General features: G+C 49.8%; 1 protein-coding gene across 1 annotated transcript; it reads left to right on the top strand.

The window, feature by feature from the left end:
- The first annotated feature begins 37447 nt into the window (after positions 1–37447).
- On the top strand, positions 37448–45588 carry LOC120384636. Its single transcript, XM_039503613.1, has 2 exons — positions 37448–37637; positions 43906–45588. Exon 2 carries the CDS (start codon positions 44323–44325, stop codon positions 45586–45588), a length of 1266 nt encoding a protein of 421 aa, XP_039359547.1. The 5' UTR covers positions 37448–37637; positions 43906–44322.
- The last annotated feature ends 25990 nt before the right edge of the window (positions 45589–71578 follow it).

Here is a 71578-nt window from a genome sequence, read left to right as displayed (position 1 = left end):
TGTTTCAACTTTTCCTCCATCCCCCACCCCATCCTTTCTCTTCCTCTCTTGCTTCTTTTGTCCTTTCTCCTGTTCCCCTCCCAACACCAGGAGGTGTGTGTGTGTGTGTGTGTGTGTGTGTGTGTTGCGGGGGAGTGCTCGGCAGCTCTCACTGTGGGAGGTCCACCCAAAACTGTGGAGCTGCAGTAGTGCTGGGGCAGTGATCCCCGCCAGTGACCTGGGCCATCCTTTTAGCTCTCTGGTGAGACCCCTCAGCCTCCCCTCCTCAATCTCTACCCTGATTGGCTGAGCAGGGGGTTATTGACAGGGAGGAGACTCAGGTCCTTGTTGTTCTCTTTTAAGACCAAGTAAATAAGTCATAACCAGTTATATGTTTGACAAATTTTGCTGCTTCTCTGCATTAGTGGTCTCTGAGCAGTTCATGATTCTCTCTAACATTGCAGTTCTCCTCAAATACTGGCTGAATAATTACTGTGCACACTTGTTGGACTGGAGCTCATCTAAGAGCACTTTATTGAGGCCATTCAATGTATGAAATTCAAGATCCGATGGTTAATTTGAAAATCAGGGCTCTGGGGGGTCCTATTCCCAATTCAGCCATGGACTGGCTTTGTGACCTAAGACAAGTCAATTCTCCTTTCTCAGCCTGAGCGTCTCCCTCTTTCAAGTAGGGATAATAATGATCCGCTCCTACCTACCTCAACACACTCACTCTTCCCCAACACACACACACACACACTGTCTCTCCACACACACAAACAGTCTCCACACTGCAGCTGAAAAGCAGCTGGCAATCTACTAGGATGACCCTGGAACAATGGGATAGAGAAACCTGCATCACTGAAAGTGCAGCCACAAAGACACCGCACATCAGCTTCCCCTAGCTGGCAAGAATCAAACCTCCACAGAAAGATTCCTGTGGTATCGTAGGCCAGCTTCCTAAGGCCTCAGCCTCAACCACTTAACACAGGGGCCTTTCTACACTCTGGTTCTGTTATAACGGACGGATCATTTCCAAGTGTTCGCTCAGACCAGCTTGCCCAGCACCCTCACTGCTGTGCACCTCTGTATGTGTGGCCATGGCTGAACAGCAAGAATTCCTGCCCATTTCCCTTCTGGCTGGAGCATGGTTAGAGTGAGTTTGTGGTTAATGATGTTGATGTAGATTGTTGGCTTCCTGCCTTGGCAATTCAGACAGTCCCTTTTCCCAACATATCTCCAGCACATCAGTCCCTGGCTGGGTCTCCTGGGCACTGGAAAACATAAGAACATAAGGAAGGCCGTATCAGGTCAGACCAAAGGTCCATCTAGCCCAGTATCTGTCTACCGACAGTGGCCAATGCCAGGTGCCCCAGAGGGAGTGAACCTAACAGGCAATGATCAAGTGATCTTCCTCCTGCCATCCATCTCCATCCTCTGACAAACAGAGGCTAGGGACACCATTCTTACCCATCCTGGCTAATAGCCATTTATGGACTTAGCCACCATGAATTTATCCAGTTCCCTTTTAAACATTGTTATAGTCCTAGCCTTCACAACCTCCTCAGGTAAGGAGTTCCACAAGTTGACTGTGCGCTGCATGAAGAAGAACTTCCTTTTATTTGTTTTAAACCTGCTGCCTATTAATTTCATTTGGTGACCTCTAGTTCTTGTATTATGGGAATAAGTAAATAACTTTTCCTTATCCACTTTCTCAATGTCACTCATGACTTTATATACCTCTGTCATATCCCCCCTTAGTCTCCTCTTTTCCAAGCTGAAGAGTCCTAGCCTCTTTAATCTTTCCTCGTATGGGACCCTCTCCAAACCCCTAATCATATTAGTTGCCCTTTTTTAACCTTTTCTAGTGCTAGAATATCTTTTTTGAGGTGAGGAGACCACATCTGTACACAGTATTCGAGATGTGGGCATACCATGGATTTATATAAGGGCAATACTATATTCTCCGTCTTGTTCTCTATCCCCTTTTTAACGATTCCTAACATCCTGTTTGCTTTTTTGATCGCCTCTGCACACTGCGTGGACATCTTCAGAGAACTATCCACAATGACTCCAAGATCTTTTTCCTGACTCGTTGTAGCTAAATTAGCCCCCATCATATTGTATGTATATTTCGGGTTATTTTTCCCAATGTGCATTACTTTACATTTATCCACATTAAATTTCATTTGCCATTTGGTTGCCCAATCACTTAGTTTTGTGAGAGCTTTTTGAAGTTCTTCACAATCTGCTTTGGTCTTAACTATCTTGAGTAGTTTAGTATCATCTGTAAACTTTGCCACCTCACTGTTTACCCCTTTCTCCAGATCATTTATGAATAAATTGAATAGGATTGGTCCTAGGACTGACCCTTGGGGAACACTGAGGGAACTGGGATTGTTTAGCCTGCAGAAGAGAAGAATGAGGGGGATTTGATAGCTGCTTTCAACTACCTGAAAGGGGGTTCCAAGGAGGATGGATCTTGACTGTTCTCAGTTGTAGAAGATGACAGAACAAGGAGTAATGGTCTCAAGTTGCAGAGGGGGAGGTTTAGGTTGGACATTAGGAAAATCTTTTTCACTAGTAGGGTGGTGAGGAACTGGAATGTGTTACCTAGGGAGGTGGTGGAATCCCCTTCCTAAGTGGTCTTTAAGGTCAGGCTTGACAAAGCCCTGGCTGGGATGATTTAGTTGGGTTTGGTCCTGCTTTGAGCAGGGGGTTGGACTAGATACCTCCTGAGGTCCCTTCCAACCCTGAGATTCTATGATTCTATGAACACCACTAGTTACCCCTCTCCATTCTGAGAATTTACCATTAATTCCTACCCTTTGTTCCCTGTCTTTTAACCAGTTCTCAATCCATGAAAGGACCTTCCCTTTTATCCCATGACAACTTAATTTACGTAAGAGCCTTTGGTGAGGGACCTTGTCAAAGGCTTTCTGGAAATCCAAGTACACTATGTCCACCGGATCCCCCTTGTCCACATGTTTGTTGACCCCTTCAGAGAACTCTAATAGATTAGTAAGACACGATTTCCCTTTACAGAAACCATGTTGACTACTGCTCAATAATTTATGTTTTTCTATGTGTCTGACAATTTTATTCTTAACTATTGTTTCAACTAGTTTGCCCCGTACTGACGTTAGACTTACCGCTCTGTAATTGCCGGGATCACCTCTAGAGCCCTTTTTAAATATTGGCGTTACGTTAGCTAACTTCCAATCATTGGGTACCGAAGCCGATTTAAAGGACAGGTTACAAACCTTAGTTAATAGTTCCGCAACTTCACATTTGAGTTCTTTCAGAACTCTTGGGTGAATGCCATCTGGTCCCGGTGACTTGTTAATGTTGAGTTTATCAATTAATTCCAAAACCTCCTCTAGCGACACTTCAATCTGTGACAGTTCCTCAGATTTGTCACCTACAAAAGCCAGCTCAGGTTTGGGAATCTCCCTAACATCCTCAGCCGTGAAGACTGAAGCAAAGAATTCATTTAGTTTCTCCGCAATGACTTTATCGTCTTTAAGCGCTCCTTTTGTATTTTGATCGTCAAGGGGCCCCACTGGTTGTTTAGCAGGCTTCCTGCTTCTGATGTACTTAAAAAACATTTTGTTATTACCTTTGGAGTTTTTGGCTAGCCGTTCTTCAAACTCCTCTTTGGCTTTTCTTATTACACTCTTGCACTTAAGTTGGCAGTGTTTATGCTCCTTGCTATTTGCCTCACTAGGATTTGACTTCCACTTTTTAAAGGAAGTCTTTTTATCTCTCACTGCTTCTTTAACATGGTTGTTAAGCCACGATGGCTCTTTTTTAGTTCTTTTACTGTGTTTCTTAATTTGGGATATACATTGAAGTTGGGCTTCTATTATGGCGTCTTTAAAAAGGGCCCAAGCAACTTGCAGGGATTTCATTTTAGTCACTCTACCTTTTAACTTTTGTTTAACTTTTGTTTAACTAACCATCTGCTTCCTCACCATGGGGAACAGGGGCAGAAAATGCTTTTTAAAAAGCCTTTTGAAAAGTAAAAAGTAAAACAAGCCAAGCAACCCCCTCCCTTGCTTTGTGCTGGGTGCCCAGCTGTGGGCTTGTGTGTATGTGCGGGGGGGGGCTGGCGGGAGAGGTGTTCTGAGCACACTCCGGTCAGGGAAGGGGTGGAGTTGGCCAAAGGGGCAGGTTGAATCTTTAGCAGAGAATTCCTTTCTCCATTGTGTTAGCTAAGCGTTGCTGTTAAATGTCAGTATTTGAAACAATCTGATTCTAACCTCCCTGCCATCTCTGTTGCTGTAGTTCTCACATCCTCTGCTCTTGTGATGTCACCACAAAACATGGTATCTTATTCCCAAAGTGTCCTGTGGGTTAGACAGGACTTAAGTTTATAAGGTAAAAACTGAGCATAACTCCTTCCCTTCCCCCTTTTGACTTAGGAAAAATAAATCCTGTTCCCTCCCCCCTGCCCCAACCCGACCCAGCCCAGCCCCACCAGCACTGCTGTGGCCAGGAGACAGGTGCCCTCTCACCTGACCCTGATCTGCTGTGGTGAGAGAGAGCTGTGGGGGAGTTCTCTCTCCCTGGGGCAACCTGCACCCCAAACCCCTTATTCCCAGCCCCAACCCAGAGCCCGCATCCCTAGCCGGAGCCCTCACACCCCTGCACCCCAAACCTTTGCTCCAGCCCTGAGCCTCTCATCCTCAACCCCACCCCCCATTCCTGCTAGCTGCACAGGGTTTTGACGTTGCTGCTTTAAATCCTCCGGCTCTGCCGAGACAAGGAACAATTCAGGCGGACACTGAACTGAAGGAGGGAGATGATTTTCTGACAGGGAGGGACGGCTCCTCTTAAAGGTGTTTGTCAGGCAGCCTCCTTCCCAGGTCTGTCCCGACAACACCCAGTTGAAAAGGGACTCTCCTCAGCCCTCCTCAGCCCGGTGAAAATGAGCGAGTGAGTGAGCGTGGGGGAGAGCGAGCGACGGAGGGAGATGGATTGAGCGGGCCGGGACCTCGGTGAAGGGGCAGGATGAGGGTGTTCAGTTGTGTTGGGTCAGAAAGTTGGCAACCCCAGATCCAGGGGAAACAACTCAAACACTCAACAAGTCTGGCCAGGGGCAGGACATCAGCTTTGAGGGGACGGGTGGGTGTGGCAGTGACATCACAAAGGCCTTTTGCAGGAACTCGGCCTATTGGGCAAAGGTGTTGGGGAGGGGGTGACCTCACAGAGAGACCCCGACATCAGCCGGGCAGGACAGAGGTGCAGGGCCAGGCCAGTCTCTGAGACCTCCCGGCTTTGCTGCCGCAAGTCTCCTTCGCGAGGTCTCTCCTCGAGGGCACCCCCCAGCCGGAGCCCTGGCACCCCAACCTCTGCCCTTCCTGAGCCCCCCTCCACACTCCTAACCCTTCAGCCTCACCCCGTCACACACCATCCATCTGCAGAATGAAGTTTGGAATGAGCACCAATAGACAGGTGAGGTGTCACACCTCACCTCCGTATTGGTGCACACAACAAAATTCATTCCGCACACGGACATAACAAATTAGAGGAAACACTGCTCCTGACTTTCAACCTCTCTCTCAGATCTTGAATTTCATACGTTGACTGATCAGAATAAAGTGCTCTCAAGTGAGCTACAGACCAACAGTGGTTCATAGTAATTATTCAGCAAGGATTTTAGAAGACCTAGAACATTAGAGGAAATCATCACCTGCTAAGAGACAATTAATGGAGAGAAGCAGCAAGATTAATCCTGTACATTGGATTGGTTGTGACTTCTTTGCCTGATTTGTAAAAAGACCAAAAGGACCTGGGTCTCCTCGCTCTCAATAGCCCCCTGCTCTGCCAATCAGCACTGAGACTCTGAGGGGCGGGAGGCTGAGAGGTCTCACCAGATGTCCCAAAGGACAGCCCAGGTCACCATCACAGGGGATCACTCTCAGATCCAGCCCCACCTCTTGGTGAGGACCTCCCGCAATGAGAGCAATACCCCTCCCCTGCCCGCACTCCAGACACGTCCCTCCTTGTTAGAGGGAGGGAAGCTGGGAAAAGGGAAAAAAAGAAGCAAGAGGCTAAAGGAGGGAGGAAAGAGGAAAAGGGAAACCAAAAAGGACAAACCCCAATGTCCCCAGGGATTCCAACCATCAAAACCTAGGGAGGAAATCAAATTCTGCCACCTGAAGCCAGTGTTGTCTGTGCCTAGAATGCTGCCTGCGCCAGGTGGATCAGACTGAACAGGTTCCAAACCTCTCTGAGCCTCTTACCTTCTCAAAGGGAAGTTTATTTTCGGCGCAATCAGTGGGAGGAAAGGAGAAAACTCCACAGAGGTTCCTCCTCATGCTCACATCCATGAATCCTAATTCTCTCTCAGCCCTCGAGGAGAGACCTCGCGAAGGAGACTTGCGGCAGCAAAGCCGGGAGGTCTCAGAGACTGGCCTGGCCCTGCACCTCTGTCCTGCCCGGCTGATGTCGGGGTCTCTCTGTGAGGTCACCCCCTCCCCAACACCTTTGCCCAATAGGCCGAGTTCCTGCAAAAGGCCTTTGTGATGTCACTGCCACACCCACCCCTCCCCTCAAAGCTGATGTCCTGCCCCTGGCCAGACTTGTTGGGTGTTTGAGTTGTTTCCCCTGGATCTGGGGTTGCCAACTTTCTGACCCAACACAACTGAACACCCTCATCCTGCCCCTTCACCGAGGTCCCGGCCCGCTCAATCCATCTCCCTCCGTCGCTCGCTCTCCCCCACGCTCACTCACTCGCTCATTTTCACCGGGCTGAGGAGGGCTGAGGAGAGTCCCTTTTCAACTGGGTGTTGTCGGGACAGACCTGGGAAGGAGGCTGCCTGACAAACACCTTTAAGAGGAGCCGTCCCTCCCTGTCAGAAAATCATCTCCCTCCTTCAGTTCAGTGTCCGCCTGAATTGTTCCTTGTCTCGGCAGAGCCGGAGGATTTAAAGCAGCAACGTCAAAACCCTGTGCAGCTAGCAGGAATGGACACAGACTCTCCCTTGTATCTCAACAGATATTTAGTTTTACTCTTGGTAAACTACAAGGCTAAAGGGACGGGCGCTGGCACCAGATCTAAGGAATGAAATACAACACAATAATCATCGTTATGCCCATCGTTGCCCCTTTAACCTTCCGTTGTCTCTCTCTGACCACCATCACCCTCCGTCGGTTCACTGAGATTGCTACACTCATTGCTTCCAACACACACCTGATCTCCAATTTTGCAGCCAAAAGAAAAGTGATAGGCTTTCTTAACCATAGTGTTTATACTGCACTTTTGTGATGCAAAAGTCACTTCACCACAAACATAGCACAAGTTATCTGCACTGTTCACACAAGTACGAGGCATCTCTGTTCACTTTGGCTAAAGAGAAATGGGTCCCTTTGCAAAATCAAACACTGACAAATAAGAGAGCAAGACACTGTATGATTTCTAGAGCTGATATAGGGCAATTGGTTCAGCTTCGTTATGATTGCATCATCCATGACTTCTAGGAATAACATGATGCAATTCATATCATGTATGAGGCAATACCAGCTTCAGATTGTATCCTTCATTGTTTTGCCTAAAAAGCAAGTACTGTCCAAAGCCATTCATAGATTTATTCATAGATCCAGTCAAAGATGTATTTTAGTCATTACTGGTTTAAATTGAGATCCCGTCCCTTTATAACTAACTTATCCTCCGCCATTCCCGAGTCAAGGGTCATAAATACTGACTCAATAGCATATCTTGAAAACTAGAGCCAATCAAGAATTTTAAGCATCATTTTCGTTCTCAGTGACCCAGAATTAGTAAAGTTGGACTCCATTTATTTCAGAAGCATTTTGGCTGTAGAGCAGTGTAACAAGCCTCTCCTAGCTGCCTCCTGGTGGGGGGAGGCTGGGGAGCTGTGGGGACCTGTTTGAGAGGGTCACTAGTAGCAGCGTAGCACAGGAGGTGTCCTATCGGGTTGAGTCATTGCAGATGATGATGTAGTGCAGCAGACCCCCGTTTTGCCAACCTTGCATTAGGCAGCTTTCCACGTTAAGCGAACTCCCAGTGCCCACAGGTGCATCATCCGGCGATTTGTCATGTGGCCGCTAGGTGGCGCTGCAGCCTCGCACTTTCCCGTTCCCCCAGGTATGGGAAGGCTTGAGAAGGTGAGCTGGCTCCACCCGGCCCCGGGGAGATGCCGTCAGTGGGGTCTGCTGTGTAAGGGCTGAAAGTCAATTTTACTGGCATTTTATGATCTTTCAATCATGAAGGGGAGCAACTGCTTACCCTGACTGAAGCATCTTATCTCGTTTCCAAATTGAAGTGTCTCCTCTTTGTGTGCGAAGAGACAGTTTAAGGGGACGCCACAAACGGGAGATGCTTTTGGTTTGGAAAACGAAATATTTTTGCAAAGATTTTTCATCCAAATTGATTCAGGATTAATGGGGTCAAATTCCATGCTGTGCCCTGTGGCTTTAAGGCATTGGAGAACTGCTGAAGAGGTTAAAGGCCGCAGAGCTGGGTAGCTGGGTGTGGGGCCTCCAAAGTTATTGTGCTCTGGTGAGACTGAGCAGTTGTGGGGATTGTGCAAGCTGTGGTGTTTACATGCACATAGAAAATGTAATCAAACTCCATTTTTAAAACCACCCATGTCTGGGAATGGAAGAGAAGCTCTTTGAAATAAGTGTCCCCTTCATACTCTTCAAGATCACTGGCTCCAACACTCAGCTGCCTCAGGGAACTCAGTGGTGGTGCATTTGAGGGCAGATTGAGAGGTTTCTGGTTCAAGTCCAGCTGCTCTCTTACATGTCCTCTTTTTTAATTGATCTATATTTTCATATCCATCTCCTGTATGTTCAGGAGTTCCGCTGAACGGGGACGTGAAATGAATTTAATCATTCAATATATTCCTGTTAAAATGTACAAACACTGAGCAAAGCTGTCCATCAGCTGAAATCCATTCCGGTCCTCTGAGGCGCCAGTTTGTTTTCATTCTTGAAACAAAGATAGAGTATGACTGTAGATTTGCAGGTCCTTGTTCTCCATGAGCGATGCTGTGCAGAAGAAGAAGAACCAGTGGCTATCAAGTGGACACTAGGGAGTTTAAACTTGCCTTCCAAGGGGAGTATTGGGGCAAAAGACATATCTGGCTTCAAGACTACGCTTAATACGTTTATGGAGGGGATGGTATGATGGGCTAGCCTAATTTTGGCAATGAATTTGGCAATTGATCTTTGATTCTCAGCAGGTAAGTATGCCCAGTGGTCTGGATAGGATGTTAGATGGGTTGGGATGTGAGTTACTGCAGAGAATTCTCTCGTGGGTGCTGGCTGGTGAGTCTTGCCCACATGCTGAGGGTTTAAGTGATCAGCATCTTTGGGGTCAGGAAGGAATTTTCCTCCAGGGCAGATTGGCAGAGGCCCTGGAGGTTTCTCGCCTTCCTCTGCAGCATGGGGCACTGGTCACTTGCTAGAGGATTCTCTGCAGCTTGAGGTCTTCAAAGCACAATTTGAGGAGTTCAGTAAGTCAGACATAGGTTAGGGGTTTGATCTAGAAGTGGATGGGTGAGATTGTGTGGCCTGCGTTGTGAAGGAGGTGGGACTAGATGATCATTATGGTCCCTTCTGACCTTCGGTCTATGAGTCTATGAGACCATGGGAGGATGGGGAGGAGCTGTGAGGCCGGCGGGTGTGTGCGGTGCAGGGTATTTGGAGTGTGGGAGCTGCTGGGGGGCCTGTGGGTGCCTGGGCTGCTGCTGCTGCCCCAGCCGGGTCTGTATGGGGGAGAGATCTGCATTAGCCCCCTTTGTGCCCAGCTCTGGGGGGCAGGGAGGGTTCGGACTCTTTGCGGTGGCTGGAGCCAGCCGCTGAGCCGGAGCCTGCCGGCGAGGGGAGAGACCTGGGGGAAAGAGCTGCGGCTGAGCAGGAAAGTGAGTCTGGAATTCAGCTCTCACCGCCCCAGATCTGCCGCTGAGGCCAAAGCAGAGGGTTTTTTTGGTTCAGTTCTTGGGTAACTTGCATTGAGCTGTGCGCTCATTGCTTACAATCCCTTCAAGCCTATCTTTGCATAGTTAATCAATGTGTGTTCTATTTCCCCCTAAAACTCTGTGTTTTGCTAGATGTAGTTGGGGCACCTGCTCAGGACCAGAGACTGGTGCATGATCCTCTCCACTTGGAGGGAGGAGCAGAGTGGGTAATAAAGTGATCCCGTCAGGCTTTTGGCCAGGGCAAGACGCTGCAGCACTGGGGACCTAGGCTGGGGAGAAGCTTCCTAGTCCCTGCAGCTGGGTGTGTCCCTGCCTGTGCAAAGGTTTGTGTGAGTGCACGGCCGGGAGCGAGCTGCATCTTCTCCCAGCAGCAGTGTGAGAGGGAGCCCAGGTTGGGGAGACAGAGGGCTCAGCGGTACCCCAGCTCCAAGTTGCACCCCTGGGGGCCTTTAAACGTTAGGAACCATCAGTGTTAAGGTGATGTGTACAAACTTTGTGCAGTGCTGTTGTGCATGCATGTTATGATACAGACTCACATGCGTGGCCTTGGGGTGAATTCCCTGCCCCTGACAGCATCAATTTCCTCCAGACCACCAAGGGAAGTGGTGCTTTCTCCATCCATCCCTTGATGAGGTGCCTTTGTGGAGTCTGCTTTGGTCCAAAACTTGCTAGAGTGCCATACAGGAGGCCTGGGCTGTGCAGAGGGGTCAGATGAGATGATCTACGTGTCTTTTGTGGCCTTAGTCTCCAAATCTCAGCAAAACTGAGTGTGGCACATTGAGAGCCTCTGAGGTTTCCATGTGCTGCCTGCTTGATCCCCAGCACTAACCCTGAGTGCGTGGGGGTGTCACAGGGAGAGCAGCTGAAACATGCAAAGGGGATGGCCAGGGACAGGGCATTAGCCCTGCAGGGCAAGGGTGGGTGTGGCGGTGACATCACAAGGGCCTTGTGCAGCACCTCAGCTGATTGGTGAAAGGAGGTTGGGAGGCGGTGACCTCACAGAGCGTCCATGACAACAGCCAGGTAGGACAGGCTGCAGGGCTGGGGCCATCTCAGAGACCCCCGGGGCTTTGCTGCGGAGAGTCTCCTTCTTTAGGTCTCCTCAGCCTAGGTCTGTGCTGATTAGGCCTCCACTGGATTCTTGTGTACAGTTCTGGGCATCACCTTTCTGGAAAGATGCAGAGAAATTGGAGAAAGTCCAGAGAAGAGCAACAAGAATGATGAAAGTCTAGAAAACATGACCTATGAGGGAAGATTGAAAGAATTGGATTTGTTATGTCTGGAGAAGAGAAGACTGAGAGGGGACATTACAGTTTTCAAGTACCTAAAAGGTTGTTACAAGGAGGCGGGAGAAAAATTATTCTCCTTAACCTCTCATGATAGGACAAGAATCAAGAGGCTTAAATTACAGCAAGGGAGGTTTAGGTTAGACATTAGGAAAAACTTGCTAAGAGTCAGGGTGGTTAAGCAGTGGAATAAATTGCCTAGGGAGGTTGTTGAATCTCCATCCTTGGAGATTTTTAAGAGCAGGTTAGACAAACCCCTGTCCGAGATGATCTATATAATACTTGTCTTGCCTTGAGTGCAGGCGACTGGACTCGATGAGCTCTTGGGGTCCTTCCAGTCCTATGATTCTATGATTCTATGATCCAAAGGTCTCTTCTTGCCTTAACGTCTACAAATCTCTGCAAAACTAAGTATGGCCCATTGAGCAGCCTCTGATGTTTTCATGTGTCGCCTGCTTGATGTCCAGAGGTAACACTGAGTGAGTGGGGGTGTGGGGGTGACACAGCAGAAGCAGCTCAAAGATGCAAAGGGGCTGTCCAGGGCGGTGACATCACACTAGCTTTTACAGGAGCTGGGCTGATTGGTCAAAGGAGGTTGGGAAGCGGTGACCTCACAGAGAGTCTATGAGCAGGGGCAGGTAAAGAGGCTGCAGGGTGGGGGAACTGGCTTTGCTGCAGGGAGTCTCCTTCTCAAGGTCTCCCCTTGAGGAGTGAGAGAGAATACAGGGTCACACCTGTGAGCGCGAGGAGGAGCCTCCTTGGGGTTTTCCCCTTTCCCACTGCTAATTGAGTGAGAAGACAGACGTCCCTGTGGAGCAGATAAGAGCCTCAGAGAGGTTTCATGTTGTTGTTTCATGTTGTCCTAGGTTTCCTTCATATGGACTGCATGACCAAGTGGAATTGATGGCAAAACATTGCCATTATGCAGGAAAACATCTTTAAGACTTCGTCTTCGATGAATCAATGAACAGTCTCCACTCATGTGGATTGTGAACGATGTTGAGGGCTACCATCACACCATCGATGTTGTTGCAGGCTACAAGATGGCCTTCCATGAAGAAGAATGGGACAAGATCCTTTTGACGGTCCCAGAGCAGGCTAAATGAGGAAATCAGTCCTTTTGTTGGACTTGCTGGTAGAATAGCCCAGTGATGTTGGAGCTCCCCGACCGTCAGTGACAAATGCAGCGCTCCAGCAACTGAGCTCTAGGGCTCGCTGCTGAAAGAAAAGCTTGACAAGTGACAAAGGGCAAAGGGAGGTGCTGATCTTTAGCCAAGGGCAGGGAGCCCCATCCTCCAACACAGAGCATTTCCCTCGTTGTTTGTCTGTGCTGGGGCAGGAACAATAACACGGCCTCCTGCTTTTGGTATTGCAGAGAGTCGGTTATGACGGTCTCCTCAAACACAGGGTGCGAAACAGGCCTCAGAGCTGACTGGGTGTAAACAAGAACTACACAGCTAGACTGAGCCAGTTGGGAATTCAGATGTGCCTCTTTCCTGGAGAGATGGACTTTGCTGTGAGGGGACTGGAAACGGAGCTCCCAATGTTTAACTTGAACTCGTTCAGCATCTTTCCTGAGAGTGCCGTCACTGTAGGTTAAATACTCCAGCCCAGGACTCCCCACCAGCTGTGGGCCTGACAAGCTTTCCCTGGGATTGTATTCTGTAGAACAGGGGTGCAGGGAACCAGCAGGTGCATCTGACTCCTTGGTGAGGTTTTGAAGGCAAGATGTGTGTGTGAGTCTTTGTGTGTCGGAAGCAGTGAGTGTGGCACTCTCAGTGAACCGACAGAGGGCGACGGCGGTCAGAGAGAGACAAAGGAAGAATAAAGAGGCACCGATGGGCATAACGATGATGATTGTGTTGTGTTTCATTCCTTAGATGTGGTGCCACCGCTTGTCCCTTTAGCCTTGTAGTTTACCAAGAGTAAAACTAAATCTCTGTTGAGATACAAGGGAGTGTGTGTGTCCATTCCTGCTAGCTGCACAGCAGTTTGATGTTGCTGCTTTCAATCCTCCGGCTCTGCCGCGATAAGGAACAATTGAGGTCGTCACTGAACTGAAGGAGGGAGATGATTTTCTGACAGGGAGGGATGGCTCCTCTTAAAGGTGTTTGGCAGGCAGCCTCCTTCCCAGGTCTGTCCCGACAACACCCAGTTGAAAAGGGACTCTCCTCAGCCCTCCTCAGCCCGGTGAAAACGAGCGAGTGAGTGAGCGTGGGGGAGAGCGAGCGACGGAGGGAGATGGATTGAGCGAGCCAGGACCTCGGTGAAGGGGCAGGATGAGGGTGTTCAGTTTTGTTGGGTCAGAAAGTTGGCAACCCCAGATCCAGGGGAAACAACTCAAAGACCCAACGAGTCTGGCCAGGGGCAGGACATCAGCTTTGAGGGGAGGGGTGGGTGTGGCAGTGACATCACAAAGGCCTTTTGCAGGACCGCGGCCTATTGGGCAAAGGTGGTGGGGAGGGGGTGACCTCAGAGAGAGAGAGAGACCCCGACATCAGCCGGGCAGGGCAGAGGTGCAGGGCCCGGTCTGTCTCTGAGAGCCCCCGGCTTTGCTGCCGCAAGTCTCCTTTGGTAGGTCTCTCCTCGAGGACTGAGAGAGAATTCAGATTCCTGGAAGTGAGCATGAGGAGGAAAGACTGTGGAGTTTTCTCCTTTCCTACGACGGATTGTGCTGAAAACTAAGTTCCCTTTGAGAAGGTAAGAGGCTCAGAGAGGTTTGGAACCTGTTCAGTCTGATCGACCTGGCGCAGGCAGCATTCTAGCCAGAGAAAACACTGGCTTCAGGTGGCAGAATTTGATTTCCTCCCTAGGTTTTGATGGTTGGAATCCCTGGGGACATTGGGGTTTGTCCTTTTTGGTTTCCCTTTTCCTCTTTCCTCCCTCCTTTCACCTCTTCTCTTGCTTCTTTTTTCCCTTTTTCCAGCTTCCCTCCCTCTCCCGAGGAGGGATGTGTGTGGAGTGCGAGCAGGGGAGGGGTATTGCTCTCATTGCAGAGGTCCTCACCAAGAGGTGGGGCTGGATCTGAGAGTGATCCCCTGTGATGGTGACCTGGGCTGTCCTTTGGGACATCTGGTGAGACCTCTCAGCCTCTCAGCCCTCAGAGTCTCAGTGCTGATTGGCCGAGCAGGGGGCTATTGAGAGCGAGGAGACCCAGGTCCTTTTGGTCTTTTTACAAATCAGGCAAAGAAGTCACAACCAATCCAATGTACGGGATTAATCTTGCTGCTTCTCTCCATTAATTGTCTCTTAGCAGGTGATGATTTCCTCTAATGTTCTAGGTCTTCTAAAATCCTTGCTGAATAATTCCACTGAACCACTGTTGGTCTCTAGCTCACTTGAGAGCACTTTATTCTGATCAGTCAATGTATAAAATTCAAGATCTGAGAGAGAGGTCGAAAGTCAGGAGCAGTGTTTCCTCTAATTTGCTATGTCCGTGTGCGGAATGAATTTTGCTGAGTGCACCAATAGGGAGGTGAGGTGTGACACCTCACCTGTCTATTGGTGCTCATTCCAAACTTCATTCTGCAGATGGATGGTGTGTGATGGGGTGAGGCTGAAGGGTTAGGAGTGTGGAGGGGGTCTGAGGTAGGGCAGAGGTTGGGGTGCCCGGGCTCTGGGTGGGGGTGCAGTGTCTGGGGTGGGGTTGGGGATGAGGGGTTTGGGATGTTATGCTTCAGTTTTTCCCTTCTAAACTTAAGTCCTGTCTAACCTACAGGACGCTATGGGAATAAGAGACCATGTTTTGTGGTGACATGACAAGAGCAGAGGGTGTGAGAACTACAGCAACAGAGATGGCAGGGGGGTTAGAGTCAGATTGTTTCAAATGCTGCATTCGTCGACTGACATTTAACAGCAACGCTTAGCTAACACAAAGGAGAAAGGAATTCTTTGCTAAAGATTCAACCTGCCCCTTTGGCCAACTCCACCCCTTCTCTGACTGGAGTGTGCTCACAACACCTCCCCTGCAACACACACACACACACACACACACACACACACACACAACTGGGCACAGAGCACAAAGCAGGGGAGGGGGTTGCTTGGCTTACACTGGTCTATAATTTAGCTGAAGTTGTCTGCTTCAGAGATAAAATGTGCTATTTATAATGTATTTTGATGTGCTCAATTCACATATGACCATTAAAACAACTGATTGGCTTCTGTTTCTAAGATATTTAAGTTTTTACATTTTATGTCTATGTATATTGTGTAGATAGCAGGGGTTTTATCATCGATTTTAAAACTAGGTCTTTTTGTGTGTTTATGGTTGCTTTACATGATAATATTTCACCTGTCCTGTTTATGTGACAATTTAAAAATCAGCAAAAGGGTTATCTAGCTAAAATGTATTATGAAACAAAAGGAAAAAAACTATTCTGTACATTGTTTAGTCCTATTCAGTGTCTACTCGGCGCTTCTTGGCTTGTCTCTTGTATTCATTAAATGGAGCATCTCTTGTCACTGTCCAGCAATAGTCTGCAAGCATTGATGGGCTCCATTTGCCCTGATAGCATTTCTCCATTGTTGCAATGTCCTGGTGAAATCGCTTGCCATGCTCGTCGCTCACTGCTTCGCAGTTGGGTGGAAAAAAATCTAGATGAGAGTGCAAAAAATGTCTCTTTAGTGACATGTTGCAACCAAGGCTTTTGTAAGCCTTGAGGAGGTTTTCCACCAACAACCTGTAGTTGTCTGCCTTGTTGTTTCCGAGAAAATTTATTGCCACTAAGTGGAAGGCTTTCCATGCCGTCTTTTCCTTGCCACGCAGTGCATGGTCAAATGCATCATCTCGAAGAAGTTCATGAATCTGAGGACCAACAAAGACACCTTCCTTTATCTTAGCTTTACTTAACCTTGGGAATTTTCCACAGAGGTACTTGAAAGCTGCTTGTGTTTTGTCAATGGCCTTGACAAAGTTCTTCATCAGACCCAGCTTGATGTGTAAGGGTGGTAACAAAATCTTCTTTGATTCAACAAGTGGTGGATGCTGAACACTTTTCCTCCCAGGCTCCAATGACTGTCGGAGTGGTCAACCTTTCTTGATGTAGTGGGAATCTCTTGCACGACTATCTCATTCGCAGAGAAAACAGCAGTACTTTGTGTATCCAGTCTGCAGACCAAGGAAGAGAGCAACAACCTTCAAATCGCCACAAAGCTGCCACTGATGTTGGTCATAGTTTATCCACCTCAAAAGTTGTTTCATGTTGTCATAGGTTTCCTTCATATAGACTGCATGACTGAGAAAACAAAATTCCCAAACTGAAAAACCAATACTAATCTGTTTGGGGACTTTGGTTTGAAAGTACTATTGTTATTATTCTCTTCTGATTTCTGAATCAGTTCAGTTCAGTCTTTGTCCTCCAGGTGTGTTTCCAGCTAAAACCACATTGAGGGTACTGGACCACTGACCTATCAGCTCTTAACACCCAAACTTTCAGTAACTCTTTATCAGTGCCTGCGAGTGTAATTTAAACCATAGGTCTATCTAGCTCTGAATCTTGTCTTCTGACAGTAGCCAATACCAGGTGCTCCAAAAGCCACTCCTTAAGGTACCACCGGGAGTTGAACCCAAGATCTCTTGTTTACAAAACAGGTGTTTTAACTAGCTAAGCCATGGTACCTGCTGCTACTTAAAGCAGTGTGTTTGCCCATACCTGACTCTCTGCCAATCCCCACTGGGCCCTGACAAGTGTTGCTCGTGTTTGGCTTCTGTAAAGCAGAGGAGCAGGTGAAGTTTTGCTCCCAAGGTGTGTGTGTGATTCTTTGGACAGATCTACACTATGAAATTAGGTTGGTGTAATTACATTACTTAGGCTGGCAATGCAGTTATATCAACCTAATCCCGGTGTAGATAACAGCTCAGCTGTCAGAACTTTGTGGAGCTATGAAAGGGGAGAGGTCTGGCCTCTGTAGCAGGAATACAGGGCAGGCGAGTTCACGGCAGGCATTGTGGGATACTGGTGGAGACCAGCAGTGATGATATAAATGACAGCAGCATGACAATTTGTCACTTTAAGTTTGCTGCACAAAGCTCTAGGCCTCTCGTCGAGGTGGTTTTATTTTGTCACCAAAACAGGGCAATTTTGTCACCAGACATGGCATTGCAGTGTGTGCACCAGCCAAAAGCTGCCGACCGAGGGAGCGTTGTGTGTTTTTCACACACCTGAGCAATATAATTATGCTGAAATAACTTTGTAGTGCAGACCTGGCCAAAGATTTACACACACACACACACACACACACACACACACACACACACACACACACACACAGCTTGCAAGGAAAACCTCACCTGCTCCTCTGCTTTGCAGAATCCAACACAAGCAAAGCTTTTCAGTCCCCAGTGGGGATGGCAGGGAGTCAGGTGTGGGCAGACACTGTGTTTTTAACTACAAGCAGGCACCATGGCTTAGCTGGCTGAAGCACCTACCTTGTAAACAGGTGGTCCTGGGTTCAATTCCCAGCGGTGCCTTGTTGAGTACCTCTTGGAGCACCTGGTATTGGCTACTGTCAGCAGACTAAATGTGCCTTTGGTCCAGGCCAGTATGGCTGTTTAAATTACATGCACTGATAACAGAATTACTGAAAGTTTGGGAGTTAAGAGCTGACAGATGACCCCCTTCCCTCTAGGGCAGGTCTGGGCACATGTCTTTAGTGACATGTTGCAACCAAGGCTTTTGTAAGCCTTGAGGAGGTTTTCCACCAACAACCTGTAGTTGTCTGCCTTGTTGTTTCCGAGAAAATTTATTGCCACTAAGTGGAAGGCTTTCCATGCCGTCTTTTCCTTGCCACGCAGTGCATGGTCAAATGCATCATCTCGAAGAAGTTCATGAATCTGAGGACCAACAAAGACACCTTCCTTTATCTTAGCTTTACTTAACCTTGGGAATTTTCCACAGAGGTACTTGAAAGCTGCTTGTGTTTTGTCAATGGCCTTGACAAAGTTCTTCATCAGACCCAGCTTGATGTGTAAGGGTGGTAACAAAGGCCTGGTCTATACTACGCATTTAAACCAGTTTTAGGAGCGTTAAACCGATTAAACGGCACACCCGTCCACACTAAGAGGCCCTTTATATCGATATAAAGGGCTCTTTAAACCGGTTTCTGTACTCCTCCCTAACGAGAGGAGTAGCGCTAATATCGGTATTACCATATCGGATTAGTGTTAGTGTGGCCGCAAATCGAGGGTATTGGCCTCCGGGCAGTATCCCACAGTGCACCACTGACCGCTCTGGACAGGAATCTGAACTCGGATGCAGTGGCCAGGTAGACAGGGAAAAGCCCCGCAAACTTTTGAAAATCATTTCCTGTTTGCCCAGCGTGGAGCTCCGATCAGCATGGGTGGCGATGCAGTCCGAAATCAAAATCCAAAAAGAGCTCCAGCGTGGACCGTATGAATGTGATCGCTGTATGGGCAGGCAAATCTGTTCTATCAGAGCTCTGTTACAGAAGACGAAAGTCCAAAGCATTTTTAAAAAATCTCCAGACAGACGCCATAGCAGGGACTCAGCACGCTGCTGCGTGACAAGTGTAACGGAAAGCCAAAGAATCAAATGGATGCTCATGGAGGAGGGGGGACTGAGGACTCAAGGTATCCCACAGTTCCTGCAGTCTCCGAAAAGCATTTGCATTCTTGTCTGAGCTCCCAATGCCTGTAGGGTCAAAGACATTGTCCGCGGTGGTTCAGGGCATAGCTCGTCAATCTACTCCCACCCCCCACCCCCGGAAGGAAAAGGGAAAAAAATCATCTCTTGACTCTTTTAAATGTCATCCTATGTGTACTGAATGCTGCTGGTAGACGCGATGCTGCGGCACTGAGCTGTAGCATCCTCGCCCTCCCTCCTTGGTGGGTGATGGTACAATATGTCCGATATCTGTCGTCATCATCAGCCTTGTGGCAGATGGTGTAGTGCAATACGACTGGTATCCATCCTTGTCGTCATCCCATAAGTACTCCTGATTGGCCTCCCGGTCATTCCCAGTAGACGGTACAGAACAGCTGGTAACCGTCTTCATCATAGGAACAGGGGGCTGAGCTCCATCAGCCCACGCCCTTCATGTGTAAAGAAAAGATTCTGTACTGCCTGGACTATCATAGCAGCTGGAGGCTGCCTTCCCCTCATTTTATTTCACTAACAAGTCACTGTTTCTTATTCCTGCATTCTTTATTACTTCAGCACACAAACGGGGGGACACTGCAACAGTAGCCCAGGAAGGCTGTGGGAGGAGGGAAGCAACAGGTGGGGTTGTTGCAGGAGCACCCCCTGTGAATGGCATGCAGCTCATCATTCCTGCAGGATCTGATACACTTGCCCCATATTCTAGGCAGGACTGATTCTGTTTTTTAGATACCATAAAGGAGGGATTGACTCAGGGAGTCATTCCCATTTTTGTCTTTTGCGCCCCCAGCTGATCTCAGCCAGGGGCACTTATGACAGCAGCAGAAGATATAGTGCAATAGGAGTGGTAACCATCATCTCATTGCCAATTTACAATTTACAATGGCATGGTAGATGGTACAGAACGGCTGCTAACCATCTCTGCTCTCATGCAAAAGCAAATGAATGCTGCTGTGTAACGCTGCTGAATCACCTCTGTCTGCAGCATCTAGTACACATACGGTGACAGTGACAAAAGGCAAAACAGGGTCCATGGTTGCCACGCTACGGCGTCTGCCAGGGAAATCCAGGAAAAAAGGCACAAAATGCTTGTCTGCCGTTGCTTTCCCAGAGGAAGGAATGACTGACGACATTTACCCAGAACCACCCGCGACAATGATGTTTGCCCCATCAGGCACTGGGATCTCAACCCAGAATTCCAAGGGCGGGGGAGACTGCGGGAACTATGGGATAGCTATGGAATAGCTACCCACAGTGCAACGCTCCAGAAATCAACGCTAGCCTCGGACCGTGGACGCACACCACCGAATTAATGTGCTTAATGTGGCCGCGTGCACTCGATTTTATACAATCTGTTTTACTAAACCGGTTTATGTAAAATCGGAATAATCCCGTAGTGTAGACGTACCCAAAATCTTCTTTGATTCAACAAGTGGTGGATGCTGAACACTTTTCCTCCCAGGCTCCAATGACTGTCGGAGTGGTCAACCTTTCTTGATGTAGTGGGAATCTCTTGCACGACTATCTCATTCGCAGAGAAAACAGCAGTACTTTGTGTATCCAGTCTGCAGACCAAGGAAGAGAGCAACAACCTTCAAATCGCCACAAAGCTGCCACTGATGTTGGTCATAGTTTATCCACCTCAAAAGTTGTTTCATGTTGTCATAGGTTTCCTTCATATAGACTGCATGACTGAGAAAACAAAATTCCCCAAACTGAAAAACCAATACTAATCTGTTTGGGGACTTTGGTTTGAAAGTACTATTGTTATTATTCTCTTCTGATTTCTGAATCAGTTCAGTTCAGTCTTTGTCCTCCAGGTGTGTTTCCAGCTAAAACCACATTGAGGGTACTGGACCACTGACCTATCAGCTCTTAACACCCAAACTTTCAGTAACTCTTTATCAGTGCCTGCGAGTGTAATTTAAACCATAGGTCTATCTAGCTCTGAACCTTGTCTTCTGACAGTAGCCAATACCAGGTGCTCCAAAAGCCACTCCTTAAGGTACCACCAGGAGTTGAACCCAAGATCTCTTGTTTACAAAACAGGTGTTTTAACTAGCTAAGCCATGGTACCTGCTGCTACTTAAAGCAGTGTGTTTGCCCATACCTGACTCTCTGCCAATCCCCACTGGGCCCTGACAAGTGTTGCTCGTGTTTGGCTTTTGTAAAGCAGAGGAGCAGGTGAAGTTTTGCTCCCAAGGTGTGTGTGTGATTCTTTGGACAGATCTACACTATGAAATTAGGTTGGTGTAATTACATTACTTAGGCTGGCAATTTGTCACTTTAAGTTTGCTGCACAAAGCTCTAGGCCTCTCGTCGAGGTGGTTTTATTTTGTCACCAAAACAGGGCAATTTTGTCACCAGACATGGCATTGCAGTGTGTGCACCAGCCAAAAGCTGCCGACCGAGGGAGCGTTGTGTGTTTTTCCCACACCTGAGCAATATAATTATGCTGAAATAACTTTGTAGTGCAGACCTGGCCAAAGATTTACACACACACACACACACACACACACACACACACACACACACACACAGCTTGCAAGGAAAACCTCACCTGCTCCTCTGCTTTGCAGAATCCAACACAAGCAAAGCTTTTCAGTCCCCAGTGGGGATGGCAGGGAGTCAGGTGTGGGCAGACACTGTGTTTTTAACTACAAGCAGGCACCATGGCTTAGCTGGCTGAAGCACCTACCTTGTAAACAGGTGGTCCTGGGTTCAATTCCCAGCGGTGCCTTGTTGAGTACCTCTTGGAGCACCTGGTATTGGCTACTGTCAGAAGACTAAATGTGCCTTTGGTCCAGGCCAGTATGGCTGTTTAAATTACATGCACTGATAACAGAATTACTGAAAGTTTGGGAGTTAAGAGCTGACAGATGACCCCCTTCCCTCTAGGGCAGGTCTGGGCTCTCACACCAAATGCTCATTGTGGCTGCCAGAATCTGTGAGCAATTCATTTAGTTTGCACTGACAGTTGAATCCTGCTTCGTGCACCATGTGTGAGAATGAAAATCCTAAACTTCCCTTTGAAATAATGAATGCAGCAGGACATATTATTGTCCCTGCCCCAAAGCAGACAGACCAATGGGGAAATGCCATTGAGTCCAGGGTCATACTCCACTGCCAATTTACCTTTTTCGCTTGCTAAACTCCCTCCCAACCTTGAGGGCTCCCAGAGCCCGATACTGAGCCTGAGCCGAGATGTCTACAGTGCAAATTTACCACCCCACGGCCCTAGCCTGGGAGCCTGCACTGGCACGGGACAGCCCTGGGTGTTTCATTGCAGTGTGGACATAGCCTAGCATTATGTCTACACTACCATTAACACACCCAAGTCACTATTCTCAAACCCTGGGTCAGTTGATTCAGGCTTGTGGGGCTTGTGCTGCAGGGTTATAAAATTACAGTGTAGACACTTGGGCTTCAGCCCAGCCTCCGAGACCCCACGAGGGGTGAGGGTCTCCGAGCCTGGACTCCAGTCTGAGCCCCAGGAGCCCAAATCAGATCATCCGGGCCAGCGGGATTTTATCACAGTATAGATGCCCTCTCAGGGTATGTCTACACTGCAATGTAAGCCCAGGGTTAGCAGAAGTCATGTCAGCAGCCCCAACACATAAACATAAACCACAAGGGAAAGTCCCACCCCCAAATGAGCTGGGCAGTGTTCTTCTCCCTACGGTTCATAAGCCCGGCAACCAAACGTCCTTTAACATGAGCCATCCCCTCTCTGCACCACACTCACAGCTGTTGCCCTTAGTCAGTGCAAGCCCAGAGGTGCCTCTGTAGAGTTCACCTGCCTGCCTGGGTGGAAAAGGGGGAAAATAAGAAGGCACCGTACTCACTATGTTGTCTAGGGACTCACTCATCCCTCCACTGCCACCCTGTCCTAAAGTTGGTCTAACACCTAACTTTTAGTATTGGGACCCAAACCACAGCCCACTTGGCTTTGGAACCCATGTCCCCTGCCTAGCAAGTGCTATTGAATTGAGGGTGAGTCCCTCAGTCGGGGTCTGCCAAGCACAGTTGTGCCGCTCTCGAGTCACACAGCAAGGATAACAACCCTTTATTTCTCCTGCCCCTATAACATGGAGACTGGGAATCCAACACCAGCCACAAGTGATCATTTCAGCAAGCAACCCAACCTATTTCCAACATACCGTAAAATCCACATGCAGACTGATACACAAAACCTTGCAAGAAAATCTTCCTGAGGGGGTCTGAAGCACCTGCTGCTGGAGGGAAGGAGGGAGCTGTGGGTTGGGATTGAGGAACAGCGTGAGGATGGGGCTGTGGGTTGGGATTGAGGGGCACTGGGAATAGGTGGGGGCTGTGGGTTGGGGTTGAGGGGCACTGGGAATAGGAGGGGGCCGTGGGCTGGGATTGAGGGGCACTGGGAATAGGAGGAGGCTGGGGGTTGGGATTGAGGATCACTGGGAATAGGAGGGGGCTGGGGGTTGGGATTGAGGGGCACTGGGAATAGGAAGGGGCTGTGTGTGTGTGTGTAAATCTTTGGCCAGGTCTGCACTACAAAGTTATTTCAGCATAATTATATTGCTCAGGTGTGTGAAAAACACACAACGCTCCCTCGGTCGGCAGCTTTTGGCTGGTGCACACACTGCAATGCCATGTCTGGTGACAAAATTGCCCTGTTTTGGTGACAAAATAAAACCACCTCGACGAGAGGCCTAGAGCTTTGTGCAGCAAACTTAAAGTGACAAATTGCCAGCCTAAGTAATGTAATTACACCAACCTAATTTCATAGTGTAGATCTGTCCAAAGAATCACACACACACCTTGGGAGCAAAACTTCACCTGCTCCTCTGCTTTACAAAAGCCAAACACGAGCAACACTTGTCAGGGCCCAGTGGGGATTGGCAGAGAGTCAGGTATGGGCAAACACACTGCTTTAAGTAGCAGCAGGTACCATGGCTTAGCTAGTTAAAACACCTGTTTTGTAAACAAGAGATCTTGGGTTCAACTCCCGGTGGTACCTTAAGGAGTGGCTTTTGGAGCACCTGGTATTGGCTACTGTCAGAAGACAAGATTCAGAGCTAGATAGACCTATGGTTTAAATTACACTCGCAGGCACTGATAAAGAGTTACTGAAAGTTTGGGTGTTAAGAGCTGATAGGTCAGTGGTCCAGTACCCTCAATGTGGTTTTAGCTGGAAACACACCTGGAGGACAAAGACTGAACTGAACTGATTCAGAAATCAGAAGAGAATAATAACAATAGTACTTTCAAACCAAAGTCCCCAAACAGATTAGTATTGGTTTTTCAGTTTGGGGAATTTTGTTTTCTCAGTCATGCAGTCTATATGAAGGAAACCTATGACAACATGAAACAACTTTTGAGGTGGATAAACTATGACCAACATCAGTGGCAGCTTTGTGGCGATTTGAAGGTTGTTGCTCTCTTCCTTGGTCTGCAGACTGGATACACAAAGTACTGCTGTTTTCTCTGCGAATGAGATAGTCGTGCAAGAGATTCCCACTACATCAAGAAAGGTTGACCACTCCGACAGTCATTGGAGCCTGGGAGGAAAAGTGTTCAGCATCCACCACTTGTTGAATCAAAGAAGATTTTGTTACCACCCTTACACATCAAGCTGGGTCTGATGAAGAACTTTGTCAAGGCCATTGACAAAACACAAGCAGCTTTCAAGTACCTCTGTGGAAAATTCCCAAGGTTAAGTAAAGCTAAGATAAAGGAAGGTGTCTTTGTTGGTCCTCAGATTCATGAACTTCTTCGAGATGATGCATTTGACCATGCACTGCGTGGCAAGGAAAAGACGGCATGGAAAGCCTTCCACTTAGTGGCAATAAATTTTCTCGGAAACAACAAGGCAGACAACTACAGGTTGTTGGTGGAAAACCTCCTCAAGGCTTACAAAAGCCTTGGTTGCAACATGTCACTAAAGAGACATTTTTTGCACTCTCATCTAGATTTTTTTCCACCCAACTGCGAAGCAGTGAGCGACGAGCATGGCAAGCGATTTCACCAGGACATTGCAACAATGGAGAAATGCTATCAGGGCAAATGGAGCCCATCAATGCTTGCAGACTATTGCTGGACAGTGACAAGAGATGCTCCATTTAATGAATACAAGAGACAAGCCAAGAAGCGCCGAGTAGACACTGAATAGGACTAAACAATGTACAGAATAGTTTTTTTCCTTTTGTTTCATAATACATTTTAGCTAGATAACCCTTTTGCTGATTTTTAAATTGTCACATAAACAGGACAGGTGAAATATTATCATGTAAAGCAACCATAAACACACAAAAAGACCTAGTTTTAAAATCGATGATAAAACCCCTGCTATCTACACAATATACATAGACATAAAATGTAAAAACTTAAATATCTTAGAAACAGAAGCCAATCAGTTGTTTTAATGGTCATATGTGAATTGAGCACATCAAAATACATTATAAATAGCACATTTTATCTCTGAAGCAGACAACTTCAGCTAAATTATAGACCAGTGTAAGCCAAGCAACCCCCTCCCCTGCTTTGTGCTCTGTGCCCAGTTGTGTGTGTGTGTGTGTGTGTGTGTGTGTGTGTGTGTGTGTGTGTGTGTGTTGCAGGGGAGGTGTTGTGAGCACACTCCAGTCAGAGAAGGGGTGGAGTTGGCCAAAGGGGCAGGTTGAATCTTTAGCAAAGAATTCCTTTCTCCTTTGTGTTAGCTAAGCGTTGCTGTTAAATGTCAGTCGACGAATGCAGCATTTGAAACAATCTGACTCTAACCCCCCTGCCATCTCTGTTGCTGTAGTTCTCACACCCTCTGCTCTTGTCATGTCACCACAAAACATGGTCTCTTATTCCCATAGCGTCCTGTAGGTTAGACAGGACTTAAGTTTAGAAGGGAAAAACTGAAGCATAACATCCCAAACCCCTCATCCCCAACCCCACCCCAGACACTGCACCCCCACCCAGAGCCCGGGCACCCCAACCTCTGCCCTACCTCAGACCCCCTCCACACTCCTAACCCTTCAGCCTCACGCCGTCACACACCATCCATCTGCAGAATGAAGTTTGGAATGAGCACCAATAGACAGGTGAGGTGTCACACCTCACCTCCGTATTGGTGCACTCAGCAAAATTCATTCCGCACACGGACATAGCAAATTAGAGGAAACACTGCTCCTGACTTTCGACCTCTCTCTCAGATCTTGAATTTTATACATTGACTGATCAGAATAAAGTGCTCTCAAGTGAGCTACAGACCAACAGTGGTTCAGTGGAATTATTCAGCAAGGATTTTAGAAGACCTAGAACATTAGAGGAAATCATCACCTGCTAAGAGACAATTAATGGAGAGAAGCAGCAAGATTAATCCTGTACATTGGATTGGTTGTGACTTCTTTGCCTGATTTGTAAAAAGACCAAAAGGACCTGGGTCTCCTCGCTCTCAATAGCCCCCTGCTCGGCCAATCAGCACTGAGACTCTGAGGGCTGAGAGGCTGAGAGGTCTCACCAGATGTCCCAAAGGACAGCCCAGGTCACCATCACAGGGGATCACTCTCAGATCCAGCCCCACCTCTTGGTGAGGACCTCTGCAATGAGAGCAATACCCCTCCCCTGCTCGCACTCCACACACATCCCTCCTCGGGAGAGGGAGGGAAGCTGGAAAAAGGGAAAAAAGAAGCAAGAGAAGAGGTGAAAGGAGGGAGGAAAGAGGAAAAGGGAAACCAAAAAGGACAAACCCCAATGTCCCCAGGGATTCCAACCATCAAAACCTAGGGAGGAAATCAAATTCTGCCACCTGAAGCCAGTGTTTTCTCTGGCTAGAATGCTGCCTGCGCCAGGTCGATCAGACTGAACAGGTTCCAAACCTCTCTGAGCCTCTTACCTTCTCAAAGGGAACTTAGTTTTCAGCACAATCCGTCGTAGGAAAGGAGAAAACTCCACAGTCTTTCCTCCTCATGCTCACTTCCAGGAATCTGAATTCTCTCTCAGTCCTCGAGGAGAGACCTACCAAAGGAGACTTGCGGCAGCAAAGCCGGGGGCTCTCAGAGACAGACCGGGCCCTGCACCTCTGTCCTGCCCGGCTGATGTCGGGGTCTCTCTGTGAGGTCACCCCCTCCCCACCACCTTTGCCCAATAGGCCGCGGTCCTGCAAAAGGCCTTTGTGATGTCACTGCCACACCCACCCCTCCCCTCAAAGCTGATGTCCTGCCCCTGGCCAGACTCGTTGGGTCTTTGAGTTGTTTCCCCTGGATCTGGGGTTGCCAACTTTCTGACCCAACAAAACTGAACACCCTCATCCTGCCCCTTCACCGAGGTCCTGGCTCGCTCAATCCATCTCCCTCCGTCGCTCGCTCTCCCCCACGCTCACTCACTCGCTCGTTTTCACCGGGCTGAGGAGGGCTGAGGAGAGTCCCTTTTCAACTGGGTGTTGTCGGGACAGACCTGGGAAGGAGGCTGCCTGCCAAACACCTTTAAGAGGAGCCATCCCTCCCTGTCAGAAAATCATCTCCCTCCTTCAGTTCAGTGACGACCTCAATTGTTCCTTATCGCGGCAGAGCCGGAGGATTGAAAGCAGCAACATCAAACTGCTGTGCAGCTAGCAGGAATGGACACACACACTCCCTTGTATCTCAACAGAGATTTAGTTTTACTCTTGGTAAACTACAAGGCTAAAGGGACAAGCGGTGGCACCACATCTAAGGAATGAAACACAACACAATCATCATCGTTATGCCCATCGGTGCCTCTTTATTCTTCCTTTGTCTCTCTCTGACCGTCGCCCTCTGTCGGTTCACTGAGAGTGCCACACTCACTGCTTCTGACACACAAAGACTCACACACACATCTTGCCTTCAAAACCTCACCAAGGAGTCAGATGCACCTGCTGGTTCCCTGCACCCCTGTTCTACAGAATACAATCCCAGGGAAAGCTTGTCAGGCCCACAGCTGGTGGGGAGTCCTGGGCTGGAGTATTTAACCTACAGTGACGGCACTCTCAGGAAAGATGCTGAACGAGTTCAAGTTAAACATTGGGAGCTCCGTTTCCAGTCCCCTCACAGCAAAGTCCATCTCTCCAGGAAAGAGGCACATCTGAATTCCCAACTGGCTCAGTCTAGCTGTGTAGTTCTTGTTTACACCCAGTCAGCTCTGAGGCCTGTTTCGCACCCTGTGTTTGAGGAGACCGTCATAACCGACTCTCTGCAATACCAAAAGCAGGAGGCCGTGTTATTGTTCCTGCCCCAGCACAGACAAACAACGAGGGAAATGCTCTGTGTTGGAGGATGGGGCTCCCTGCCCTTGGCTAAAGATCAGCACCTCCCTTTGCCCTTTGTCACTTGTCAAGCTTTTCTTTCAGCAGCGAGCCCTAGAGCTCAGTTGCTGGAGCGCTGCATTTGTCACTGACGGTCGGGGAGCTCCAACATCACTGGGCTATTCTACCAGCAAGTCCAACAAAAGGACTGATTTCCTCATTTAGCCTGCTCTGGGACCGTCAAAAGGATCTTGTCCCATTCTTCTTCATGGAAGGCCATCTTGTAGCCTGCAACAACATCGATGGTGTGATGGTAGCCCTCAACATCGTTCACAATCCACATGAGTGGAGACTGTTCATTGATTCATCGAAGACGAAGTCTTAAAGATGTTTTCCTGCATAATGGCAATGTTTTGCCATCAATTCCACTTGGTCATGCAGTCCATATGAAGGAAACCTAGGACAACATGAAACAACAACATGAAACCTCTCTGAGGCTCTTATCTGCTCCACAGGGACGTCTGTCTTCTCACTCAATTAGCAGTGGGAAAGGGGAAAACCCCAAGGAGGCTCCTCCTCGCGCTCACAGGTGTGACCCTGTATTCTCTCTCACTCCTCAAGGGGAGACCTTGAGAAGGAGACTCCCTGCAGCAAAGCCAGTTCCCCCACCCTGCAGCCTCTTTACCTGCCCCTGCTCATAGACTCTCTGTGAGGTCACCGCTTCCCAACCTCCTTTGACCAATCAGCCCAGCTCCTGTAAAAGCTAGTGTGATGTCACCGCCCTGGACAGCCCCTTTGCATCTTTGAGCTGCTTCTGCTGTGTCACCCCCACACCCCCACTCACTCAGTGTTACCTCTGGACATCAAGCAGGCGACACATGAAAACATCAGAGGCTGCTCAATGGGCCATACTTAGTTTTGCAGAGATTTGTAGACGTTAAGGCAAGAAGAGACCTTTGGATCATAGAATCATAGAATCATAGGACTGGAAGGACCCCAAGAGCTCATCGAGTCCAGTCGCCTGCACTCAAGGCAAGACAAGTATTATATAGATCATCTCGGACAGGGGTTTGTCTAACCTGCTCTTAAAAATCTCCAAGGATGGAGATTCAACAACCTCCCTAGGCAATTTATTCCACTGCTTAACCACCCTGACTCTTAGCAAGTTTTTCCTAATGTCTAACCTAAACCTCCCTTGCTGTAATTTAAGCCTCTTGATTCTTGTCCTATCATGAGAGGTTAAGGAGAATAATTTTTCTCCCGCCTCCTTGTAACAACCTTTTAGGTACTTGAAAACTGTAATGTCCCCTCTCAGTCTTCTCTTCTCCAGACATAACAAATCCAATTCTTTCAATCTTCCCTCATAGGTCATGTTTTCTAGACTTTCATCATTCTTGTTGCTCTTCTCTGGACTTTCTCCAATTTCTCTGCATCTTTCCAGAAAGGTGATGCCCAGAACTGTACACAAGAATCCAGTGGAGGCCTAATCAGCACAGACCTAGGCTGAGGAGACCTAAAGAAGGAGACTCTCCGCAGCAAAGCCCCGGGGGTCTCTGAGATGGCCCCAGCCCTGCAGCCTGTCCTACCTGGCTGTTGTCATGGACGCTCTGTGAGGTCACCGCCTCCCAACCTCCTTTCACCAATCAGCTGAGGTGCTGCACAAGGCCCTTGTGATGTCACCGCCACACCCACCCTTGCCCTGCAGGGCTAATGCCCTGTCCCTGGCCATCCCCTTTGCATGTTTCAGCTGCTCTCCCTGTGACACCCCCACGCACTCAGGGTTAGTGCTGGGGATCAAGCAGGCAGCACATGGAAACCTCAGAGGCTCTCAATGTGCCACACTCAGTTTTGCTGAGATTTGGAGACTAAGGCCACAAAAGACACGTAGATCATCTCATCTGACCCCTCTGCACAGCCCAGGCCTCCTGTATGGCACTCTAGCAAGTTTTGGACCAAAGCAGACTCCACAAAGGCACCTCATCAAGGGATGGATGGAGAAAGCACCACTTCCCTTGGTGGTCTGGAGGAAATTGATGCTGTCAGGGGCAGGGAATTCACCCCAAGGCCACGCATGTGAGTCTGTATCATAACATGCATGCACAACAGCACTGCACAAAGTTTGTACACATCACCTTAACACTGATGGTTCCTAACGTTTAAAGGCCCCCAGGGGTGCAACTTGGAGCTGGGGTACCGCTGAGCCCTCTGTCTCCCCAACCTGGGCTCCCTCTCACACTGCTGCTGGGAGAAGATGCAGCTCGCTCCCGGCCGTGCACTCACACAAACCTTTGCACAGGCAGGGACACACCCAGCTGCAGGGACTAGGAAGCTTCTCCCCAGCCTAGGTCCCCAGTGCTGCAGCGTCTTGCCCTGGCCAAAAGCCTGACGGGATCACTTTATTACCCAGTCTGCTCCTCCCTCCAAGTGGAGAGGATCATGCACCAGTCTCTGGTCCTGAGCAGGTGCCCCAAGCACATCTAGCAAAACACAGAGTTTTAGGGGGAAATAGAACACACATTGATTAACTATGCAAAGATAGGCTTGAAGGGATTGTAAGCAATGAGCGCACAGCTCAATGCAGGTTACCCAAGAACTGAACCAAAAAAACCCTCTGCTTTGGCCTCAGCGGCAGATCTGGGGCGGTAAGAGCTGTATTCCAGACTCACTTTCCTGCTCAGCCGCAGCTCTTTCCCCAGGTCTCTCCCCTGGCCGGCAGGCTCCGGCTCAGCGGCTGGCTCCAGCCACCACAAAGAGTCCGAACCCTCCCTGCCCCCCAGAGCTGGGCACAAAGGGGGCTAATGCAGATCTCTCCCCCATACAGACCCGGCTGGGGCAGCAGCAGCAGCAGCCCAGGCACCCACCGGCCCCCCAGCAGCCCCCACACTCCAAATGCCCTGACTCGAAGGTCAGAAGGGACCATAATGATCATCTAGTCCCACCTCCTTCACAACGCAGGCCACACAATCTCACCCATCCACTTCTAGATCAAACCCCTAACCTATGTCTGACTTACTGAACTCCTCAAATTGTGCTTTGAAGACCTCAAGCTGCAGAGAATCCTCCAGCAAGTGACCAGTGCCCCATGCTGCAGAGGAAGGCGAGAAACCTCCAGGGCCTCTGCCAATCTGCCCTGGAGGAAAATTCCTTCCCGACCCCAAAGATGCTGATCACTTAAACCCTCAGCATGTGGGCAAGACTCACCAGCCAGCACCCACGAGAGAATTCTCTGCAGTAACTCACATCCCAACCCATCTAACATCCTATCCAGACCACTGGGCATACTTACCTGCTGAGAATCAAAGATCAATTGCCAAATTCATTGCCAAAATTAGGCTAGCCCATCATACCATCCCCTCCATAAACGTATTAAGCGTAGTCTTGAAGCCAGATATGTCTTTTGCCCCCAATACTCCCCTTGGAAGGCAAGTCTAAACTCCCTAGTGTCCACTTTATAACCACTGGTTCTTCTTCTTCTGCACAGCATCGCTCATGGAGAACAAGGACCTGCAAATCTACAGTCATACTCCATCTTTGTTTCAAGAATGAAAACAAACTAGCGCCTCAGAGGACCGGAACGGATTTCATCTGATAGACAGCTTTGCTCAGTGTTTGTACATTTTAACAGGAATATATTGAATGATTAAATTCATTTCACGTCCCCGTTCAGCGGAACTCCTGAACATACAGGAGATGGATATGAAAATATAGATCAATTAAAAAAGAGGACATGCAAGAGAGCAGCTGGACTTGAACCAGAAACCTCTCAATCCGCCCTCAAATGCACCACCACTGAGTTCCCTGAGGCAGCTGAGTGTTGGAGCCAGTGATCTTGAAGAGTATGAAGGGGACACTTATTTCAAAGAGCTTCTCTTCCATTCCCAGACATGGGTGGTTTTAAAAATGGAGTTTCATTACATTTTCTATGTGCATGTAAACACCAGAGCTTGCACAATCCCCACAACTGCTCAGTCTCACCAGAGCACAATAACTTTGGAGGCCCCACACCCAGCTACCCAGCTCTGCGGCCTTTAACCTCTTCAGCAGTTCTCCAATGCCTTAAAGCCACAGGGCACAGCATGGAATTTGACCCCATTAATCCTGAATCAATTTGGATGAAAAATCTTTGCAAAAATATTTCGTTTTCCAAACCAAAAGCATCTCCCGTTTGTGGCGTCCCCTTAAACTGTCTCTTCACACACAAAGAGGAGACACTTCAATTTGGAAACGAGATAAGATGCTTCAGTCAGGGTAAGCAGTTGCTCCCCTTCATGATTGAAAGATCATAAAATGCCAGTAAAATTGACTTTCAGCCCTTACACAGCAGACCCCACTGACGGCATCTCCCGGGGGCCGGGTGGAGCCAGCTCACCTTCTCAAACCTTCCCATACCTGGGGGAACGGGAAAGTGCGAGGCTGCAGCGCCACCTAGCGGCCACATGACAAATCGCCGGATGATGCACCTGTGGGCACTGGGAGTTCGCTTAACGTGGAAAGCTGCCTAATGCAAGTTGGCAAAACGGGGGTCTGCTGCACTACATCATCATCTGCAATGACTCAACCCGATAGGACACCTCCTGTGCTACGCTGCTACTAGTGACCCTCTCAAATAGGTCCCCACAGCTCCCCAGCATCCCCCCACCAGGAGGCAGCTAGGAGAGGCTTGTTACACTGCTCTACAGCCAAAATGCTTCTGAAATAAATGGAGTCCAACTTTACTAATTCTGGGTCACTGAGAACGAAAATGATGCTTAAAATTCTTGATTGGCTCTAGTTTTCAAGATATGCTATTGAGTCAGTATTTATGACCCTTGACTCGGGAATGGCGGAGGATAAGTGAGTTATAAAGGGATGGGATCTCAATTTAAACCAGTAATGACTAAAATACATCTTTGACTGGATCTATGAATAAATCTATGAATGGCTTTGGACAGTACTTGCTTTTTAGGCAAAACAATGAAGGATACAATCTGAAGCTGGTATTGCCTCATACATGATATGAATTGCATCATGTTATTCCTAGAAGTCATGGATGATGCAATCATAACGAAGCTGAACCAATTGCCCTATATCAGCTCTAGAAATCATACAGTGTCTTGCTCTCTTATTTGTCAGTGTTTGATTTTGCAAAGGGACCCATTTCTCTTTAGCCAAAGTGAACAGAGATGCCTCGTACTTGTGTGAACAGTGCAGATAACTTGTGCTATGTTTGTGGTGAAGTGACTTTTGCATCACAAAAGTGCAGTATAAACACTATGGTTAAGAAAGCCTATCACTTTTCTTTTGGCTGCAAAATTGGAGATCAGGTGTGTGTTGGAAGCAATGAGTGTAGCAATCTCAGTGAACTGACGGAGGGTGATGGTGGTCAGAGAGAGACAACGGAAGGTTAAAGGGGCAACGATGGGCATAACGATGATGATTGTGTTGTATTTCATTCCTTAGATCTGGTGCCAGCGCCCGTCCCTTTAGCCTTGTAGTTTACCAAGAGTAAAACTAAATATCTGTTGAGATACAAGGGAGAGTCTGTGTCCATTCCTGCTAGCTGCACAGGGTTTTGACGTTGCTGCTTTAAATCCTCCGGCTCTGCCGAGACAAGGAACAATTCAGGCGGACACTGAACTGAAGGAGGGAGATGATTTTCTGACAGGGAGGGACGGCTCCTCTTAAAGGTGTTTGTCAGGCAGCCTCCTTCCCAGGTCTGTCCCGACAACACCCAGTTGAAAAGGGACTCTCCTCAGCCCTCCTCAGCCCGGTGAAAATGAGCGAGTGAGTGAGCGTGGGGGAGAGCGAGCGACGGAGGGAGATGGATTGAGCGGGCCGGGACCTCGGTGAAGGGGCAGGATGAGGGTGTTCAGTTGTGTTGGGTCAGAAAGCTGGCAACCCCAGATCCAGGGGAAACAACTCAAACACCCAACAAGTCTGGCCAGGGGCAGGACATCAGCTTTGAGGGGAGGGGTGGGTGTGGCAGTGACATCACAAAGGCCTTTTGCAGGAACTCGGCCTATTGGGCAAAGGTGTTGGGGAGGGGGTGACCTCACAGAGAGACCCCGACATCAGCCGGGCAGGACAGAGGCGCAGGGCCAGGCCAGTCTCTGAGACCTCCCGGCTTTGCTGCCGCAAGTCTCCTTCGCGAGGTCTCTCCTCGAGGGCTGAGAGAGAATTAGGATTCATGGATGTGAGCATGAGGAGGAACCTCTGTGGAGTTTTCTCCTTTCCTCCCACTGATTGCGCCGAAAATAAACTTCCCTTTGAGAAGGTAAGAGGCTCAGAGAGGTTTGGAACCTGTTCAGTCTGATCCACCTGGTGCAGGCAGCATTCTAGGCACAGACAACACTGGCTTCAGGTGGCAGAATTTGATTTCCTCCCTAGGTTTTGATGGTTGGAATCCCTGGGGACATTGGGGTTTGTCCTTTTTGGTTTCCCTTTTCCTCTTTCCTCCCTCCTTTAGCCTCTTGCTTCTTTTTTTCCCTTTTCCCAGCTTCCCTCCCTCTAACAAGGAGGGACGTGTCTGGAGTGCGGGCAGGGGAGGGGTATTGCTCTCATTGCGGGAGGTCCTCACCAAGAGGTGGGGCTGGATCTGAGAGTGATCCCCTGTGATGGTGACCTGGGCTGTCCTTTGGGACATCTGGTGAGACCTCTCAGCCTCCCGCCCCTCAGAGTCTCAGTGCTGATTGGCAGAGCAGGGGGCTATTGAGAGCGAGGAGACCCAGGTCCTTTTGGTCTTTTTACAAATCAGGCAAAGAAGTCACAACCAATCCAATGTACAGGATTAATCTTGCTGCTTCTCTCCATTAATTGTCTCTTAGCAGGTGATGATTTCCTCTAATGTTCTAGGTCTTCTAAAATCCTTGCTGAATAATTACTATGAACCACTGTTGGTCTGTAGCTCACTTGAGAGCACTTTATTCTGATCAGTCAACGTATGAAATTCAAGATCTGAGAGAGAGGTTGAAAGTCAGGAGCAGTGTTTCCTCTAATTTGTTATGTCCGTGCGGAATGAATTTTGTTGTGTGCACCAATACGGAGGTGAGGTGTGACACCTCACCTGTCTATTGGTGCTCATTCCAAACTTCATTCTGCAGATGGATGGTGTGTGACGGGGTGAGGCTGAAGGGTTAGGAGTGTGGAGGGGGGCTCAGGAAGGGCAGAGGTTGGGGTGCCAGGGCTCCGGCTGGGGGGTGCCCTCGAGGAGAGACCTCGCGAAGGAGACTTGCGGCAGCAAAGCCGGGAGGTCTCAGAGACTGGCCTGGCCCTGCACCTCTGTCCTGCCCGGCTGATGTCGGGGTCTCTCTGTGAGGTCACCCCCTCCCCAACACCTTTGCCCAATAGGCCGAGTTCCTGCAAAAGGCCTTTGTGATGTCACTGCCACACCCACCCGTCCCCTCAAAGCTGATGTCCTGCCCCTGGCCAGACTTGTTGAGTGTTTGAGTTGTTTCCCCTGGATCTGGGGTTGCCAACTTTCTGACCCAACACAACTGAACACCCTCATCCTGCCCCTTCACCGAGGTCCCGGCCCGCTCAATCCATCTCTCTCCGTCGCTCGCTCTCCCCCACGCTCACTCACTCGCTCATTTTCACCGGGCTGAGGAGGGCTGAGGAGAGTCCCTTTTCAACTGGGTGTTGTCGGGACAGACCTGGGAAGGAGGCTGCCTGACAAACACCTTTAAGAGGAGCCGTCCCTCCCTGTCAGAAAATCATCTCCCTCCTTCAGTTCAGTGTCCGCCTGAATTGTTCCTTGTCTCGGCAGAGCCGGAGGATTTAAAGCAGCAACGTCAAAACCCTGTGCAGCTAGCAGGAATGGGGGGTGGGGTTGAGGATGAGAGGCTCAGGGCTGGAGCAAAGGTTTGGGGTGCAGGGGTGTGAGGGCTCCGGCTAGGGATGCGGGCTCTGGGTTGGGGCTGGGAATAAGGGGTTTGGGGTGCAGGTTGCCCCAGGGAGAGAGAACTCCCCCGCAGCTCTCTCTCACCACAGCAGATCAGGGTCAGGTGAGAGGGCACCTGTCTCCTGGCCACAGCAGCGCTGGTGGGGCTGGGCTGGGTCGGGTTGGGGCAGGGGGAGGGAACAGGATTTATTTTTCCTAAGTCAAAAGGGGGAAGGGAAGGAGTTATGCTCAGTTTTTACCTTATAAACTTAAGTCCTGTCTAACCCACAGGACACTTTGGGAATAAGATACCATGTTTTGTGGTGACATCACAAGAGCAGAGGATGTGAGAACTACAGCAACAGAGATGGCAGGGAGGTTAGAATCAGATTGTTTCAAATACTGACATTTAACAGCAACGCTTAGCTAACACAATGGAGAAAGGAATTCTCTGCTAAAGATTCAACCTGCCCCTTTGGCCAACTCCACCCCTTCCCTGACCGGAGTGTGCTCAGAACACCTCTCCCGCCAGCCCCCCCCCCACATACACACAAGCCCACAGCTGGGCACCCAGCACAAAGCAAGGGAGGGGGTTGCTTGGCTTGTTTTACTTTTTACTTTTCAAAAGGCTTTTTAAAAAGCATTTTCTGCCCCTGTTCCCCATGGTGAGGAAGCAGATGGTTAGTTAAACAAAAGTTAAAAGGTAGAGTGACTAAAATGATATCCCTGCAAGTTGCTTGGGCCCTTTTTAAAGACGCCATAATAGAAGCCCAACTTCAATGTATAGCCCAAATTAAGAAACACAGTAAAAGAACTAAAAAAGAGCCATCGTGGCTTAACAACCATGTAAAAGAAGCAGTGAGAGATAAAAAGACTTCCTTTAAAAAGTGGAAGTCAAATCCTAGTGAGGCAAATAGCAAGGAGCATAAACACTGCCAACTTAAGTGCAAGAGTGTAATAAGAAAAGCCAAAGAGGAGTTTGAAGAACGGCTAGGCAAAAATTCCAAAGGTAATAACAAAATGTTTTTTAAGTACATCAGAAGCAGGAAGCCTGATGATAGGGAAAATTTGCCCCCCCTGTCCAGCCTAGGTTATTATTTGCTTGCAGTATTTATTGTATTAGGCCCAAAGGCCTATAGTCTAGACAACTGTTATATATAAAGCCAAGGTTTGCATTTCTGCTTTTAATATGTTTATCTGTACAGAGGGCATTCAGGGAAAATGAGGAACCAAAAGAAGGAAATAAGATAGAAGTGTTCAGCTTGTTTTTGCTTTCTGTATGAATTTTAGCTGGCATAAGTAACCGCAGAGAAAGGGTCTTAAGACTGGCAGACCACCAACGAAAACTGCCCAGAAACAATGAAAGGAAAAACCATATATGGAAGAAGATTGCAGTAGCTTGCTTATGTTATAAGTGTTACTCCCAAATAAGGGAATTTTAAGAAAATGCTAATTTGCGGTTTTAACCTTTATAAGCGTGATAAGAATTGAAACAGGCAGAGGGGAGCTTAACCCTTATAGGGGAAAACGCTACCTCTCTCTCCTGCATGCATGCTTTTACTCTAATAAAGTGCCTCAGGCTGCCTGATTCTAAATTCAAAGGTGTGGTCAATTTTTTCCACAACAATTTGGGGGCTCGTCCGGGATCCACAGATGACATCCCTGGATCGGAGGACCGCGGGCGGTTCCCTTCCAGACCCCGGGCCCATCTAACAGGTAAGAGACCTTTTGAAATCTCTAGAGGGGTCTGAAGGAGGACTGATCCGTAGGCTCCGGCTTGGGGTAAGTCACAAGCTGGATCTGAACTTTTAACATCAGGCAGGCCAGACGCCTTTTCTTGAGGTTGGTTTGACCCGTGTGAATCCCGGCGTGGTAACGAGTCCGGAGTTGGTTGGTTGGTTGTTTGGAAGTGCCGGCAAGCTCAAGCCTCGGACCCGCGCTCCTTTTCGTCCGAGGGAACTGATAGCCTTTTTTGGGGTTCGGGGGTCCCGGAGCCACCAGGTTGGGAGGGACCAGAGCAGTATTCGCCCTGGCGACTGTGCCAGGAACGTGCCTGTATGTGTGAGGCCGTGCGGCCTGTGTGTGTATAAGGCCGAGTGGCCGGAGTGTGTTGGTCGTGGAAAGACGCCCCAGACCCCCTGTGAAGCAAGAAATTGCTCGTGACCGGGGGTGTTCTGAAAGCAAGCTCCACAACCCGCTTGACGAAAAATTGAAAAGCTTCCCTGACTGGCAGGCCCTGGTAAGTGGCTAACCAGTCAGGGTGCTTGTGTGTTCCCCATCGTGTTGCCCTTTACCCCTCCACGTCCCCATGATCCTGTGACCGCTCTTTGAGCACTGCCTTCACCGAAGGCCGCAGGGTCCCTTTGTTTCCCCCCCCCGGAGCTATAAGCTCCCTTCCCTTCTCAGAGAGGAGGGAAGCCCCAGGGAAACTGCACCGTCGGCTCGGAAGCTGCTGCAGCACCGTTGGCTTGAAGGCTGGTGCTCAGGGCTGAAGAGAGACGTGCGGAGACCACGGGCTTTTCTGTTAGCCCGCCCCCCTTACCCGCTCGCCCTGTAGGTTTGGCAGAGGCGGTATCCCGAGCCTCGGAACCTGCTCCCTTGTGTTCCTGCCATGGGCAGGTCGGTGGGCCACTGGTGATAGAACCGGGGCAGTCCTAATAAGCATTCCTTGTGTGATTGGCTTGAGTAGAAGCAAGAGCTGGAGTGAGAATGGGGTCCGGAGGGTCAAAAGCCATTCCGGTCCCACCTAAAGGCACGCCTGCTGCTTATATGTATGTACATTATGGTTCGTTGACGTGTAAACATTTAGAGAAATGGAATTGGTATACTAGGGATGATTTGAAACTGCAGTTTCCCCTGGAGGGAAGTTTTGACCTTGACAGGATTGTGCACCTGAGGGGAGCCCTTCTTGCCAATGCCGTACCTCAGGGACAGTTTGATGCATATTTTTTGTGGTATGATGAAATGGGAAAGAGGCGTCAGGAGTCTCAGGTTAGGGGACTAAAGGATTCTCAGGAGAAACTTAGGCAAAAACTTAAGGAGACACAGGATAAATTGATCCTTACGTGTGGTCCTACGGACCAGCCCACTGCTGGCCCGAAATCATCCCTTTTTCCTGTTCGCCCTATTACAAAGGCGACAGCTTCTTGTTTAACCCCATCAGCCCCGTCCCCTGATGTGATTGATTTGTTCCTGGAGTGCAGACAGTGGCCCACCCAACTCCGAGACCAAGCCCCAGCCTTGGAGGAGGAAGGGGACGACTCGGTAAATCCCTCACAGGAGGCCTCTGTCCGCTCTGAACCCCCTTCTTATATATCTACTACTACCCAGTTCCCTTCGACTTCGAGAGGGTCAGGTTCCTCGGATTCCGAATCGGGGAAGTTGAATTCCTCGGGGAACTCAGGATCCACTCAGGTTACCCCTGAGGCTCAGCAACGACTTGCAGAGTTATCTCAGCACGTCGAAGAAGCGATTGCCAGTGCTGCAACTGACTGTGATTCTACCGAAGATCCAGTACGGCGTCTATCAGATGCCTTTGAATTATTAAAAACCTTTGTGCAATCACCTACCTCACCCCCAGCTTTCCGTACCCGATATAAAACGCTTGTAAAGAAGGGTCAGGATAAAACGGGTAATCAATATGGGGAGTTGTTTAACCCTCAGACAGGGAGTTTGCTGTTGCCTTTGAGGCAATTACCCGGAGGAGATGGACGGTTGGTAACTGTACATGCTCCTTGGTCACCAGTTGATTTATATAATTTGATTGACAAATTTCCTAAAATTAGGGAAGATCCCGAGAAATTTCAGGAACAATTGAAAATGGTTGTACAGTGTTATGACCCATCCTGGGCTGACATGGATCAGCTTCTGCGAGCCATGTTACCCAGGGAGACACTTAATCGTCTCTACGATAAAGCACACTGGCCAGGATCAGAGGACGGACCAAATCTTACACATCAGGACTTGGTTCGACACAGGGAAAATTTAATCAGAGAAGTCCTTTCGGTGTGTCCCAAACGGACTGACTGGACTAAGATAAATGCATGTAAACAATTGAAGGGAGAAAATCCTGCTGATTATATGGAACGCCTTAAACAGGCATTTGAAAGGTATTCAGGTATTAACAGAGCGGAAGAAACGGCTCGACAAGCTGTAGTGGCAGCCTTCGTTCAGGGGCTCCTCCTGAAAATTAGTGAGCCGTTGAAATTAGCAATCGTTGATTGGGAAGGAAAAGACATGGAAGGTATTTTGGCTGCCGCCCAACATTTTTTTCGACTATTGGAAAAGAAAAAAGAGGACACTGAAACCAAACTCATGGCTTTACAGATTCAGAATTTACAAGGACCCCAGGATAAATTCTCTAAACAGAAACAAAATAGAGACATTCCTATGGTGGCTTTTCACCCAAACCCCAGTACTAGCACCTCACGTGCTTGTTTTGAATGTGGGCAAGAGGGGCATTGGAGGGCACAATGTCCCTGAATATACTGTGCTTATTGTAAGCGGAATGGGCATTTAACAAGAAACTGCTCTAAGCGACCTACGGGGCCTCGTTCAAGCCCAGCACGGGAGCAAAACTCTTTTCAGACATCTCAGCCTTTCCCTGACCCACCCCCTTTACAATTTAATTGTTAGGAGAGCCATGAGATTAGTGACATCGTTGCTTCACTTCTTCCGGTGGATCAAACTGGTCCAACTGTCTCTTGTATTATTAATGGTATTCCCACCCCCTGCTTAATAGATACTGGAGCTTCACGTTCTACTCTGAGGGCACAAGAATTTCCATCCGTACCCCTATCCACGGATATTGTTACTGCGGTGGGTGTGGGAAACTCCCCTATTCCCCACCCTGTTACATCCCCTTTGTCTGTGTCTATTGGTCCCTTATCTGATTATCATGCGTTTCTTCTTAGCCCATGTTCCCCTGTAAATTTATTGGGAAAGGATTTGCTGTGTAAATTGAACTGTACTATATTTTGTACCCCTGACGGGGTGTTTTTGGAGGTGCCCGATCCTGCACAAAATGAAGTTTTAGCTCTGTTGCAGGGGGGGCAGCCTCCACCGGGGGATGCCGAGCCTGGCACTTCCTTATTGCAACAGGAATTGCTAGCTAAGGTTTCTCCTTCACTGTGGGCGGACCATGCAAACCAGGTTGGACGGATTGGCTCTGCCCAGCCGGTGAAGATTTGTGTGAACCCAGCAAAGCCACTTCCCAGAATTCGACAATATCCTCTGTCTAAACAGGCTGAGGATGGCATTCGTCCAGTGATTACTGCCCTGTTGGAGCAGGGCGTTATCGTGCCAACAGTTAGTGAATGTAATTCTCCCATTTTTCCTGTACGTAAGCCTGGGAAACAAACTTGGCGATTCGTTCAGGATCTTCGAGCTATTAATGCTGTTATTGTTCCCAGTTTTCCTGTGGTCCCAAACCCTGCTACTATTCTTTCATGTATTCCTTTTTCAGCGTGTTATTTTTCTGTGATTGATCTGTGTTCTGCCTTCTTCTCTATACCTATCCATAAGGATAGTCAATATTTGTTTGCCTTTACTTATCAGGGTTTTCAGTATACCTGGACTAGGTTACCACAGGGTTATACTGAATCTCCTACTATCTTTTCTCAAATCTTGAAAAGGGATTTGGATGATATTAAATTTCTTATGGGTTCTGTTTTTATCCAGTATGTAGATGATTTGTTACTTGCTTCTGATACTTTAGAAGCCTCTAAGGCGGACACACTTATTTTACTTCAGGCATTAGCTCAAAAGGGCCACAAAGCCTCTAAGGCAAAACTGCAACTTTGCTTGCCTTTGGTCCGCTATCTTGGACATGATATTTCGGCAGGGCAGCGAGGTTTATCTCCTTCACGTGTGCAGGCTATCCTTCAGATACCTAAACCGATCACAAAGAAGCAGATGCGGGGATTCCTTGGCATGGCAGGTTACTGCCGACAATGGATTCCTGGATATGCTTCTCTTGTTCGCCCTTTATATGATTTAACCTTGAATAGGGTATCTGATCCTATTTTTTGGACAGAGGAAGCTGAAAATGCTTTTCAACAAGTTAAATGTGCCTTAGCTCAAGCCCCCGCATTAGGCCTCCCTGATTATAAAAAACCTTTTACTCTGTACTGTCATGAAAAAGACGGTTCAGCCCAAGGAGTGCTTACTCAGTTGCATGGCGATAAAAATAGACCAGTGGCTTATTTTAGTTCTTTTTTGGATTCTGTAGCGGTGGGTTTGCCTCCATGTCTTCGATCTGTGGCTGCAGCGGCCACTCTTGTGGAGGCTTCAGCTACATTGGTGTTAGGTAATCCTTTAACTGTTGCTGTTCCACATGCGGTTACGGCCCTCCTTACTAAGGGCCACACTCAGCACCTTTCTAATTCTCGGCTCACTAAATATGAATTGCTGCTTTTGAATGCAGCAAATGTAACCTTAGTTAGGTGTCCAGTTCTTAACCCAGCCTCTTTGTTACCTACAGCAATTGATGGTGAGCCTCATGATTGTATATCTGTTACTGCTGAGCTTATAACCCCTAGAGCTGATCTGCAGGATGTCCCCCTTCAAAACCCTGATTTGATATTTTTTGTAGATGGATCTTGTCTTAGGAATTCAGCTGGCCAGCTTATGGCGGGCTATGCTGTTTGTGATTTGTATAGTATTATAGAGGCTTTTTTCCTTCCGACTGTTAAATCTGCTCAAATAGCCGAATTGTTTGCCCTTACCAGAGCTTGCCACCTGGCTACCGGACATTCGGTAACCATTTATACCGACTCCAGATATGCTTTTGGAGTTGTGCATGATTATGGGCAGCTCTGGAAATATAGGGGTTTTCTTACTTCTAGTGGTTCACCTATTTGCAATGGCTCCTATGTTTCAGCCCTTTTATTTGCCCTTCAGCTCCCTTCTTCTATTGCTATAGTAAAATGTTTGGCCCACCGAAAACCCTGCGATGATGTTACGCGAGGAAATGCCCTGGCGGATGCTGCCGCCAGGCAAGCGGCCCTTTCCGGGTCTCCGGCTCCCACCGAAATATTCCCCCTTTGTGCACTTCAGCCTCTTTCTCCAGCTACATCCTCTCAGGACCTTGCACGTATGCAGGAATCTGCACCTGAGAAGGAGAAGGTTGCCTGGAAGTTGTCTGGGTGCTCGAAACACCCAGAAGATGCTTTGTGGCGTGATCTAAATGGTCGCTTGGTTGCGCCCCAGGCTTTTCTTCCCTACCTGGCTCGCTTGGCCCATGGCTTAGCCCATGTGGGTAAGGGAGGGATGATTGCATCGGTAGCGAGACATTGGTATGCCCCAAAGTTTTCCAGTGTGGCTCAGCACTATTGCAATTCTTGTTCCATCTGTTTAGCACATAACAGCGGTAAACCAATCCGCACTAATCTGGCAGCTCACCCTGTACCGTGGGGGCCATTTGTGAATATTCAAATTGATTTCATAAGTATGCCAAAGTGTTGTTCTTATGAATATGTGCTAGTGTGTGTGTGTGTATGTATTCTGGGTGGGTTGAGGCCTACCCCTGTGTTAAGGCTGATTCCATCACAGTGGCAAAGAAGCTATTGAGGGATTTTATTCCTAGGTTTGGACTACCTGTCTCTATAAATAGTGATAGAGGTACTCATTTTACTGGCCAGATCATGCAGCATCTTTGTAAGACCCTCAACATCGTGCAACATTTGCACTGTGCTCACCACCCTCAAAGTGCAGGGGCGGTGGAGCGTAAGAATGGGGAGCTTAAGAACAAGCTCGCCAAGCTATGTTCTGAGACTGGCCTTAAGTGGCCTGATGCCCTGCCCTTAGCTCTGATGCAAATGAGGAACACCCCGATGCGAAAGCATGGGTTGTCTCCACAAGAAATTCTCATGGCTCGACCAATGAGAATGCCAGTCTCCCCACCCTTACTCCCTAAGCAAAGTAATTTACAGCTAGATGATGATGCTGTTTTGGATTATTGTAGGGCACTAATCCGTCATGTTAGATTTATCCATTCACAGGTTACAGACGCCCTACCTGAACCTGCAGATACTGCATGCCACCCATTGCAGCCCGGTGATTGGGTCTACCTTAAAGTGCACCAACGGAAATCCTCCCTGGAACCTCGGTGGAAGGGCCCTCACCAGGTGCTGTTGGTTACTCACACGGCGGTCAAGTGCCAAGGATACCCACGTTGGGTCCACGCCTCTCACTGCAAAAAGGTTGCCCCACCTTTGGATCCCACTACGGCACCCTTCGTTCCTAAGGTTCAAAATCAAGTCACTAAAAAGGACTATAATCCAGTAGGAAATTCTTTAACACCTAAGCCCCAGGACGAGGAGCCAAGATATAATCTCAGGAAAAGACTTTAACGGAGAACTAGGAAAAGACTTATTTCCAATCTGTTAAGAGACTCATTGCAATGGCTGATCCAAGAGCAAAGATCAAAGAATCAGCCATGGTGCGAAAGTGGCTTATGCCGTCCCTTTGGTTTATTTGTGTAACTATGTTTTTTTTATTGCTTTTGAATCTTCATGATACCCTTATGTTTTTTTGGATGTCAGGGAAAGTTAATGCACCCGTTACCCCGATCCCTATAACATCTTTAAGTCCCCCCTTACGAAAGACCAAACCGATCTTGTACAAAACAAAACCAACCCCACCCACGAAGCCATGTCCAGCCCCAGTAAAGAAAAGGCTGGCGCGGTCGGCTGAGGTGAGGAAGAGAATTACACCTTTGACCATGAAAGATATAGAGAATTGGCCCTGGTATAAAAGACGCAATATAGTCCACTGGCAGGGGGGAACATGTGGAATATATTCTTGGGAATGTGGTACCGAATGGCTGGCAGGATTTATCCCACAAGCTGCACATTGTACTAAGGGCCAAGTACCATACCCATGTCAAACTATTCCCTACTTGTTATCGGAACCTAATCCTTCCTTTTCAACAGCCCCAACAAGACAAATTGTTCCTACCCTCCATCCCCGCCCCCACCAAGAAAACAACATGACCTTTGACGATTTTACATGGCCTAGGCCCTCTTCTATTAGCAATTTATTTTCTTATTGTTCAACCAAATTAATTTTTTTTGCTCAAGGCCACCTTTACCAGCGGGTAATGGAGTGGGAACCTTTGGGAACTGTACGTGTTCATTCTATTAACGTTTCTGTTTATTATAATACCACACCCACAAAAACCGTTTCCTTTATGCAACAGTGGGGAAAGGATACAGATGCAATGTTATTCCCTGGCCTGTGTCAAACCCTTAATACCCAGGGTACCTTTTGTTTCCTAATCACCCAGGTGACAGTAGATGCTGTAACCACCCATAGACGATGTTCCATGCAAACCAACTTTTTGTGCAAAGAAACTTTCCCTCTCACTGAAAATATTACATGTACTCTTGTTCAATTTACCCCTACACATACTGTTAACGAGACCATATCTAAGCAGGGTGTACAAGTCCACCCCCAACAGTTGTGGTATGAACCTTTGGAAACTACTGATCCCAAGGGATTTAAATGGACTATACTTAACGCCACATTAGGGACTATTAGGTTTATATTGCCTTTGACTCATTTTCAAATTGCCACCATTTATCCTAATTGTACCCGGGGGGCGGCCATCCCACTAGTATTACAACGTGTTTGGATCCATAAGTCTAGGAAAGGAGGATCTTCCTAACGCATTGTGGAAGGGGGCAAATAGTGTTGCCTCCGCTTGGAGTGTCTATAAGACCTATCAACATGAAAATAGATTGGGACAATTGGAACAAGCAGCGGGTTTTATTACCGGGGCACAGATCACTGGGGTCAAGGCCGGGGTTGGAGAACTACATTTAATCTCCACCCTTAGTGTCATCACCCACGACATGTTAAGCCAAATGATCCGGAGCGTTTCTGAAGCTGGGAAGGCATCGCAGTGGGACCACGCATGTGCAGAGGTACAAGAATTCCTTAATGCCCAATTAAATTCTATTCAAGAAGACCTCAAGCACCAAACTTGGCCCACTGCCCTTACAGATACTTCGGGCGTGCCACCTGACTTATGGCCATGGAAACATACATGGAGATTCTCAGGATGGAATTGCTTAAGCTCATATTGCTCCTTCCAGGCTTATGGTCCTGTGAAAGGTGTTTGGGCCCCCACTTACCGCATTCTCCCTGGACCTTGGGGAGGTTGCTTGTGGGACTGGGTGATCCACCGAGATGTGTGGGAAGTTAAGCCACCCCACGGCCCCAATCGGTTTTTGCTCGGTGCCACGGAAATAAGACCTGATCTTTGGATAGGATTGGGTAATTTGTGGACTTTATGGCCTTTAGAACCGCCCCAATTGCAGTGTATTCGTAAGCTTAGCCCTGGAGAGATTATTACTATACATGAGCACATATGTTGGGAAGGTAGCGGAAACTTGATGAATCTCACTCCCCAGCCCATTATCCAAGCCAATAATAGTTGCATAATAGTTAACTCATTTCACTTAAGGGATTCAATTTTTAATTTAATTACTGACTCTGGCACGCATGCAATTTATTGGCCGGCGGAAAAAAAATATCAACTTTCTTTGTCTTTTATTATTCCAGTTAATTGGACTGCCCTAGTATATGATCGATTTTCCTCTTTAATGTCTCTTTTACCACAAATTCAACAAATTTCTCAACTACAAGGGCGGATTCACATCCTTGAAAACATATACAACACTGAACTGCATGCCTTTCAAACAACTCATAGAGTTACGACTCTCTGTACAGACACAGATGTCCTCTGTTTTATTACTCAAATTTTATACTCCCAGACCCATAGGTACATTTTATGGGGTCTCTTAGGCGGATTGTTGTTGTGTTTTTGTCTTTGTTTTTGTTGTTTTTGTTGTCCCCGTTTAATACCCATTTTTTATAAGCCCTCTCCCCGGGTGACCCTCGTTCCATTGAGAGAAATAGATGTGGACCTTTGCCCCCCTGACTCCCTTCTTAACCTGAATATACGCCCCATTGCTGAAAGTAATTTTTTAGAGAACCTTCAGGAAATTGAAGTTATTAACCTAGACATTCAGGACCTAATGCATATTCAGGTCTAAATGGGTTGATGCCTATGAAAATAGGCATCAAAAAGGAGGGGATGATAGGGAAAATTTGCCCCCCCTGTCCAGCCTAGGTTATTATTTGCTTGCAGCATTTATTGTATTAGGCCCAAAGGCCTATAGTCTAGACAACTGTTATATATAAAGCCAAGGTTTGCATTTCTGCTTTTAATATGTTTATCTGTACAGAGGGCATTCAGGGAAAATGAGGAACCAAAAGAAGGAAATAAGATAGAAGTGTTCAGCTTGTTTTTGCTTTCTGTATGAATTTTAGCTGGCATAAGTAACCGCAGAGAAAGGGTCTTAAGACTGGCAGACCACCAACGAAAACTGCCCAGAAACAATGAAAGGAAAAACCATATATGGAAGAAGATTGCAGTAGCTTGCTTATGTTATAAGTGTTACTCCCAAATAAGGGAATTTTAAGAAAATGCTAATTTGCGGTTTTAACCTTTATAAGCGTGATAAGAATTGAAACAGGCAGAGGGGAGCTTAACCCTTATAGGGGAATACGCTACCTCTCTCCCTGCATGCATGCTTGTACTCTAATAAAGTGCCTCAGGCTGCCTGATTCTAAATTCAAAGGTGTGGTCAATTTTTTCCACAACACTGCTAAACAACCAGTGGGGCCCCTTGATGATCAAAATACAAAAGAAGCGCTTAAAGACGATAAAGTCATTGCGGAGAAACTAAATGAATTCTTTGCTTCAGTCTTCACGGCTGAGGATGTTAGGGAGATTCCCAAACCTGAGCTGGCTTTTGTAGGTGACAAATCTGAGGAACTGTCACAGATTGAAGTGTCGCTAGAGGAGGTTTTGGAATTAATTGATAAACTCAACATTAACAAGTCACCAGGACCAGATGGCATTCACCCAAGAGTTCTGAAAGAACTCAAATGTGAAGTTGCGGAACTATTAACTAAGGTTTGTAACCTGTCCTTTAAATCGGCTTCGGTACCCAATGATTGGAAGTTAGCTAACGTAACGCCAATATTTAAAAAGGGCTCTAGAGGTGATCCCGGCAATTACAGAGCGGTAAGTCTAACGTCGGTACGGGGCAAACTAGTTGAAACAATAGTTATGAATAAAATTGTCAGACACATAGAAAAACATAAATTATTGAGCAGTAGTCAACATGGTTTCTGTAAAGGGAAATCGTGTCTTACTAATCTATTAGAGTTCTCTGAAGGGGTCAACAAACATGTGGACAAGGGGGATCTGGTGGACATAGTGTACTTGGATTTCCAGAAAGCCTTTGACAAGGTCCCTCACCAAAGGCTCTTACATAAATTAAGTTGTCATGGGATAAAAGGGAAGGTCCTTTCATGGATTGAGAACTGGTTAAAAGACAGGGAACAAAGGGTAGGAATTAATGGTAAATTCTCAGAATGGAGAGGGGTAACTAGTGGTGTTCATAGAATCATAGAATCTCAGGGTTGGAAGGGACCTCAGGAGGTATCTAGTCCAACCCCCTGCTCAAAGCAGGACCAAACCCAACTAAATCATCCCAGCCAGGGCTTTGTCAAGCCTGACCTTAAAGACCTCTAAGGAAGGAGATTCCACCACCTCCCTAGGTAACACATTCCAGTTCCTCACCACCCTACTAGTGAAAAAGATTTTCCTAATGTCCAACCTAAACCTCCCCCTCTGCAACTTGAGACCATTACTCCTTGTTCTGTCATCTTCTACAACTGAGAACAGTCTAGATCCATCCTCCTTGGAACCCCCTTTCAGGTAGTTGAAAGCAGCTATCAAATCCCCCTCATTCTTCTCTTCTGCAGGCTAAACAATCCCAGTTCCCTCAGTGTTCCCCAAGGGTCAGTCCTAGGACCAATCCTATTCAATTTATTCATAAATGATCTGGAGAAAGGGGTAAACAGTGAGGTGGCAAAGTTTACAGATGATACTAAACTACTCAAGATAGTTAAGACCAAAGCAGATTGTGAAGAACTTCAAAAAGCTCTCACAAAACTAAGTGATTGGGCAACCAAATGGCAAATGAAATTTAATGTGGATAAATGTAAAGTAATGCACATTGGGAAAAATAACCCCAAATATACATACAATATGATGGGGGCTAATTTAGCTACAACGAGTCAGGAAAAAGATCTTGGAGTCATTGTGGATAGTTCTCTGAAGATGTCCACGCAGTGTGCAGAGGCGATCAAAAAAGCAAACAGGATGTTAGGAATCGTTAAAAAGGGGATAGAGAACAAGACGGAGAATATAGTATTGCCCTTATATAAATCCATGGTATGCCCACATCTCGAATACTGTGTACAGATGTGGTCTCCTCACCTCAAAAAAGATATTCTAGCACTAGAAAAGGTTCAAAAAAGGGCAACTAATATGATTAGGGGTTTGGAGAGGGTCCCATACGAGGAAAGATTAAAGAGGCTAGGACTCTTCAGCTTGGAAAAGAGGAGACTAAGGGGGGATATGACAGAGGTATATAAAGTCATGAGTGACATTGAGAAAGTGGATAAGGAAAAGTTATTTACTTATTCCCATAATACAAGAACTAGAGGTCACCAAATGAAATTAATAGGCAGCAGGTTTAAAACAAATAAAAGGAAGTTCTTCTTCATGCAGCGCACAGTCAACTTGTGGAACTCCTTACCTGAGGAGGTTGTGAAGGCTAGGACTATAACAATGTTTAAAAGGGAACTGCATAAATTCATGGTGGCTAAGTCCAAAAATGGCTATTAGCCAGGATGGGTAAGAATGGTGTCCCTAGCCTCTGTTTGTCAGAGGATGGAGATGGATGGCAGGAGGAAGATCACTTGATCATTGCCTGTTAGGTTCACTCCCTCTGGGGCACCTGGCATTGGCCACTGTCGGTAGACAGATACTGGGCTAGATGGACCTTTGGTCTGACCTGATACGGCCTTCCTTATGTTCTTATGTTTTCCAGTGCCCAGGAGACCCAGCCAGGGACTGATGTGCTGGAGATATGTTGGGAAAAGGGACTGTCTGAATTGCCAAGGCAGGAAGCCAACAATCTACAGCAACATCATTAACCACAAACACACTCTAACCATGCTCCAGCCAGAAGGGAAATGGGCAGGAATTCTTGCTGTTCAGCCATGGCCACACATACAGAGGTGCACAGCAGTGAGGGTGCTGGGCAAGCTGGTCTGAGCGAACACTTGGAAATGATCCGTCCGTTATAACAGAACCAGAGTGTAGAAAGGCCCCTGTGTAAAGTGGTTGAGGCTGAGGCCTTAGGAAGCTGGCCTACGATACCACAGGAATCTTTCTGTGGAGGTTTGATTCTTGCCAGCTAGGGGAAGCTGGTGTGCGGTGTCTTTGTGGCTGCACTTTCAGTGATGCAGGTTTCTGTATCCCATTGTTCCAGGGTCATCCTAGTAGATTGCCAGCTGCTTTTCAGCTGCAGTGTGGAGACTGTTTGTGTGTGTGGAGAGACAGTGTGTGTGTGTGTGTGTGTGTGTTGGGGAAGAGTGAGTGTGTTGAGGTAGGTAGGAGCGGATCATTATTATCCCTACTTGAAAGAGGGAGACGCTCAGGCTGAGAAAGGAGAATTGACTTGTCTTAGGTCACAAAGCCAGTCCATGGCTGAATTGGGAATAGGACCCCCCAGAGCCCTGATTTTCAAATTAACCATCGGATCTTGAATTTCATACATTGAATGGCCTCAATAAAGTGCTCTTAGATGAGCTCCAGTCCAACAAGTGTGCACAGTAATTATTCAGCCAGTATTTGAGGAGAACTACAATGTTAGAGAGAATCATGAACTGCTCAGAGACCACTAATGCAGAGAAGCAGCAAAATTTGTCAAACATATAACTGGTTATGACTTATTTACTTGGTCTTAAAAGAGAACAACAAGGACCTGAGTCTCCTCCCTGTCAATAACCCCCTGCTCAGCCAATCAGGGTAGAGACTGAGGAGGGGAGGCTGAGGGGTCTCACCAGAGAGCCCAAAGGATGGCCCAGGTCACTGGCGGGGATCACTGCCCCAGCACTACTGCAGCTCCACAGTTTTGGGTGGACCTCCCACAGTGAGAGCTGCCGAGCACTCCCCCGCAACACACACACACACACACACACACACACACACACACACCCCTCCTGGTGTTGGGAGGGGAACAGGAGAAAGGACAAAAGAAGCAAGAGAGGAAGAGAAAGGAGGGGGGGGGATGGAGGAAAAGTTGAAACAAAAAGGACAAACCCTAATGTCCCCAGTGATTCTAAGGGACAAAATCCCAGGTGTGGAATAAAATTCTGCCTCCTTAAGATCATGTTTTCCATGAATTCAACTGTCACCAGAATGATCAGACCGAACAGTTTCAAACCTCGAGGAGGCTCTAACCCTCTAAACAGGGACATCTGTTTTCTAGTAAAATCACTAAAAGGAAGGAGAAAACTCAAAAGAGGTTCCTCCTGGCGCTCACGTCCGTGAACCCGAATACTCTCAGTCCTCAAAGAGAGACCTGGAGAGGGAGACTTGCTGAAGCAAAGCCACCGGGGTCTCTGAGGTTTCCCTGGCCCCTTGCCCCTGTCCTGCCTGGCTGATGTCAGCATCTCTCTGTGAGGTCACCACCTCCCCACCACCTTTGACCAATAGTCTGAGGTCCTGCAAAAGGCCTTTGTGATGTCACTGCCACACCCCTCCCTTGCTGGGCTAATGTCCTGCCTCTGGCCAGGCACTTTGGAGGTTTGAGCTACTCCCTGTGGATCACCCCACTCAAGGAGCATTCGTTCTAGGAAGCAAGCCGGCTAGACAGGAAAACATCAGACGCTGCTGCTCCCAATGCTACACTTAGTTTTTCAGAAATTAGTTGACTTTATGGCCAGAAGAGACCATTAGAGCATCTGATCTGACCCCTGCATATCACAGGCCTCCTGTAGGACACAAGAGCTACTTTTGGGGTAAACACATTCCAGAAAGGCATCTAGTCTTCATGAAATGACGTTACGAGATGGAGAATGCACCAATTTTCTTGGTAGCTTGTTCCTGTGGTGAATCATCCTCGCTGTTGAATATTTGTGCCTTAATTGTAATATGAATTTGTCTCTTTTCACTTTCCAGCCATTGGGTTTTTTATGCCTTTCTCTGCTACATTAAAGAGCCCTTTAATAGCCAATCTTTTCTCTCCATTAAGGCACTTCAACGTTTCAATGAAGTCACCTTTCAATCTTCTTTTGAGAAGCTAAACAGGTTGAGCTCTTTCACTAGCTCACTAGAAGGCATTTTTCTCCAGCCCTCAGAACATTTGGTGGCTCTTTGCTGCCTCAACTCCAATTTCACACCATCTTTTTCAAATGAGGACACCAAAACTGGAGGCAGTATTCCAGTATCAGTCTCACTGATACCATGTCACCTCCTGTGACATTATTGACATAATCTGTAACTGTATAGATCACCGTTGCCACCACTGTTCTATATTTGCAGCCAATATTGTATAAAGGTGGTCACATAAAGGGTCTATGGAGAGGTGATGATTGGCTGATTATAATTATGCTATCTCTAGATATGTATCATTTTTGTAGTTGACATTATGAATATTGGCTCTAAGCTGCCTGTATTTCCAACTTGTGCTATGCTTTTGGGGAACACCCCAGCCAGACAAATTGGTGTCAGCTCTGCCTAGCCTGCTTGATGGCCCATTAAGGACCATCAGCTATACAACTGACCCATTGAGAGAAGGCAGATATGCCTTGTGGCTCAGCAAGGTGTGCAGGGACCTGCCTATGGACAGAACTCTAAGGTTTTTCTATGTCGCGTGCTGGATAGAGTGTCCTTGGGACAAAGAAAGCAAAGACCACATGGCAAGAGACTATAAAAGACTGATGCCTCATCTCCATCTGGTCTTCAGTCCTGCTTCATACCTCTGGAGGGACTTGGCTACAAACTGAAGCTCTGTACAAAGGACTGAATGGCCCATCCCAGTTGTGGATGTACTCCAGAGACTTGATTTGAACCTGCAGTTTATTCCATCACTGCTACAAGCCTGAACCAAGAACTTTGCCAAAGTACACGTTTTGCCCAGGGCACCGTTTCCCCTAACGCTGGTCCTTGGTAACATTTCTTGATGGGGGAGGGGAGGGGAGAGAGACGAGGCGTTTTCTCTCTGTTTCTTTCCTCTCCATTTTCTGCTCCTTCCTTCAATTCCAGAAATCTCCCTTGTGTTTCAGACTGTGCAGTGACACCCTCCCCACACCAGGACTATGGAGCCTTTGGAGCAGAAAGATCCTAGGAGCTAAGGATGAATCCAGGGGTGAGTAGCTGGCAGGAAGGAGTCCTAGCAACTCTTCTGGGAGTGCAGGGGAGGAATGACTCCCCCTTCTCTACATTCTCCCCATGGGGCTCTGCGGAGCAGGGAGGGTTGTGTGATAAATTCCATCCAACATTCCCCTTTGATCCAAGCCGAGAGACATCTCAGCTCTGCACGATCCCCTTGGCAGCACCAAACAAGGGATGTTTTCCACTGCCCAGGAGACTCAGCCAGGGACTGATGTGCTGGAGATATGTTGGGAAAAGGGACTGTCTGAATTGCCAAAGCAGGAAGCCAACAATCTACAGCAACATCATTAACCACAAACACACTCTACCCATGCTCCAGCCAGTGGAAATCATAAGAACATAAGAAAGGCCGTACCGGGTCAGACCGAAGGTCCATCTAGCCCAGTATCTGTCTACCGACAGTGGCCAATGCCAGGTGCCCCAGAGGGAGTGAACCTAACAGGCAATGATCAAGTGATCTTCCTTCTGCCATCCATCTCCATCCTCTGACAAACAGAGGCTAGGGACACCATTCTTACCCATCCTGGCTAATAGCCATTTTTGGACTTAGCCACCATGAATTTATCCAGTTCCCTTTTAAACATTGTTATAGTCCTCGCCTTCACAACCTCCTCAGGCAAGGAGTTCCACAAGTTGACTGTGCGCTGCATGAAGAAGAACTTCCTTTTATTTGTTTTAAACCTACTAATTTCATTTGGTGAACCCTAGTTCTTATATTATGGGAACAAGTAAATAACTTTTCCTTATCCACTTTCTCAACATCACTCATGATTTTATAGACCTCTATCATATCCCCCCTTAGTTTCCTCTTTTCCACCTAGAGGAGAAGGTGCCATTGTTAGAGGGCTTTCCCTTCCCCTGCCCACTTCCCTGGTTCTTGTCACGCAGGCAGCAAAAGACCAGAAGTCGGAAGCACAAACAAAGTGAAGTTTACTGGGGTTAATTTCCAAGGAAGCAGATTCCGAAGCCCTTCACACCAGTCAGGCTTATCTCTATACACTGATAGAGTCTGTTCCACATTGTTCCCTTCCCAGCTCTGACACTGCAGAGCGTTTACCCCACATCCCTACAGACAATTCTTCCCTGGGTGCTGGCTGGTGAGTCTTGCCCACATGCTCAGGGTTTAGCTGATCACCACATTTGGGGTCAGGAAGGAATTTTCCTCCAGGGCAGATTGGTAGAGACCCTGGGGGGTTTTCGCCTTCCTCTGCAGCGTGGGGCACGGGTCACTTGCTCGAGGATTTTCTGCACCCTGAAGTCTTTAAACGTCGAGTTGAGGACTTCAATAGCTCAGACATAGGTCAGGGGTTTGTTACAGGAGTGGGTGGGTGACAGTCTGTGGCCTGCGTTGTATAGGAGGTCAGACTAGACGATTATAATGGTCCCTTCTGACCTTAAAGTCTATGAGTCTATGAACTCTGACACTGCAGAGTGTTCACCCCACGTCCCACTTCCCAGCTCTGACACCACAGAGCCTTGCCTGTGTCCCTGTTCCCCGTTCTCTAGTCCCATCCCCCCCGTTAGCACCCCCGTCCCCCAGCCCGAGCTGACAGAGTGGAGCAGGCTGGGGCCAGGTCACTCCACTTCCCGCCGCCCGGGAATTGCAGGGCAGGCCCGACCCCACATGCACAGGGCGGCGGGAAGTGGAGTGATCCGGCCCCAGCCTGCTGCACTCTGCTCCCAGCCTTGGAACTTGGGGGGTGGGGTGGGGAAACACCCCCCAACAATCACCAGCGGTGCAGCTGGGAGCTGGTGGAACAGAGCGGGCTGGGGCCAGGTCGTTCCACTTCCCACCGCCCGGTGAGTGCAGGGTGCACCTGATCCCTCCTGCAGTCCACCGGGATGTAGCTCAGGGGAAGGGGCGGAGTGGGGGGGGGAGATGGGATGGAGCAGGGGTGGGAAGAGGCAGGGTAGGGGCTTTGGGGAAGAGGCGGAGCAGGGGCAGCTTTCCTGGCCGGCTCAGCCAGCCGGGGGATCGGGCTGGCCGCTGGAGCAGTACGGAGCTGCATAGGGCACCAGGAAAAATGGGGCAATTTGGTGCCTCCACATCCCTTCACCAGGCAGTGTCCCTGTTGTGTGGGCTGTCTTCATAGGTCCTTTCTCGATCTTTCTCACCCTCTTGTCTTGAGTCTCCTGTGTCTCTCTTTTCAAGCACAGACTAACTCTGGTTGTTCAGAGGAGGGGAGGACCATGCCTATGCATGGCCAGCAGACAGCGACAAAGACCCCTGGCCAGCCTGCTCCCTGCCATGCCAAACACCCACTGAAGGCCACCCACAGATCAGCATGCGCAGCGGCTGCTGATGGTCTGTGGCCAACATCAGAAGACGGTAGGAAAGCAGGGCCAGCCCCCCCGGTGGGGCCTCTAACCGTTCCCACTCTCCGTGCTCACTTTTGCAGTGGGGCAGGAGATTTTACCCCAAGAGGCTTTTCCCCAGCTGGCGAGAAGCAGAGAAACACCCAAGCTCCCACGGTGCTATTTAGCAAACCCCCTCAAGCACAGGGACAGATGCACATTTGGAAGAGGGAAACTGCTCTACATGCTAGCCTGGGCAGATGCCCATTTTCTTTGGCAAGTCAGGAATGGCAAAGGCGAGACTGGAAGCACCTGGGGCTCATGCCCCAGCCTTTGTGACACCCACCCCCCAACTCCTTCCCGGGGCTCTTGCTTAAGCCAGAGCATTGGCCTGAGTGGCCAAGAAGAGGTTCCAGCCCTGAAGGGAGCAGGACTTTCAGCATGAAGGTAAAACTGCACAAGCACAACCACAACGGGACTTGACCCCTCAATCACCTGATCCAAAGTCAGATACTTTATCCATTAGGCCACATGGTCACATAAGAAAACTCTCTCCAAGTACTTCTTTGGAGAAGACAGACACTATGTTTCTCAGACTAAGATCATCTACTGAGGGGGCTGAGACTCTCTGGGCACAAGAAGTTGAGATCCCAAAGACATATGAGACTTAATTCTATGGGGTCAGGTGCAGGACTTTGGCAGGGAGGCTTAGGTAAGGAGGACTGGGGTGCAGCGGATGGACCGGCTGTCTAGGTGCGGAGATTTAGTCGCACTGAAGCACAGGAGGGAGGAGGAGGAGGAGGAATCCTGCTGATGGTCAGTGGCTGTGCAGAAAAAAGGGTGTTGATTTCCCCCATCCTAAATGGGCTGGTTGGCTTGACCCTTCTCCCCTCTGCGGAATGTTGTGGGGACTGTAGCTCGCCCCTTGTGGGGCAGGAGGGCACAGGTGCAGGGCACTGGGCTCCGATGCCCCTGGACGGCAGCTCCGGTGGGGTCGGGCAGGGCAGCGTCTGTGGTTTACATTCTGCATTGCCTGGTGCTGAGCCATTGCACAATCCCCAGTCACGCCGCACAGCACACCTCAAGAGGCGGTGGGGGGCCAAGCAGATGATCCAGCACGAGGGGGAAGAGGAAATGTGGCTGGGGGGAAGAAAGGTCTTGGGCTGCACTGGGGGAGTGCAGAGCAGGGGTGACCCCAGAAACCTGCAGCAAAGGGATGGACAGGTGGGCTGGGTGGATAGACGAGGCAGTGAGCCTAAAAGGGGAGTGGGGTCTAATGGTCAGAGCAGGGTGGGGGTTGTGTTCTATCCCTAGCTCTGGGAGCTGAGTGGGGTCTAGAGGTGAGAGCGGGGGACTGGGAGCCTGGGTTCCATAGTGGCAACCAGGGGCGGCTCTACGTTTTTGGCCGCCCCAAGCAGTCATGCGCGGGAGGTGCCCCGGAGCCACGGGAGCAGCGGACCTCCCGCGGGCATGACTGCAGAGGGACCGCTGGTCCCGCGCGGCTCGGCTGGACCTCCTGCGGCTGCGGACGGTTTGCGGGTCCGGCGGCTCCGCTTGAGCTGCCGCAGTCACGCCTGCGGGAGGTCCAGCCAAGCCGCAGGACGAGCGCCCCCTCCGCAGTCATGCCTGCGGCAGGTCCAGTCATCCCAGGGCTCCGATGGACCTCCCGCAGGCATGACTGCGGCAGGTCCGCCGGCCCAGCCTGCCGCCCCCCCCCGGCTGCAGGGGTCGCCCCCTAGATTTTGCCGCCCTAGGCACCAGCTTGTTTTGCTGGTGCCTAGAGCCGCCCCTGGTGGCAACTGTTTTTTCCTGTGTCTCCCTCCCTAGAGATCCCAGCCCAGCCCCCTAGCAGAATCTGACTGGGGGAGGGGGTTGCCCTGCCACTCCAGACTCGTGATTAGAACCCCTCCTCCCACGGGCTCTGACATCACGGAATCTCCCTCCCACCTCAGAAAGTAGGAGCCCTTCCCCACATGAGGAGGAAGCTAGTGAGTTTCTTGGGGGTCTCTGGCAGAGGTGACAGCACTCACCAGACACCCACTGAGGGCTGCAAGGAGACCCCCCTACACAGCCCCCTGCTACGAGGGGCTGCGGGGTGCCCAGCCAGGGTCAGGAGGTGAGATGGGGTCGCAGTGGCACGAAGGGGGCAGAGCTGGGGGTGGTGCCAGGTCGTTGCTGGCTACACAGGGAAAAACCACACTGCTCCATTACGTATTTCCCAAGGTTATGGCTGAATACAGGGTTTGGAATGACTTCAGGGAAATATTTTGTTTCCAAACAGACTCCATATACCAAATGATGGTGCTAATATGCTCCCCCTGAACCCTCCCCCATGACTCCAGCATCTTCCTAATTTGTAGGGTAGTTCTCCTCCCAGGCTCGTGCGAAGGCGGGAAGCACCACCAGCCCCATTTCCTGCACGGGAGAACTGAGGCCCAGAGAGGCTGAGTGATGTGCCCAAGGACACTCGGAAGTCTGTGGCAGAGCAAAGCATGTTTATGCCTCCCCCGTCCCGGGTCTGGCCTGCTCCTTGGTCACTGGGTGGTGCAGGGGCGGGAACTTGGGGGAAGGGGCAATGTGAGGGCAGAGGAGGGGTGTATTGGGGAGGGGCAGTGCGGGAGTGGGAATTCGGGGAAGGGGCAGAGTGAGGGTGGGGCATTGGAGGAAGGGACAGGTGATGTGAGGCAGGGACCTCGGGGGCAGGGGCAGCGTGAGGGCAGGACCTCAGGGGCAGGGGCAGGGCTTTGGGGGAACGGGCGGAGCGAGGGGGGGCTCGGGGATGAGGAGGGTTAATTCAGTTCAGTGGCAGCTTTGTCTGTGGGTGACACTGTTACTGCAGGGGGTGTTCAAAGCCGGGCTCACCCGAGGGAGGAGGAAGGGGGGGATGGCTGGGGAGGGACAGCGGGAGTGAGGGGCGCTGACCAGTAGCCGGGTACAAGGCTCCTCAGACACGCACAGAAACCAGCTCACCCCCGGGGGGGGGGGGGGTTAAAGCCCCAGCAAACAAGGGGCGCTGGGACCATCCCCGCGGTGCAGATACAGGTGTAAAGTCACCGGACGGAGACAGACCCGGCACTCACCTGCCCCGCACAGACCTGCCCCCCCCCCCGCCAGGTTTGGGCGGCGGGAGCTTCGGCCGCCCCGGTCCTCGCCCCTCCCCCCGCCCCGCTCAGCTGTTTGTGCAGGGGGCGAAGCAGCGCGGCACGTTCCTACGCGGGGCAGGTCAATACACTGCACGGGGGTGGGGGGGAGAGGTGTCAGGTTGACCCAGGGACCCGCCCTTCCCTGGGCTCGAGAGGACAGGGCGCCCGGGGCAGGCTGGGAGTTGTAGTTCCTGGCTCTTCTCAGAGCGGCAGGGACGGCCTGGTTGCTCAGACAACGCGCCCCCTCCCAGTGCACGCTGGGTAGTGTAGTTCTCCCTCTCGCAGGCGGCCTCTAGTGGAGGAGGGGCCCTATCCCGTCACTTCGCCGCACCCCTCCCCGCTCCCTGATTGGCGGAGAGAGCGCGGGACAGAGACTCGGCGCGAGGGGTAATGCCCCGCTTCCCTCGCCCCGAGGCTTCGCCGCCCCCCGCCCCGCCCTGGGCGCCCGCTCGCGGCCAGGGGCGGCCCCACCCCCGGGCAGCCGCGGGGGGGGGGGGCGGGGGTTGCGCGGCTCAGTCCCCGCGGGCGGCACCAGTGGGACTCCCGCCCCGGCGCTGCTGGGGGGCTCGAAGCGGGGGGGCGTGGGGGCAGCCGGCGGCCGGGGCGGGGCCGGTCCGAGGAGCGCTGAGGCGGGATGGTGAGTGGCGGCTCCGCACGGGCTGGGGGCTCAAACCCCCAGTGCCAGGTGCCAGGCCCAGCCCCACGAGCGTCGGCCTGGGGCCGCGGGGCCGGGCGAGGTCCCGTCCCGTGTGCGCAGGGACCGAGGGGCAGAGTCAAGCTGTGCGGTGTCCGGCAGTTTCGGGGCTGCAGCCTCTTCGCGCCCACGGGCACTTTGTGACCCTCAGAGCAGCCCCGGATCTGCAGTGGCCCCTCCCCGCGGCCCTGCCCTGCTCACGCCGGCCCCCTCCCTCCCCCACCCTCACTCACTGTCACCAGGCGGGGGGGGGGGGGCAGGCTCTGGGCTGGATTGACATGGGGGCAAATAAAATCAGGACATGTCCCTGTGGGGAGGGGGTTTCAGTTGTTGCTAAAGGTGGGGGAAGCCCTCAGTCTCTGTCTGATTGTGTGTGTGTCTCTCTCTCCTCAGGAGATTGGCGTTGAGTTTCCTGGGTGAGACGCTGCTGATTCAGAAAAGGATTAGACATTTATATGGACCATATCATCCAAACTTCGCTGGTATACAAAATGTAGAAGGGATATAAATCCTTATGCTTCAGGATATAAGCCTACCACCAACTGATAGGGGTCAGGAAGAAACTTCTCCTATGGGCAGGTTAATCCATAATTGTTTGATATTGTGTTTCTCAGACTTTCCTCTGAGGCAGCTGGGCCTGTGACTTGCCCTGAAAAATAGATCATTGGTGGGCCTTTATATTATGGGGCTGATCATTTTTTGTTTTATGGTAGTGTTTAGATGTCCCAACCAAAATTCAGGGTCCCATTACAAAAACATAGTAAGAGATTGTCCCGTGCCTCAAATACAATCTAAACAAATAGACAAGATAGGCAAACAGTAGGATAAAGTATTATTAACCTCCATTTATGGATGGGGAACTGAGGCAGAGATGAAGGACCAGAGTTTCAAAGATATTTAGGTGCTTAAGATGCAAACAGATGCTTAAAGGTGCTTTTGAAAATTGCACCAGCAGATTAGGTGCATAACACCCACTGATTTCAATAGGAGTTAGGCGCCAAACCTAACTTAAGCACGATTGGTCTATTTCCCATTCCAATTTTCACCAAAACCAATACGGTTCTGCTCACTGATGCCTAGAATATTCCTGGAATTTTGGAATTGCTTGGATGTGGTGTTCACAAGTTCATGTTACAAGCAGAGAAATGCTATCAAGTAGAGTGAAGAACTCACATTACTCAGTAAACAAGTTTTCAAATGTTTTCCTCATACAGATCACTTCTTCAGATAAAGAATATTTCTTCTCCCAACCCGCCCTGCCTCACACCTTCAGTACCCCACAGCAACAAGAGAGCTTAGTGACATGAAAAGGTAATTTTAGGACAGGATTAAGGGCATGGGTGCAAACCAAGTGGTTTAAAAGTGGTGGGTGCAGTCAGTCATTACATGATGATGTACACAGTCTGTGACATCACACTCCATTGCCAATGAAACAATAGTGACATCTCGTGCAGAGAAGTGTAAACAAGAAGCAGGCAGCATTATCTTCTGCAGATATAAACAACTTCTTTGTCTGAGTGATTGGCTGAATAAGATATTATATTACGCCCATAACATCACAGGCCATAGGTGGTCAAAACACCTGACTTTATGGTCACCGCTGTGGTGATGGCACTTCCATATCACTGGTACCTGATGGCCATAGATGGTCAGACCTTTTGGGATTTTTCCTTATATGCATATTCAGAGCCACAAGTAACAGGTGACCCATCTCAGGCGAGTAATAAAGAGATTGTGTGACACACCAGCCAGCCTCTGCCTATAAAAAGGCTGGAGCTGCCAGCAGGGCCAGCTTTAGGCCAATTCCCCTGAATCGGGCCCCGCCCCTAGAGGGCCCTGTTCCCAAGCCCCAGTACAGTGTACTGTCAAGAGCAGTGCGCTGTACCGGGGTGGCCCGGCTGTAGGGATATTAAAGAAGGTTTATATTAAACATGGTTTATAAAAGAAATGATTTATTAATTTATTGTTAATTAATACTTTATAACTTAAGGTTTATGTTAGAAGTAAATTTGTGATTCCCAACATTTAGCCTCTAACCTGCAAGCCACCAGCTGTATCTGTGTGAAGCCTGCTCAAAGAGATACTTGGTATAAAACTTGTTAAGCTCAAAGAAATACTTTGTATAAAACTTGTTAAACATTAATTATCTCTAAGTAAGCCAAAACAGTCGCTGTTATAGTGTATAAATAGAGATCCCCACCGTCTGTAAGTTTTCATCTCACTTTATCTTTGCTTGTTAAAAGACAGGGGGGTTCACATAAATTGGTAACACCCCTAAAGGTAAAAAGACAGTGAACTAGATGTAATTAAGATAGAGAATGTATGTGAATGCATGCCTAGTTTAAACAATGAATGAATGGTTAGGGAGTTACCAGCCTGAAGAATTCAGTGTCGGCTGAAGAAGGTGTCAAGTGGGATCAACCAGATGACCCCCACTACCTCAAAGGAAGGAAAAACAAGCATCTGACAGAATGGAGCCAGCCACCTGCTGATTGATTTAGCAACAGCAAAATGAAGCAACTCTCATGGACTGACATAGGAATAAATTCCTATCAAACTGGACTCTAAAGACTGAGGACTTTGAGGGCTTGGCTACACTTACAAATTTGCAGCGCTGCAGCAGGGTGTGAAAACACACCCTCTCCAGCGCTGCAAATTGCGGCGCTGCAAAGCGCCAGTGTGGTCAAAGCCCCAGCGCTGGGAGCGCGGCTCCCAGCGCTGTCCGTTATTCCCCACAGGGAGGTGGAGTACGGACAGCGCTGGGAGAGCTTTCTCCCAGCGCTGGTGCTTTGACTACACTTAGCGCTTCAAAGCGCTGCCGCGGCAGCGCTACCGCGGCAGCGCTTTGAAGTGCTAAGTGTAGCCACAGCCTGAGTCTATGGTTCTGCTGCCAGCCTCCAGGAGCATCAAATGCATCTGACACAGACTTGGCTCCATCCTCATGACCAAGATACCTGGCCAGTAACTTGGCATGAGCAATGTCTAGGCTGGTAACTATAACATCTGTACAGAACCTGAATGAATGATTGTGTGAATGAATATATGTGTGTGTGTGTATAAGGAATAAGTAGTGATAGAAATAAGTAGTAAAACAACGTTGTTTACTGTTGTCTTTTGTTTTGTTATTTACAATAAATGTGGCATCTTTGCCTTATCCCTCTTAATAAGATCCTGTTGGTTTTTATTATATTGGTATAACACAGCTTCCCCCGGGCGGGGGGTATTTAAAGGGCCTGGGGAGCTCTGGGGAAGTGGTGCAGCTTTGGCGGCTATTTAAAGGGTTGGGGCGGTAGAAGCAGGGGAGCCCTGGGCCCTTTAAATAGCCCCTGAGCCCGGGCTGCTGCTGCTACCCTGGTGGGGGAGGGAGGGAGAGGGGGCAACCACCATACAGGGTGGGCTGCACCCCCTGTCCGCAGCCAGCCCCTGTCCGCAGCCAGCCCCTGCCTGCACCAGCCCTGCCTGACCGGCCCATCTCCAGCCAGCCCCACATTCCCTGCCCTGCCTCCAGCCCCGGTCTCCAGCCAGCCCCGCACTCCCTGCCCTCAGCCAGCCTGTCTCCTGCCCGCCCCTGCCGCACACCCTGTCCTGCCCGCACCAGCCCTGCACCTGTTGCCCTGCCTGCAGCCAGACCCTACCTCCAGTCAGCCCCTGCCCTGCCTCCAGCCAGCCCCATGTCCACTGATGCCCTGCAGTTCCCAGGGCAGTAACCCTGCACACCTGCTTCAGTGAGGGGAGCAGGGAGCAGCTGGGACCCACACATGTGGGTGACCAGACGGCAAGTGTGAAAAATCAGGACAGGGCGTGGGGCGTAATAGGAGCCTATATAAGAAAAAGCCCCAAATATTGGGACTGTCCCTATAAAATGGGGACATCTGGTCACCTTAGCTGGAACATTTTTACAGTTCTTGGTAATAGCAACACATTAGTTACAAAAATTACCATTAGCGATAACAACAAATTCATTGCAAGGGTCCACCTACAATCATTTTTGTCATCATGCCACACCTTTGGCTCAATACCATTGGGGTTTGCGCCTTTTAGGGTTAACCCGTGCATAGGCGGCAGGTTATATACACCTGCGGTGCCCGGGCTCCAGGAATATTCAGGGGCCGGGTGCCCTGCTCCAGCAATATTTGAAGCTGGGTCTCTTCCCCGGCCCTGCCTGGATTGGGCCCCGGCCCTTACCCTGAGCCTCTCCAAAGCCCCAAACCCTCCGCCCCAGCCAGAGCCCTCATCCCCCTGCACCCTAATCCTCAACCCCAGCCAAAGCCCTCATCCCCCCACACCCTAATCCTCAGCCCGAGCCGGAGCCCTCATCCCCCCGCACCCTAATCCTCAACCCCAGCCAGAGCCCTCATCCCCCCACACCCTAATCCTGAGCCCCAACCCTCATCCCCCTGCACCCTAATCCTCAGCCCCATCCCTGAGCGCCCCTGCAGCATGAACTCCTCATCCTCAGCCCCAACCTCATCCCCCTGCACCCTAATCCTCTGACCCAGTCCTAAGCCCCCCACATCATGAATCCCTCATCCTCAGCCCCACAGCCCTCACCCCTGTACTCCCTCCTATCCCCACACTCCCTTCCCAGAAGGTGCACCCCCTTCACACACCTTCCCAACCCCAAACTCCGTCCCAAAGCCTGCACCCTTCACCCCCTCCTGCACACCCACCCCCTGCCCCAGCCCAGAGCCTGCACCCAGCACCCAAACTCCATCCCAAAGCCTGCACCCTGGACCCTAATCCCCAGCCCAGGATCTGCACCCCAGACCTCCCCCGCCAAGACCCCTCTCAGAGGCTTAGGCAGGTGGGGGCAGAGTTGGGGGGCGGGTTCTGAGCACCACCAAAATTTCTACAGACTTGCCACCCATGAACCTGTGGCTTCCCTTTGCAAACTTCCTCCTTGTTCTGAAGGATCAACCCCTGATTTTTCTTGCTTAACAGAATTTACTGGCTGATGGGGTGGGCTCTCTTTGCTAACAGCCATTAGCAAGTCTTCTCCCTGCCAGCCAAGTAATTTGCATCAACACAGAAGCACAGACTGCTCACTTAAAGAATCAGAATGGAGACATTCCTGTTCCAACACCATTGTCTTCCCAACCAGCTGGCCAAACACAGCCACTTGCTTATAGAGCTGCTCAACTTTCTTAACAGCCCTTACTCCATCTGAGACCTTTTCAAAGCTATCCACACGGGCTCTTTCAAAAGGAAAGTGGGTGGATTTTTACATATCTTCCTAACCAGTCTTTAAAGGGTTAAGTCAGTCTGTGAGTTAATTAACTCTTTCTGGCCCTGTCGCCTTCCAATGAGAGATTATATTACACCCATAACGTCACAGGCCATATATGGTCAAAACAGCTGTGGCCAGGCTGGGACCGGGCTGGGCCTGGGGTACTCAGCTGGGGCCAGGCAGGGGCGGACGAAGCCAGGCCGAAGGGAGCCGCTCAGTCGGGAACGGACTGGAGGGAGCCACTCGTCTGGGCTGGGCTGGGCCTTGCCATGCCTCCCTGGAGCCCTCCTCACACTCCTTTCCCCTGGTCCAGCCTTTGTTCCAGCTCAGGTGGTAGCTAGTGGATTTCTCACGATGGCTGCCCCATTTGTTCCCTTCCACTCAGATACAGATACAAAAGTGATACATTTATACAAATAGGATGACCACACTCTGTAGATTATAAGCCTTGTAATGATACCTTACAAGAGACCTTTTGCATGAAGCATACTGCAGTTACATTATATTCACACTCATTAGCATATTTTTATAAACTCCTATAGAATGGAACATGACAACAGCAAAGACGACGACAACGGAGACACCTCTGAAGAAATGCCCTAGAGCCCTTGGGCCGTCACGCTTCAGGAATGTGCGTGAGGTGCTAGGAGACCTGGAGATGGGGGGTGTCCTGCTGGCCGTAGGTGAGTGTTGTGAATCCCAGTTGCTAGGCTGAATTTATCCATTCCCTGGCAATAAAACATTGTCTTGTTTTCACAGCCACTTTCGGTCTCCTGGCTTCTACCCTCTACCCTACTGGCAGGGCATTGTGCAGCACCCTTTCCAGCCCACCTGGGTGGAGGAGATTGAGGAAGAGAGCATCTGCCATCCAGCTCCATCTCATCTAGAGCAAGTGAGTGGAGGTCTCCAGAGCCATCACCAGTGTGGTGGGAATGGCCCAGCAATAGGGCTCCCAGCCTTTCCCTTGCAGGAGATTGTTCCCAACGTCGAGAGTCTTTCGGGAGGGCAGAACCTGCCAGGTGCTGAACACCCACAATGGCAAGCAGTGAAATCAGTGGGAACTGAGGGCGACTCCTCCCTCCTGGGATTGGCACCGTGTGAACGAACTTTCATTTAGGACTATCCGGGTTCCGCTCTTTCTCTGGCCTGGGAGGGAGCGGGGTCTACTGGAGGGGAGGGAGCGGCTTGTCCAAACTAACGGAGAGCCCCATTGCTCTGAAAGAATGAGACTCTCCCAGTTTCACAGGGCCCTATTGGGTGAGGGGGGACATTGGGAGCAGCCTGTGCTGTGAGCTGCTGCCAGTGCGTATGGACAGCAGCCCCCCTGCCCTGGGGTGGGGTATGTGGGGAGGAGGAATTGCCTCAGCAGAGGGGACGTAGGCAGGGGAGCAGGCAGGCCCATTAATGAGAGCTGCCTTGAGCCCAGACTCATGGCTGCTCCCCACTCAGTTCCAGGATGGTGCGGTGGAAGCGGATGCTGAGGAGGAAGGCTGGGCAGGTGGCTCTGGAGCCAGTAGGGAGCAGCGTCCATCTTGCCCAGGAGGAGAGTGGCCCCTCTGTCCCCACGGGCGAGGAAGAGGCCAGTGGGCAGGCAAAGTGGAGAAGCTCCCTGACCTTCTGGAGGAAGAGGAAAACACCAGCTCCCTTAGCAGGCCCTGAGGCACCTTCTGGTCCCAAATGGAGGTGGCCCCGGGTGATGCTATGTAGGAGGGACCCAGGCGAGGGCAGGAGCCGGGCAAGGTAGCTCTGCGGCTTCCTTTCCCGGAAGCAGAGGAGCCAGGAGCCCAGCCCCAGGGCCCAGCAGGAGCTATCCACCAGCCTGGCCACCGAGGAGCCCCCAGCCAACCGAGCAGGAGCTGGGCGGCTCCGGCACGGGGACCAGCAGCTCTGCCTACTCCTGAGGGGCCAGCACCTCCTCTGTGGGGTCTGACAGCCCTGAGGCTGAAGGCTCCCTCTGTGAAGGTGAGGGGAGACCCAGGGGACAGGGGAAGGATGGGGGCAGTAGGGGACTAATAACACCCTGTGCCCATTGGGTCACCAAGACACCAGGACTGAGACATGGGAGCCCCACTAACACCAGTGGGGGTGGCACAGCTGCACCCTGTAGCAGGGGATGCTGGGCAGAGTCCGGGGAGCTCCAGCCTCCCCTGATGATGTTGGGGGGGGGGGCTGACGGCCACGGGGCCCTGAGGCTGATGGGCCTGAGGGTGTCTCTGGTAGGGGCAGGGTGCGGCCCTCTGTGCCATGGGGCTCCTTGTTGAGGATGGGGGACATTGAGCCATTTCTCTACACTGCATCCCCCCAGTGGCAGCAGGGATTGTCCTTTCTCCTGCTCTCCCTGGTGCAGAGACCCCCAGTGCCCAGCAGCAGTGGGCTGAGGAGGAGGAAGAAGAGAAGGAGGAGGAGGTGTCCCCTGAACAAGACACCATCAGGGTCATCCAGGAGCACCGCCAGGGCAGAGCTGAGGTACAAAAATCTTACAGCTGCGCTGCCCCTGAGTCTGCCCTGCCCCTTCTTCCATCCCCACCCACACAGGGGGGTCTTGTCCCAGAGAATCCATCACCCCCAATGGGGGGAACTGCTCCCTTGTTATCTGGCACCCCAAAGTGGGGGCATTTGTCTCACGCAGGCCAAGGTGTCCGCTCCCCACAGACACTGTCCCAGTTACAACCCCAGTCTGTGCAGGGCGACACTGGTTTCGGGAAGTGGGGCGGCTTTCCCTGTCCAACTCCATGGGGTTCCTGAGCCATGGAGATGGTGTAGGTGGGTTGGGGAGGTCCCTACCTAACTGTCTCTCTCTCTCCCCCCACCCCACTCCTAGTTGATGGCCAAACAGCTCCGCTTCCTCCGTAGTGTCCCACGTCTGTACTTCTTGGCACAGCAGCAGGGGCTGAACACTCTGGAGCCCCACGTCTCCAAAGCGGCCCTCGTGGAGAGCATTGTGGTGAGTGGGACCCCGTGTCTGGCCCCTGTGGCGAGGGACCCAGAAACGAGAGAAAGAGTTGGTGGGGCCGGAAGGGGAAGCAGAGGACAGGGGTTCCTGGGGCTGAGGGCTGGAGAGCAGGGAAGGGAGAAATTCTGACACTGATCGGGAGCTGGCAATGGGGGAATTGTAAGGCCGGAGGGGAGGGGAGGGGGAAGGAAGTTTGATGGATGGGAGGAATGGGGGGCCCAGCTGGTTGGGGTTGGGAGTGACACTGGCTGTTTCTGCAGAGCACTTTGGCCTCCTCCCTGGAAAGTGCCTGTAGGTCTGCGGGGCCTGAGTCTCACATGCAAATTTATCTTCTTGGGGTCTCTCAGGAGCTGATTGAAAATCTGCCCATGGTGCCAGAGCTAACCTCCATCATCTCCAGCTCCATGGCCGCAGTTTGCAGCCTCAGGTACCAGGACCATCCCATCCAGCTGCCTTAACCCTGGTGCTGATCGGGTCTGGAGCCGGGAGTCCCAGATCTTCTCCGGCCTAGATTACCCCCAGCTGTGGCTGTTCCCATCCCCCAGCAGAGGAGGCGGGAACGTCTCCACTTTCCTGGCTTGGGGGTGATTTCACTCCAGGAACGTTACAGCGGCCGTAGGAGGATCACTGCGGGGAGGAGTCATGGCCATGGCAGTGCCAGCGCCACTCGGTGCCGCCAAGGATAACACGGGCTCCTCTCTCCCCGCAGCAAACTGAAGCCGCTGCTTGCCCTGGAGCTGGAATCACGCCTCCTGCGGGCTCTTCTTTACACCATCTTCACGATGGGCACTGGGCAGGATACCACCCACTTCCAGGTAGGTCACGATCCTACTTCCCTGTCCCAGGAGCAGGAGCCGCCTCTGGTCCCTGCTCCCTTGGTTTGATGGAGCTGCTGAGAATAGGGGAGGAGTGAGCAGAGCTGGTAACAGGCCCGAGACAAACTGGCAGGGAGGGCCCCTTCCCTCCAGGGGGGATTGTATTACCCCTCTGTGGCTGATCCCAGCCTTCCCTCTCCTCATTCTGTGTTCTGCTGCCTGGACTCTCCCGGGGATCCTTGTTCCCACCCATTGCAGTTTGGCTGGTGTCTAGTCTGCTGGGTACCAGGCCCTGCACAGAGAACTGCTAAGGCCAAGGATTGAGGAGCCAGCAGGCATCCGACTAGGAACTCTTGCCAAGTGTCCTTGGAATGATGTGAATGGGAGAGGCCAGGATGTGCCTTTTGGGTCTGGCCAGGGCTCTCAGAGAACCCCCCTGGTCCCGTGACTGGTGTAGCCCCATGTCCCATGACTGATGGATGTTCCCGCTTCTTGCAGGCTCTGCACAACACCTATTTACAGAGGCTGGACGCCATGGTCGGGTGCCTGCTCACTGAGACCCCCACCGCAGCTAAGCTGCAGCACCTCTTGGAGGTGAGTAGAATGGGCCGGTCTGGGGCGGAATTTCCCCTTAACCCCGTCAGGGGGCTGCAAAGGAGAGACTAGAAGAGTCCCGTTTCCGTTGCGTCCTCCCAGCTTGAACCCAAGCCGCCCCACGTTCCCAGAGCTGTCAGTGCAGTGCAATGTTGGGACCCTTACGCCTCCTGGGGCGGGGGCGCAGGGGAGCAGAGGGAAGGAGCTGGGACTCTCAGCCAGAGCTCTGCACGGTTGCATTAAGCACTAACAGTGAAAACCAGGCCTGGCTGGGGCCTGAGAGACTGAAACCAACACCTGTGAGATGCAGGACATGGGACCCTGAGAAAAGTCACTGGCTCCTTTCTAGGGAGACCCTGAGATACAGGAGGAGCCTCAGGGAATCAGCTCTTCTGTCCTAGGGACACTGCAGTTCCTGTCCTCACGGCCACTCCATCCATCCTACCAAGGCTTCTGCAGCTGGGGTCTGGGGTCCAGGACATGTGCCTTGATCCTGACGTGCTGTTCATGGATCAGAGCACATGATCTGAGGTTCAGAGCAAATAGACCAGCCCCAAGACCGACCATTGTCCCAGCCTGGCGAGACAATGACAGCTTGTGCCCAGTGGAGGACAGGACCAAACAGCTCAGCTTCCGCCATGCTGTCCCACGTCTGTGCTTCTTGGCACAGCAGCAGGGGCTGGACACTCTGGAGCCCCACTTCTCCAAAGTGGCCACGCCATCATTCACCTGCACATCTACCAAAGTGATCTATGCCATCATGTGCCAGCAATGCCTCTCTGCCATAGGTACATTGGCCAAACCGGACAGTCTCTATGCAAAAGAATAAATGGACACAAATCTGACATCAGGAATCATAACATTCAAAACCCAGTAGGAGAACACTTCAGCCTCTCTAACCACTCAGTGACAGACTTGAAGGTGGCAATTTTGCAACAAAAAAACTTCAAAAACAGACTCCAAAGAGAGACTGCTGAACTTGAATTAATATGCAAATTAGATAAAATTAACTTAGTTTTAAACAGAGACTGGGAATGGTTGGGTCATTGCACTAATTGAATCTATTTCTCCACGTTAAGTATCCTCACACCTTCTGTGGGTCATCTTGATTATCACTTCAAAGGTTTTTTTCTCCTGCTGATGATTGCTCATCTCAGTTGATTGGCCTCTTAGAGTTGGTATGGCTACTTCCACCTTTTCACAGTCTCTGTATGTATAAATATCTTCTTTCTGTGTTCCATTCTATGCATCCGCTGAAGTGAGCTGTTAGCCAGTGAGTGGCCCATCGAACGGACACTTAATTCACAATGGACCATGGGAGGCACCCATCTACACTGAACGGACTTTTCTGTGAATGTTCTATCTGACGTATCCTGCAAAGTATCCATCCTGCAATGACTGAGCAAAATGGGGCATGGACAGGGACTTGCCCATGTGACTCCAAGCTCCCATCTTTCACCTGTGATTTTCCACTAGCTGTGCTGAGGCCTTTGAAACAATGGGTTTCCCTTCATATGGCAGAAGTTAAAAGAGGCCCTGGAAACATCTCCACTGTGCCTCTAGCCTGCTCCAGCCTCTTTCCTGCTCAAACATCTGGACTATGGACTTATACTAATGGGAGCATCTAACCAAGGGAGAGGCACTTCCAGTGACTTGGAAGCACCCAAAGACTTATCAAGCCAGCAGTTTATTCTATCACTGCTATAAGCCTGAACCAAGAACTTTGCAATTATTGTATTTGATTCCTTTAACCAATTTTAATTCTCACCTTTCTTTCTTTCTTTCTTTCTTTCTTTCTTTCTTTCTTTCTTTCTTTCTTTCTTTCTTTCTTTCTTTCTTTTTATAAATAAACCTTTAGCATTTAGATACTGAAGGATTGGCATCAATGTGATTTTGGGGAAATATCTAAGTTATATATTGACCTGGGTGGGCGGCTGGTCCTGTGAGATCAGATATAGCCTCTTAGGGTATGTCTTCACTCCCCGCCAGATCGGCGGGTAGCAATCGATTTCTCGGAGTTCGATATATCGCGTCTCATCTAGATGCGATATCGAACCCCGAACACGCTCCCGTCGACTCCGGAACTCCACCAGAGTGAGTGGCGGTAGCGGAGTCGACGGGGGAGCCGTGGATGTCAATCCCGCGCCGTGAGGATGGGTAAGTAATTCTGGCTAAGGTACTTCGACTTCAGCTACGTTATTCACGTAGCTGAAGTTGCGTACCTTAGATCGACCCCCCCCACCTAGTGTAGACCAGGCCTTAGTTGAAGACATTGATTTTAAAGAACCACTCATTTCTCAGTCTAATGTTTTTGGTGGTAATACAAGGACTGGAATTCCCAAGGAAACTGCTTTCATGACTTCTTATTAGCTGGTGTGGTGAAGCAGAAGTTTCCTTTGCAGGTTGAAGGGGAAAGGACGGACATTACTCATCTAATCGTAATCACACTGAGACGCTGAAGGAAGCAGAGCGAGGATGTGCTACTAGCAGTAATCCAGCCCAATGGGGAGGAGTTAAATATAAAGAAGAGGGTCATGTGGAGAACAGGGTTTGCTCTCAGAGCTTTGGAGAGAAAAGAAATCTGCCACTTTTTCTCTGTGAACTCCG

This window comes from Mauremys reevesii, linkage group 16 (assembly GCF_016161935.1).
Source record: "Mauremys reevesii isolate NIE-2019 linkage group 16, ASM1616193v1, whole genome shotgun sequence".
NCBI lineage: Eukaryota > Metazoa > Chordata > Testudines > Geoemydidae > Mauremys > Mauremys reevesii.
This window is presented reverse-complemented; position numbering and strand designations above follow the sequence as displayed.

Bases quoted from the DNA above. Each gene is read 5' to 3' on its own strand.
- LOC120384636 (XM_039503613.1), top strand. From the start codon at position 44,323: ATGGCTGATCCAAGAGCAAAGATCAAAGAATCAGCCATGGTGCGAAAG.